Source organism: Homalodisca vitripennis, chromosome 8 (assembly GCF_021130785.1).
Source record: "Homalodisca vitripennis isolate AUS2020 chromosome 8, UT_GWSS_2.1, whole genome shotgun sequence".
Taxonomy (NCBI): Eukaryota; Metazoa; Arthropoda; class Insecta; order Hemiptera; family Cicadellidae; genus Homalodisca; species Homalodisca vitripennis.
This window is the reverse complement of record NC_060214.1, coordinates 88,583,294-88,655,382: the sequence shown is the minus strand read 5'-3', so window position 1 is coordinate 88,655,382 and position 72,089 is coordinate 88,583,294. Positions and strand designations below refer to the sequence as shown.

General features: G+C 34.3%; 2 protein-coding genes across 2 annotated transcripts; both read left to right on the top strand.

Moving 5' to 3' along the window:
* Positions 1–33,144: 33,144 nt before the first annotated feature.
* Positions 33,145–71,823, top strand: LOC124367730 (serine/threonine-protein kinase Chk2-like). The gene is made up of 9 exons (XM_046824807.1): positions 33,145–33,300; positions 52,025–52,256; positions 54,426–54,692; positions 56,005–56,129; positions 58,615–58,713; positions 59,891–60,094; positions 61,111–61,331; positions 62,985–63,186; positions 67,079–71,823. The coding sequence occupies exons 2-9, from the start codon at positions 52,094–52,096 to the stop codon at positions 67,226–67,228; spliced, it is 1,431 nt and encodes a 476-aa protein (XP_046680763.1). The 5' UTR covers positions 33,145–33,300; positions 52,025–52,093; the 3' UTR covers positions 67,229–71,823.
* LOC124368263 lies at positions 41,322–41,984 on the top strand. The gene has a single exon (XM_046825537.1). It carries the CDS (start codon positions 41,322–41,324, stop codon positions 41,982–41,984), a length of 663 nt encoding a protein of 220 aa, XP_046681493.1.
* Positions 71,824–72,089: the final 266 nt, after the last annotated feature.

The following is a 72,089-nucleotide window of genomic DNA, read 5'->3' as shown; positions in this document are numbered from 1 at the left end:
ACATAGCTGTTATAATAACGCTATCAGCTGACTGCTGCTCGGTTAGTCGTTCCGCTTCACAGCGCTAGCTGACAGTGGACCGACGATGTGATGTGACTTTGCTGTTTGTTTATGTCATTTGCTAGTCGGGCTTTGTGTTCGTGCTGCACGTGTACTAAATTTGTATTCAAGTGTTGTGTTTATTTATATTTATTTACGCTATGATTTTGTGAAACTATTTAGTCTTTTTTATCACAATGGATTACGATAACTTGAGAACAAGTGAACTTGATCGTGTGAGCTGGACGCAGAGCTTGATTCAGACGAAGCAAACTAACCTATTTGATGATGACCCAACGTTTGATCCGAATCAGGCATCAACATCAAGGGTATTTTCAAATCAAGGTAGACCTAGTCCTGTATTTGACTCAAATAGCGACAGTGATTACTATGATGTGCCTCGACAACCAAAGCGGCCTAAACAACAACCTAGATCTATGCTGGTACTTTTACCTACATCTAGGCAGAGAGCTGTATTTAGCGATGAATCTGATGATGATGTATGTCCAGAAACTGTTTAAATAGTTCAGATTGAAAATGACAATAGTGGCCTAAACCCAGACATTTGGGAAAAAAAGTCAGTGAGAATGATTATCAATGCCACACCTTTTGTTCACAACTTTTCGTATCTTGAACAGCCTGGTCCAAGGCATTGCAATTTTGATCCAGCACCACAAAACCAATTCAAATACTTTGAGCTATTTTTTACTACCTCCCTATTGTCCATGTTTGTTACTGAAAACTAATAGGTATGCAACACAAAGTACAAGAGCAAGATGGAATAACATTTCACCACGCAGTAGATTGAAATCTTGGTCCATGGTGACACTAACAGAAATCAAATCTTTTATTGCTGTTATACTAAAATTAATATGGATTTAATGGAAAACCAACAAATCAAGTCATACTGGTCTAAAACAGGCTCTCAAATAACACCTTGGTTTGGTAAAATGTTTCCACGGTCACCAGCAACTTTCTATTGACGAAAGCCTTATAGGCACCAAAAACCAGACATCGTTGGTGCAATATTTGCCAAATAAACACCACCACCGCTGGGGGCATAAAAATGTGGGTTTTGTGTGATGCTATTTCTAAATATTGCCTTAGCTCTTTTTGTTATAAAAGTGCAAGGTCACAAGAGGATAAAGATGAGATAAAGCGAAATGAATTAGCCTAATTCAGTAGTTTCAAAGCTTCTGGTAGCCTGTAATTACTTTTACAAAGGATACCATGTTTTCTGTGACAATTTTTTTTTAGTCTACCCCTGGTGAAGATGTTATATTCCAAAAGTACCTTCTTAACTGGAATATTTGTAAAAATAGGAAGGATCTTCCTACTGAAATAAAAGATAAAATAGAACCAGGACAATCAGTTTATTGCAAAAAGGAAAATACAGTCATTTTGTCATATTGTCAAAAGAAAACAAAAACACCCTGTTATTTTAGTATCATCCAAACCAGAAATAAAACAAGTTGAAGTCACTTAACAAAGAGGTGTGGAAGGGAAACTACAGACAAAAAACCATAAATAATTCAGGACAACAACCACTACATGGGTGGTATAGATCATTTCGACATGATGTTTTACACATACTTGGATGAAAAGGCGGGACCATAAAGTATTGGAAAAAGGTTGCCTTCAACTTTTTTGTAAGAATGAATCTAAATGCTTATGTTATATATAAGGAAAATTCTGCTGAACACAGCCATACGTAAAGCCAATTTCAAGATATCAATTTATAGTGAGCATTATTGGGACAGTATAAGTGATGAATGGTTTTGCTGCAAAACAAGTTGCTCCTGGTGGTGGTGTTGGTGGTGGGAATGATAGGGGACTGAGAGGCCTTGAAAGATTACCTGACAACATAATAAAGACTTGTTGGGTCTGCACAAAAAAGGCCCAAGATTATGCAAAATCAAGAAAAAAAATCCAGGCAGATTGGTAAACAGTTTGTGTCAAGAGGGCTGCCATTCTGTGTGCTATGGAAAACATATCTGCAAAATAAGTTTTCCGAGTGAATATATGTGTACATAGTGTAAATATTCCAACTATATTTTTTTATTATTAGGTGACTAAGACCAAAACAAAAAGGAATAAAAGAAGTATGACAGTATTGTACTTGCCCTCTTGTCTGTTCATGTATGTAGCCCTCCGAAGTAAAAAAAGTTTCAAAATGTAGTCATGTCCTAAAATCCACTACTCAAGATTTCACTATGTACACAAAAACACAGTTTTTAAAATAGCCATATTATTCCAAATTTAATAAGTTTTACAAATATATACACTTTGTTTATATTTAACCCTTTGAGTGCTGCAGCGTTTTGCTATATGGTATGCATAAAATGCAGAGTGAAAATGCCTGATTCTGCAAGGGTCCAGTTAAAAATTCATAATAAATTTATTTATTGGTATAATGTCTTGGGTTTTTGTTTTTTTTTTAGATAAATATATTTTCTTTATACATATAATACATTGATCACTTTTATACAAATAAAAAAAAATCATTAACAAAAACTTTATGAGCTAAAAACATTTAGTTTTTTATTGTGACACAACTTTAGTGTTATTGAAATATTTTATTTTTTCACTTTTAGTTATTCTATCTTATACTCCATTAAATTTTTTACAAAAAGATATATAAACTTTTTTTTATACTTTATAAATAGAAGTTTGGAAAAAACAATAAATATGAAAATGTGAACCCACTACAAAACTAGAAATTTTTTAACCTAACCTAACACTCTGTGTATTGTCGACACTGATAATGCTTAAACCTAATGCCTGCAATACCTAGGTCTTCATTGTCAGCAATGTTTTACGACTCATTGTTTATAAAATATCACTGAACAAACACAAAAAATATAAAAACTATACAAACGTATTTAGTAAAGTACTAGCTGCTTATGATCGCCGTAACTCGCGGCATTGTTCTACTTACACACAGACTAGAACAACATACACAAAACGAAAATAATTTGAAGATACTAACACTACAAACCCATTTACACTTAAAAACTTTCAATATCATTTGTGAAATAAACAGCAGCGCAACCAATACCCGTGACTGCTCGTCACGTAGCGGTCGATTCTAAACTCGACTGACGTGCTCACTTTTACAACCGCCGTAAAAATCAGAATCTAACCCTAATGCCACAAAACCTACATCAAAAGTTACGTTGAAGCCTTTGGACTAATGCGTATGTCATTGAGCCAATTTAGATAAATATTATAAAATATAAGTGTTACTGCAGAAGTCGATAACAGAGATTCTGGCATTTTTTGCATATAATGCGGGATCGCTGACAGCGATGCTCCTGCACTCAAAGGGTTTTAAACTAAAAACCAAACTATAACATTGAAAAAATCACAAGTATATACACAATTTCCCCCCCTGTTTACTCTGAGTCACTGCTTTGTGATGCCTTTCTTTTTCTCTCAGGCCTAAGGGGTCTCCAGAATTGTTCTAATAAGTGGAAACATTCCCTGTGCACACCTGTATTACAGCCAGGGCACCAAACTCTGCTTCGGTCTTTTTTTTTGCTTTAGCACAACTGTGCACCAGCGTAATTTGACCCTAGCTTGAAAGTTCATTAGGGTCCAGTTCGTTACTCTTCACCACTGCCACTTGAAAAATCAAGAAGTGAAATGTTGAAGGTATATCAGGAGCTTCAATGTCACTTGCATCGTTTTCACTAGATATATATTTATCTAAAACATCGCAAATTTGACTAGAATGTTCCAAAGTATCGCGATCCATGGTTGTAAAATCACGCAACACCACAGTCTCGTGACGGCTGGCGTGGTACCAAAACACCGATCGTGAAAAGGTTCCATGATGACGACATACGTTATTAAATTTTTGTTTTTTAAACATTAGTATGGGCTCAAATAATAAAGTTTATATATTAACATTTTGAGGACCAACCCAAAAATTTACATTTTCTAAAATGTTCATATGCATATATAGCATATGGTGCCAAAACAGCACAAAGTGATTTTTACTAGTTTTACAGACATTTAGGAAAAAAATTTATAATTTAACTCTTATAAGATTAAGTTAATTCAAATAGGCTTAAGTAAAATTATTTTACGTAGTGAATAATAATTTCAGTAAGAATAATGGTGATGAACAACGTCATTAACACTTACATCGATACTGCTCCTTTAAATTCAAAGTATTTGTAGTTGAGAAGATGAAAACTAGAATTCAATTTGGAAATCTAATAGTATTTTGTTGCAAGGAAAGTCAAAACAAATAAATAATTAAAAATTCACTTAAAAAGAACTTTTTAATACTATAAAACTGGTTAGGTAAATATATTAACAATATGTTGGAATGTAATAAATTAATTTAGTTTTAACATTAGCAGTAACGTGCAGACATGTACTATCAGAATAACTATACTATTTGTACAAAGGTTATGTATGGTTATAAAAATAATTAAAATATTCTAATTTTCTTTTATTGTAAGCCTTTGGAGACCAGTGTATACGAGGGGGTACCCAAAAAAAACCGGAATTATTTTATAAAAATTATATATTATCAAATTTTTTACAATACGACCTAATCTCCTTCAAAAATAATCTCCATTACAACTAATACACTTGTCCCAACGGTATTTCCATTGATCAAAACATTTTTTGTAGTCATCTAAAGAAATGGCTGCAAGCTCGAGCTTCGTTTTTTTCTTAACCTCTTCAACGCTGTCAAATCGTTGACCTTTCAAGCCTCTTTTCGTGTGTGGAAATAAAAAAAGTCGCATGGAGCTGACGGGGATCAGGCGAGGTAAGGTTGCAATGGGGGCAGGTGGAACCTATGCCGTTTTTTGGCTAAACAAACTGCCTTAACTGAGATGCGGTCTGGTTGTGTGCCGTCAAAACGTAGAGGTTCGCGGTAGAAGGTCATTGTTTTGCTGCGTTGTCAGTGGTGGAGGAAAGAAACCAAGTCTCCAGTCTGCCACTAAATCGGTATTCTTTTCTGGCGGAACACTGTTTGCTCAATCTTCTTAAAATTTCACCAACATAAAATGTTATTGGTGTGGACAGTCTGACCTGAAGGAAACTATAAACTTCAGATATGAACAATGCCTTTATGCATCAAAAAAAGCAAATCAACATTTGTGGTTTTGATGTTTTGATTTGACTTGCACGACATTTTTTTTTTGGACGAGGTGAAGATTGGCTGACTTCCATTGGCTTGACTGTTTGCTTCCGTTTCTGGTGTCATAAACCATCAGCACCATGGAACTCATCACCAGTAATTTTACCCCTTTTCCAGAAAATCTGGGGATCATTTTCGAGATGTTCTTTCAGAAGGCAGGCAAAGTTTCTACTCGATGTGGCCTTTTGATGGTCAGTTCAGACAGTCCGAGGAGACAAATTTTGGCCAGGCAACCCTTTTCAGTCTCTCCTAAATCTCCTGTTAAAATTCGCTATGGAAAACCGCAGCCTCCAATGTTACACCCAACTACTCTCTGATAGTTCCTCAATTGTCTCGGACTGGTCGACCGGTTCGGAGATTGTGAAGGCACAAAGGGTGAGGTTCCATCTAATTTTCTCAACATTTTCGTTATTTCATCCGTTCGATGAGGTTGTTGCATGGGACAGTTCCAGAGAACGAGGTTTGTCTTCAATCGGACATGTCGCCATTTTTTAAATCGAGCGAACCCACTCGTTAGACCTGAGTTTTCCCCATAGCATCATCTTTGTTGTTGTAAGCTGTATTCAACATTAAAATAGTCTTTCTGCAGCATTTTTACCAAAGTAAAAAAACAAAATTTCACAGCTGCACGTTGTTCTCTTAAAACTTGCCATGACAAAAAACGAAACAAGAACAAAAACAGGGGTTAGCGGAAAACAGTCCACTACAGAACGAACAGGAAATGCACTTTAGGACAGCGGAACTGGGGCCACTGACGCTCGCCCAATGGGGTTGCGCGGACACACGCCCTAGCGGCAGGAAGGAATGTGTACTTACACGCTGCGGCTGCCAGCCAATACAATTCCGGTTTATGATACTTTTGCTGGCTTACCCCCTCGTTATTACAAGGAATGTGAAACCACAAAAGTATTAGAAAGGGTCATTTTTATTAGAATTGCAGAATTTCGCAGGAAGAAAGTTCGTTATATTTTAGGGAACTACAAAATAATTTTATTTGCTTCTTTTTTATATTTGTTTATTATAAAATGGGGGGCTACCAGAACATATCGTCATTTACTTTCAAAAAAATATGAGTATGGAAACGGAGTTATATGTAAAACTTCAAAATTTTGAAAAAGTTAGTTTCAAAACCACTTCCTGGCCAGAGTTAGATAAAAAAAATGTTTGAGGCAATTGAAATCCCATATATATCCTAACATGTGGAATAAGCCAAAAAAAATAAAAACTCCTGTATACCAGCTAACCAAAAAGTATAAGTATGACTCAAGAAACATTTCTCCAGTTAGGAATATTATACATCGCTATAATTACATTTTGTACCAAAAAGTTAAACTTCCGCTGTTTTTTCAACAAATAGATGCGATCAATAAAATTGGAACACCATGTGAAATAAAACCCAAAATGTTTTCCAGATAGAGCAGAATGTGGTACATTGACAATAAACCAAATTGATTTACAAAAATGACAAAAATTGGAAGATATGCGCTAATTTGTTAGCACACAAGACACAATACATGATAACATATTCTTTATAATCCTCTCACATTTTCTTGCAAGCTGTATCAAGGTTTTTTCTCATTTTGCCATCCCACTTTGTAGTCTCTTTTTGCTGACAAAAATCAGCAGGACATCTTTCCTTATTTCCTTGTAGTGAAAAAAAACCCTTTCCCTGTTTTGGAATTGTATTTTATTCCTTGGCCTATTGTGACCCTACATTTGTTTTCTTTAATCCAAAGGTTAGGTTAATTCACATTCACTGCTGAAATAATAAGAACGTAAAACTCACGCACCATGCTAAAATATTTTTTTAAAAATTATCTTGCCTAGTTGTCATTAGGGGAAAATTTTTTTTTTTTTCCCAGAAAGAAGCACGGGGACACAATTCTCCGGGTAATCAATAAATGGCGGCTGCTAGTGACGTCAAAGTTTTTGCACTCCTAATCGGGAGGCGCCCCGCACATCGCACTATTCTTCATGTGCCTACGGTGCCGATCGGAGGGCGGTTAGGGCACCTGACACATAAACCCATTATGGCCTACCTATCGGAGGCGGATTTCCCCATAACACACGTGTGAAGCAAGCTATATTTCACTCAATTTGTTCTAGTAATAGGACAATAAAATGTCACTAACCTAAATACAAAGATACTATTTACATATGTACATGTTCTTGAACGAGTTTAGCTCCTTTACGGGGAGTGCCACTTTGTCAAAGCATGGCCAGGGCACACAATCCCGGCTCTCCTGGACACTGAGCGCCAGATATATACACTGTCATGGTTTTTTTCTTATCCTTTGCACATTGCCTCCACCCTCTTTTCTTCAAGAAACCTATGTTTCTTGTGTGTCTGTTTTGGATTAATAAGCGTGTACTGACAGTAAGTGCTTGCCTGGGGGCAAAGTAGGGGTGGTTGTTTGTAAAATTTTTTTGGTAAACATCATTTTTCAATTACTGCAATTCTGAAGCTGTACAAAACTTGTTTTTTTTTTTCAGGGATTTGCTACAAGATACTACTTAAAACCTATTTATCATGAGCATGTTGTAGATTAATGAATAAACATCTTCTTGTACCATCGTAAGCTTTTTTTGTTGCTCAACAAGGATAAATAGCTCATTAGCTGGTCGTTTCTATCAATTCCCTTCATGTGAGCATTGTAATAAAACTATTGGGCAATGGTTTTTGTCTGTGGATTCACCATGTCTGTTATTTGACACTTTAACGCCCATAACTCATTTTCAAAGCTGATAAAAATGTACAATTACATTGCGTTTATCACACCATTTTCACTACCATTACTCCATCTGCCATAACGGCTGCCAAATTTTTTCTCTCCATTTTTAGTTTTGCTTCTACGACTTCTGGAGGGAGATGTTTTTCTATTTGACAATAAATGTTCCTGTTGCAGTAGGTATATTCAAAAGAAGCTCAGAAGCCAAAAACTATTGTAATGGGGGGGGTGGGGGGGGGGGGGGGTGGGGGGGGGGGGGGGTGGGGGGGGGGGGGGGTGGGGGGGGGGGGGGGTGGGGGGGGGGGGGGGTGGGGGGGGGGGTTGATACTTTTGGTTTTCTCTTTAGTTCATTTTTTAGAATTGGCAACCAAAGCGGGCCTAATCTCGACTGATGGTTGACTGATTGGTTGGTCTGCCAATTTAATGTATGTTGCCTCAATTAATTTCCTTTTGAAGAAATGTGGTTCCCGATGTATTATGTGGGCTTCATCCCAATTCATATGATGGTCTTCGGACCAACAATGGTGTGCAATTTTTGACTTTTCTGTGAAACCCTTTCTCGTGTTTTCTTTGTGTTCTTTTATCCTTATGTTTTAGTGGTCTTTTTGTCTCGCCTATGTATTCCCTATTGCAGCTACATTTTATACTGTAAACACAGTTTTTGGAATCCTGTGTGCCATTTTTTGGTTTTGTTTTTACGAGACTTTGTCTAAGAGTGTTGTGTGTTTTAAACGCGGTTCTAATGTTGTACTTTCTACCTACTCTTCTAATTTTCTTTCTCCGATAATCCCGGCACATAAGGGATTGACATAAACGCAAATTTATCACAATTCTGTTTTTCTGACTCAGGAATGATTCTTCTGGTTCGTTTGCACTTATTAATTACTAATTGAGGGTATCCATTGCTTCTGAGATCCGATTCAATTTTTCTTAAATTCTTCTTTTAGTCCATCTTTATCTGAGCACAAGCTCTTTGCTCTATCAAACAACGAGTAGGCTACTCCTTCTTTGACAGATTTTTGATGGTTGGATTGATAATTTAAATATTTTCCTGTGTGTGTTATCTTTCGAAAAACAGTTGTCTTAAGGACATCCCTATCTCTTAATACACACACATCCAAAAAGGGAAGCTTGTTTTGGGACTTCCACTTCCATTGTGAGGCGGATGGAAGGAGAAATACTATTAATGTGATTCAAAAAATTATTTAATTTAATGTCTCCATGAGAAAAAATAACAAAGGTATCATCCACATACCTCCACCAAATCTTCGGTTTGAACTGAGCTGAAGCCCAAAGCTTTTCGCTCAAATTCCTCCATAAAGATATTGGCGAAAATAGGAGACAGTGGAGAACCCATTGCCATCCCCTCATCTTGACGGTAAATTTTACCCTCTAACTCAAAATAATTGCATTGAGTGCATAGTTCTAACAGTTTCCATAATTACTGGCACGGGAAGTTTAGTTCTATCCTTTAATGTTTGGTCTTCTTTGAGACGTGATTTAATAATTCCGAGAGTTTCTGGAACTGGTACATTTGTGAATAGACTTTCGACATCAAAACTTACCAGTTTGTCAGTTTCAGTCAACTTTAGGGATTTTGACTTCTCTACGAAATCCCTGGAATTTTTGATGAAAGAGTCAGTTTTTCCTACCAATGGTGTTAAGATGTCCAAGAGGACTTTAGACAATTCCCTGCAAGGTGAATCACGAGAACTAATTATGGGCCGGAGAGGGATGGTAGGTTTGTGGATTTTGGGAAGGCCATACATATGGGGGATTTTGGAGTGGTGAGGAGTTAATTTAGATCTAAATTTATCTGAAAAAAATTCTTTATGTTTTCTTAAGGTGTTTGCTACTTTACGTTCAAATGAATCAGTCGGGTCTTTATTTAAAAACTGTATATTTGCCAGTATTTAAAGTTTCCGCAATCTTTTCTTTATACGCTACCGAGTCAAGTACCACAGTAGCGTTGCCTTTGTCGGCAGGTAAGATTTTGACCGTGTCGTCTTTCCCAAGGATCGACCTGGCCTTTTTCTCCTCTATTGTCAAATTGGGTTTTATGGGAGGAATTTTTCTGAGTAAAAGACTGGCCTCACAGCGGAAACCGGTCACCCTGTTCCTCAGGTAACTGTGAAACAGCCGACTCAATTCCAGTTACGAAATCCAGTGCCTTTACCGATTTTTTTGCCACAGAAAAGTTTAAACCCTTGGATAATACTGATATTTCCGCTTCATTCAGGATTTTTGAAGAGAGATTGATTACATTTTTATTATTTGCATCCGTATTCACGTTGCCATCCTCAGGCAAATCACATTTTTTAGGCCTAATTTTTTCCAGTTTGGAGATTTTCTTTTTCTTATCTGTTTCAGAAACTTTTATACATCTATTTTGGATGCTTTCGAGAATGTTGTTGAATTCTGTTCCGATCAGTGTTTTTAATTCAGTTTTTTTACACTCAATACTGTTTTGGAGGAGGTATCTTTCACGATGATGATATGCAATTCTTTCTTTGAGTAAAGATTTAGAAGCAGAAGACAAAATTTTACTGGCTTTCCTACTATGAAAAGGAGTTTTTAGAGTTAACCCTATAGGCATAAGGTCTTCAACCTTACATTTATGCAAGAAAGTTAAAATGATTAATGTGTTTAGTTAATTTAAGATGCAAGCTCTCAAGGTCTTTGATTTGTTTACTGGTTCCGGGTCCGTACCGAGAATCAATTCTTTGTTTGAAGGTTATTTTTGACGATGGAAGGATTGTGAAGGAAACAGGATTTTTCCGGACATTTGCCATCGTTAAGTGAAACAAGAAAACAGTAACACTACGTTTCGAGATCTGCAATCTGATCTCTTCTTCAGGTAAAGAACTAACCTAATACATAATTACAAACTAGGTTAAAATAAACAAATCTTACTAAAGCGTTGTGGCACGCCTAAGTCAGGAATCACAACCTACATGTTGTATGTCCACTTCACTAACACTAAAGACATGCACTTAATACAAAACTATACAAAACACTAATCATTAAAACTAAACTACGGAATACAGGTCACAATACGTCTTCACTCGTCTACTAACCATCTACCACTGACCAGAGGGACTAGCCAATGGTACTCGTGACGGCTGGCTAAAACAAGATGGCGGAAATACAAGGGAAGGGGAACAGGAATGGGCCCTTTCGTTATTATTGGTTCATGCGAGATGAACTTCTTAAAACCATATTGTGACTCCGTAGTGGTTTATTACAAATATCCGATCCGTTTGATACTTTTGGTTTTCTCTTTAGTTCATTTTTTAGAATTGGCAACCAAAGCGGCCTAATCTCGACTGATGGTTGACTGATTGGTTGGTCTGCCAATTTAATGTATGTTGCCTCAATTAATTTCCTTTTGAAGAAATGTGGTTCCCGATGTATTATGTGGGCTTCATCCCAATTCATATGATGGTCTTCGGACCAACAATGGTGTGCAATTTTTGACTTTTCTGTGAAACCCTTTCTCGTGTTTTCTTTGTGTTCTTTTATCCTTATGTTTAGTGGTCTTTTTGTCTCGCCTATGTATTCCCTATTGCAGCTACATTTTATACTGTAAACACAGTTTTTGGAATCCTGTGTGCCATTTTTTTGGTTTTGTTTTTACGAGACTTTGTCTAAGAGTGTTGTGTGTTTTAAACGCGGTTCTAATGTTGTACTTTCTACCTACTCTTCTAATTTTCTCCGATAATCCCGGCACATAAGGGATTGACATAAACGCAAATTTATCACAATTCTGTTTTTCTGACTCAGGAATGATTCTTCTGGTTCGTTTGCACTTATTAATTACTAATTGAGGGTATCCATTGCTTCTGAGATCCGATTCAATTTTCTTAAATTCTTCTTTTAGTCCATCTTTATCTGAGCACAAGCTCTTTGCTCTATCAAACAACGAGTAGGCTACTCCTTCTTTGACAGATTTTTGATGGTTGGATTGATAATTTAAATATTTTCCTGTGTGTGTTATCTTTCGAAAAACAGTTGTCTTAAGGACATCCCTATCTCTTAATACACACACATCCAAAAAGGGAAGCTTGTTTTGGACTTCCACTTCCATTGTGAGGCGGATGGAAGGAGAAATACTATTAATGTGATTCAAAAAATTATTTAATTTAATGTCTCCATGAGAAAAAATAACAAAGGTATCATCCACATACCTCCACCAAATCTTCGGTTTGAACTGAGCTGAAGCCAAAGCTTTTCGCTCAAATTCCTCCATAAAGATATTGGCGAAAATAGGAGACAGTGGAGAACCCATTGCCATCCCCTCATCTTGACGGTAAATTTTACCCTCTAACTCAAAATAATTGCATTGAGTGCATAGTTCTAACAGTTCCATAATTACTGGCACGGGAAGTTTAGTTCTATCCTTTAATGTTTGGTCTTCTTTGAGACGTGATTTAATAATTCCGAGAGTTTCTGGAACTGGTACATTTGTGAATAGACTTTCGACATCAAAACTTACCAGTTTGTCAGTTTCAGTCAACTTTAGGGATTTTGACTTCTCTACGAAATCCCTGGAATTTTTGATGAAAGAGTCAGTTTTTCCTACCAATGGTGTTAAGATGTCCAAGAGGACTTTAGACAATTCCCTGCAAGGTGAATCACGAGAACTAATTATGGGCCGGAGAGGGATGGTAGGTTTGTGGATTTTGGGAAGGCCATACATATGGGGGATTTTGGAGTGGTGAGGAGTTAATTTAGATCTAAATTTATCTGAAAAAAATTCTTTATGTTTTTCTTAAGGTGTTTGCTACTTTACGTTCAAATGAATCAGTCGGGTCTTTATTTAAAAAAAACTGTATATTTGCCAGTATTTAAAGTTTCCGCAATCTTTTCTTTATACGCTACCGAGTCAAGTACCACAGTAGCGTTGCCTTTGTCGGCAGGTAAGATTTTGACCGTGTCGTCTTTCCCAAGGATCGACCTGGCCTTTTTCTCCTCTATTGTCAAATTGGGTTTTATGGGAGGAATTTTTCTGAGTAAAAGACTGGCCTCACAGCGAAACCGGTCACCCTGTTCCTCAGGTAACTGTGAAACAGCCGACTCAATTCCAGTTACGAAATCCAGTGCCTTTACCGATTTTTTTGCCACAGAAAAGTTTAAACCCTTGGATAATACTGATATTTCCGCTTCATTCAGGATTTTTGAAGAGAGATTGATTACATTTTTATTATTTGCATCCGTATTCACGTTGCCATCCTCAGGCAAATCACATTTTTTAGGCCTAATTTTTTCCAGTTTGGAGATTTTCTTTTTTCTTATCTGTTTCAGAAACTTTTATACATCTATTTTGGATGCTTTCGAGAATGTTGTTGAATTCTGTTCCGATCAGTGTTTTTAATTCAGTTTTTTTACACTCAATACTGTTTTGGAGGAGGTATCTTTCACGATGATGATATGCAATTCTTTCTTTGAGTAAAGATTTAGAAGCAGAAGACAAAATTTTACTGGCTTTCCTACTATGAAAAGGAGTTTTTAGAGTTAACCCTATAGGCATAAGGTCTTCAACCTTACATTTATGCAAGAAAGTTAAATGATTAATGTGTTTAGTTAATTTAAGATGCAAGCTCTCAAGGTCTTTGATTTGTTTACTGGTTCCGGGTCCGTACCGAGAATCAATTCTTTGTTTGAAGGTTATTTTTGACGATGGAAGGATTGTGAAGGAAACAGGATTTTTCCGGACATTTGCCATCGTTAAGTGAAACAAGAAAACAGTAACACTACGTTTCGAGATCTGCAATCTGATCTCTTCTTCAGGTAAAGAACTAACCTAATACATAATTACAAACTAGGTTAAAATAAACAAATCTTACTAAAGCGTTGTGGCACGCCTAAGTCAGGAATCACAACCTACATGTTGTATGTCCACTTCACTAACACTAAAGACATGCACTTAATACAAAACTATACAAAACACTAATCATTAAAACTAAACTACGGAATACAGGTCACAATACGTCTTCACTCGTCTACTAACCATCTACCACTGACCAGAGGGACTAGCCAATGGTACTCGTGACGGCTGGCTAAAACAAGATGGCGGAAATACAAGGGAAGGGGAACAGGAATGGGCCCTTTCGTTATTATTGGTTCATGCGAGATGAACTTCTTAAAACCATATTGTGACTCCGTAGTGGTTTATTACAAATATCCGATCCGTTTGATACTTTTGGTTTTCTCTTTAGTTCATTTTTTAGAATTGGCAACCAAAGCGGCCTAATCTCGACTGATGGTTGACTGATTGGTTGGTCTGCCAATTTAATGTATGTTGCCTCAATTAATTTCCTTTTGAAGAAATGTGGTTCCCGATGTATTATGTGGGCTTCATCCCAATTCATATGATGGTCTTCGGACCAACAATGGTGTGCAATTTTTGACTTTTCTGTGAAACCCTTTCTCGTGTTTTCTTTGTGTTCTTTTATCCTTATGTTTAGTGGTCTTTTTGTCTCGCCTATGTATTCCCTATTGCAGCTACATTTTATACTGTAAACACAGTTTTTGGAATCCTGTGTGCCATTTTTTTGGTTTTGTTTTTACGAGACTTTGTCTAAGAGTGTTGTGTGTTTTAAACGCGGTTCTAATGTTGTACTTTCTACCTACTCTTCTAATTTTCTCCGATAATCCCGGCACATAAGGGATTGACATAAACGCAAATTTATCACAATTCTGTTTTTCTGACTCAGGAATGATTCTTCTGGTTCGTTTGCACTTATTAATTACTAATTGAGGGTATCCATTGCTTCTGAGATCCGATTCAATTTTCTTAAATTCTTCTTTTAGTCCATCTTTATCTGAGCACAAGCTCTTTGCTCTATCAAACAACGAGTAGGCTACTCCTTCTTTGACAGATTTTTGATGGTTGGATTGATAATTTAAATATTTTCCTGTGTGTGTTATCTTTCGAAAAACAGTTGTCTTAAGGACATCCCTATCTCTTAATACACACACATCCAAAAAGGGAAGCTTGTTTTGGACTTCCACTTCCATTGTGAGGCGGATGGAAGGAGAAATACTATTAATGTGATTCAAAAAATTATTTAATTTAATGTCTCCATGAGAAAAAATAACAAAGGTATCATCCACATACCTCCACCAAATCTTCGGTTTGAACTGAGCTGAAGCCAAAGCTTTTCGCTCAAATTCCTCCATAAAGATATTGGCGAAAATAGGAGACAGTGGAGAACCCATTGCCATCCCCTCATCTTGACGGTAAATTTTACCCTCTAACTCAAAATAATTGCATTGAGTGCATAGTTCTAACAGTTCCATAATTACTGGCACGGGAAGTTTAGTTCTATCCTTTAATGTTTGGTCTTCTTTGAGACGTGATTTAATAATTCCGAGAGTTTCTGGAACTGGTACATTTGTGAATAGACTTTCGACATCAAAACTTACCAGTTTGTCAGTTTCAGTCAACTTTAGGGATTTTGACTTCTCTACGAAATCCCTGGAATTTTTGATGAAAGAGTCAGTTTTTCCTACCAATGGTGTTAAGATGTCCAAGAGGACTTTAGACAATTCCCTGCAAGGTGAATCACGAGAACTAATTATGGGCCGGAGAGGGATGGTAGGTTTGTGGATTTTGGGAAGGCCATACATATGGGGGATTTTGGAGTGGTGAGGAGTTAATTTAGATCTAAATTTATCTGAAAAAAATTCTTTATGTTTTCTTAAGGTGTTTGCTACTTTACGTTCAAATGAATCAGTCGGGTCTTTATTTAAAACTGTATATTTGCCAGTATTTAAAGTTTCCGCAATCTTTTCTTTATACGCTACCGAGTCAAGTACCACAGTAGCGTTGCCTTTGTCGGCAGGTAAGATTTTGACCGTGTCGTCTTTCCCAAGGATCGACCTGGCCTTTTTCTCCTCTATTGTCAAATTGGGTTTTATGGGAGGAATTTTTCTGAGTAAAAGACTGGCCTCACAGCGAAACCGGTCACCCTGTTCCTCAGGTAACTGTGAAACAGCCGACTCAATTCCAGTTACGAAATCCAGTGCCTTTACCGATTTTTTTGCCACAGAAAAGTTTAAACCCTTGGATAATACTGATATTTCCGCTTCATTCAGGATTTTTGAAGAGAGATTGATTACATTTTTATTATTTGCATCCGTATTCACGTTGCCATCCTCAGGCAAATCACATTTTTTAGGCCTAATTTTTTCCAGTTTGGAGATTTTCTTTTTCTTATCTGTTTCAGAAACTTTTATACATCTATTTTGGATGCTTTCGAGAATGTTGTTGAATTCTGTTCCGATCAGTGTTTTTAATTCAGTTTTTTTACACTCAATACTGTTTTGGAGGAGGTATCTTTCACGATGATGATATGCAATTCTTTCTTTGAGTAAAGATTTAGAAGCAGAAGACAAAATTTTACTGGCTTTCCTACTATGAAAAGGAGTTTTTTAGAGTTAACCCTATAGGCATAAGGTCTTCAACCTTACATTTATGCAAGAAAGTTAAATGATTAATGTGTTTAGTTAATTTAAGATGCAAGCTCTCAAGGTCTTTGATTTGTTTACTGGTTCCGGGTCCGTACCGAGAATCAATTCTTTGTTTGAAGGTTATTTTTGACGATGGAAGGATTGTGAAGGAAACAGGATTTTTCCGGACATTTGCCATCGTTAAGTGAAACAAGAAAACAGTAACACTACGTTTCGAGATACTCGTTGTTTGATAGAGCAAAGAGCTTGTGCTCAGATAAAGATGGACTAAAAGAAGAATTTAAGAAAATTGAATCGGATCTCAGAAGCAATGGATACCCTCAATTAGTAATTAATAAGTGCAAACGAACCAGAAGAATCATTCCTGAGTCAGAAAAACAGAATTGTGATAAATTTGCGTTTATGTCAATCCCTTATGTGCCGGGATTATCGGAGAAAATTAGAAGAGTAGGTAGAAAGTACAACATTAGAACCGCGTTTAAAAACACACAACACTCTTAGACAAAGTCTCGTAAAAACAAAACCAAAAAATGGCACACAGGATTCCAAAAACTGTGTTTACAGTATAAAATGTAGCTGCAATAGGGAATACATAGGCGAGACAAAAAGACCACTAAACATAAGGATAAAAGAACACAAAGAAAACACGAGAAAGGGTTTCACAGAAAAGTCAAAAATTGCACACCATTGTTGGTCCGAAGACCATCATATGAATTGGGATGAAGCCCACATAATACATCGGGAACCACATTTCTTCAAAAGGAAATTAATTGAGGCAACATACATTAAATTGGCAGACCAACCAATCAGTCAACCATCAGTCGAGATTAGGCCGCTTTGGTTGCCAATTCTAAAAAATGAACTAAAGAGAAAACCAAAAGTATCAAACGGATCGGATATTTGTAATAAACCACTACGGAGTCACAATATGGTTTTAAGAAGTTCATCTCGCATGAACCAATAATAACGAAAGGGCCCATTCCTGTTCCCCTTCCCTTGTATTTCCGCCATCTTGTTTTAGCCAGCCGTCACGAGTACCATTGGCTAGTCCCTCTGGTCAGTGGTAGATGGTTAGTAGACGAGTGAAGACGTATTGTGACCTGTATTCCGTAGTTTAGTTTTAATGATTAGTGTTTTGTATAGTTTTGTATTAAGTGCATGTCTTTAGTGTTAGTGAAGTTGACATACAACATGTAGGTTGTGATTCCTGACTTAGGCGTGCCACAACGCTTTAGTAAGATTTGTTTATTTTAACCTAGTTTGTAATTATGTATTAGGTTAGTTCTTTACACAGTTTTACCATACATGAACTCATTTGTTTAAAAAAACATTTGTAAATTTGTCACTTTTTCAAACACTGATCACTAAATACTGTTCATTTAATACGTAATTTAAGTAAACTAGTAATCATTATTAATGGATAGGAGAATCATCAGGCTTACCTTGAAAACTTTCTTCTCGGGTTCACTGATTTGAAAGGAACATATGGATCTAACTATTGATACTATATTTGAGTAGTATGTTATAGTACTATACCTTGTACGAATAATATTACAAACAATACTTTACCTAATACAGATATATAGTACTAAATTGTAGCATCAACAGTGTCCAGAAAAAGTAAATTGGCTACCCTACTACCTACCTTGATTCTGAAACTTAAACTGAACTGGTTGAGATAGATTGCTGTGCAATGAAACATTTCTAAATATGTCTTTATGTGTTTCTTCCAAATCAGTGGCCCCAGAAGGATATTTTTAAGGTAAGTCTGATGATTTTCTTATCCATTACTAATATTCATTGGTTTTCAACCCTAATAATTCAGTCCTAGACTAATAATAATTAAGTGAAGTTTTGACTTTATAAGCATATTATGTTCACCCATTATCTGATCAGACCATATTCCATTGATGAAAAAATATATTTCTTACCAACCTAAGTTTCATATATAAAAAAAAATGTAAAATATGAGGATTTATCCAATAATAAGCAGAATAGCACTGTTGGGGGTTGCAGTCTTCTGTCAGACATGTATAGCACAAGCTCATAATTTTTGTTGACGATTACATATTTTAAAAATATTCTGGTTCTTTTGGGTGTCCTCATGCAATATTTAGTATCCTAGTCTGAGGAAAATAGATGACAAAGAAGTATTTTATGTTATTTAATAGTTTTTAGTACGAGACATAACAATGCAAGCCTGGGTTGTGGCGTGGTGTTGCCAGCTTTAACGGAAGAATAACTAGTGATCAGATAATTGATTGAATTCAACAGGCGAGTGTTACTGCTCATCGTTACTGCTCATCTATCTTCGAGAAACCTTTACTGTAATTATTTACACTATGACACAGATTGTGAGTAAGAAATAATAATAAAATTAATGCGAAATAATTGAATGCTGAAGAGCAAAACAGATAAACACAACCGGAATGAAGCAAGACATCGTCGTGTCGCCTCATACTGAGAATCAGCTGATGTAACAATGTGGTAACGCTGCAGGTTACATGGGAAGTGAAGAGTGGTAACTGCACATACAGCCAGGCTTGCAATAATGTGCCTCGTACTACATTAAGATCTGATACAATAGAAGGCATTACCATTGTGTAAGAATGAATGTAATAGCCTAGTTTTAATTAAAGACTAGATTATTAGACGTAAGTGCAATATCTTTGTACCTGATTGACTGAAAAATACCTGGATTAGCCATTACAATTAGAAAGAATAAAAGTAAAATTAATCATTCAAAATAGTTTCACTACAGTTTCTTCTGTAATATCAAAACACTCAAAACTAAATCTAAAAATTGAAATATTTTTGTACGATATCTAGACGTTTGTAAGTAGTTAACTTTATGCACATATTTGTACGAGTATTCAATTAACTCAGAGAAGGTTTGATTGTTTTTAGCAAAATTATGAAAAGATTTATCCAAAATGTTATAAATTTAAAACATTTTACCAAATACCATGATAGTTTGTGCACATGTAATATAATTGGTGGTTAGTAACAGTTTGTATATTTTTTTATTTCAAAAGCATATATCCCATTGGGATCTTTAATTTTTATGAAGTAATTAAGTTCATAGGGGCCAAAACACTTTTAAAGAGCTAATTTTAAGATTTCATCTCAGTTTTGTATAGTTTTTTGGAAATCTTGTCAAATTTCATGTAAATAAGTCGAACCATCTCTGAGTTAATTATGTAAAAGTGTAACTCTTGAGGCATATCCTATTACTCAAATAAAGTTATGTTGTATTAAAAATCATATTTGAGTGTTAAGAGATTGCACAATAAACTAAAAAATTAACACATTTTATAACTAAACCAGGAAATGTTTCATAATTTATATAGATTTTACCATTGTTAAAAATTTACAAATTTTATATAATGTTGTTCCATGCACAGTATTACCATAATTTTACTATAAGTTTGTTATTGAAATGTACATTTATAATAAATATTTTAAACACAATATGCTTATCACAATGTTTATTCCGTGTCTTAGTTTACACATTAGAAAATATATCTATCCATAGTCCCATAATTATAACTGAACCTCACATTAAGTAAAATAATACAGATTTTGACGGATATCTTTAGAAATGTAGTTTTAATATCCATTAGTTTTGAATCTTAAAAAATTTGTTGGTAAAGTATCACACTCACATGGCTTTGTACACAAAACACGTAGAAGCATTAATTAATTGTTCTCTTTCGCCTCATTCGGAAAACGTAGATAGGTTTTGCGACAGCTTAAACATTAGTAATTTATTTTCATAGGATTTACAAGTACTCAATATCTTGAAAACTGTTTGAAGATACTAAAAAATGTTTATGACAAAAAGTTTAGGAAATGTTATAAGCATACAGAACAGTTTTTGTTTTTTCCTCTAGGTTCATAAATAATGGAGATGTGAATTCTTAAAAGGTTAAAAACGGCTATTTTAATGGAAAGGCATGGAGTACCAATCTGGTCAAGAAACTTAAATCAATGTATTTAAAAGGTCAATATTTGTACCGAGTTTGAACTTGTTTCAACATTCCTACCACCAGTTCTTTGTGGTAGAAAAGTTCTTATGGGAATTACGTTTAATCAGTATATCGAAAACCATTTGAGATACAAAAAGCCTGACTTATTACCATATTTTTAGTAAACTTTATAAATATTCCAGTACACTTTTTGTTTTTTCTCCAAGTTCTTAAATAACGAAGTTGTGAATTTTTAGTTTAAAGGCAGCCATGTATTGAAACGAAATGGTGACAAAGTAGTTAGTGATTGTACCACGTACAATTTTAAACGGGGTGGATTTGGGCTCTAGAGATCATTTTCAATGAAGTTATGTAGAAATATTTGGTAAGTGCTACCGTGAGGGTGATTACAATAGGCTGATTTTGTAAAGAAAATCTCACCTTAAAAATTTACACATTACAACTCTTTATTCCAAATTTAGACAACTGAAAGCCTAGGCGCATCAGACAATGATAACCTGTGTGTATACCACAAGCACACTCGCAGCACACACCAAAGTTTGTTACTTGTTCAAAATTCAAATCCCACAATTGCTATTATTCTATTTTTAGTTATTTATTATTTATGATTTATTAGTACATATAACTATATGTATGTATCCTTCGTACTTGGGTGAAGATTGGCAAAATATGTTTTTGGAATGGGACAACATTTTGTGAAAGAAACATGTTTTTTTAACTATAAAACTTATTGTGTAATAGTAAGTTTGCACCAACTAATATTTTTACCATTAAAAAGTCATGCTGATGTATCTGCCTCTGGTTCTTACTTGACGATAATATTAGCAAATATCCATCTGTTATCATTAGTAAATTCTTTGTGAATAATACTTTTATGTTACCTACTCAATGGATAAGAATAAAAGCAATTAATTTGAGTGAAAACTATTGCTTTTAATAAGATAATATGAGCTAATAAACACACAAGGTGTACAAGAAATCATTATGAATATACCATAACAAAGAATATATCATACTCAAAGTTCATTGTTTGAGAAAGTTTTGATATACCCTCCTTTGACAGCTGGGACCACCAAGTGACTGCAGTATTACCAATTGAAAACACATTTATCTTACAAATAGTCTTTAAAGTAAGGCTTTGGTAGTTTTTGTGAACATTTTTGTAAATTATTTCCAATAAATGCAGTTTTAAATGGAAAATATACTAGTATAGTTTGTGGATGATACGTGTAACATATGTGAAAAATCTAATCTTCAACGTATGTATCAGCAAATTGTCTGCTTCAAGGAAAGTCATTAGCGGATGTGCTTGTATCCATCCGTGAAGGATAAATACAAGCAATAATTTAATGCGGGTTCTAAGTAGGCAAAGGAAGCACTTAACAATTTCCATACATTCTGTTTAAGATCCTCAATTAATTATGTTGAAGTTTCCAACGTTTATTATAGTTTGTTCATCTAGGACAACAAGATGAGAATATCTCTCATAACATTTAGTCGTAAAAGACTCTTTGCTCTCCTTCTGGATATTCAGGATGGGTAAGGAGATTTGTTGAGATCTCATGATGAGGGATAACGAGCACTTTCTCAATCTTAACACCTTGGAGGAAGAGGAGGTTAGTTCTGTTCCAGCCTCTCCCATTCAAAGTGAGTAGGTGAACCAACATTAAGGGAGTCCATCTGTTCCAACAGTCATCCTCTGCAATGGACCAGACCTATTGATGACTTCCAACCCCCCTCCCCCCATTAATCTTGTCATTCACAGTTCGCGAATTGCCACTCCTGGACATCTATTGGGTTGCCTAGATTTAAGTGATACTGGTTATTGTTGTACCCAGCTAGCCAATGCTAAATAGCTGGTAGTGCCAATTGCCAATAGCGTAGGTCCTGGCAGATATAAGCCATCCAGAAGCGAGCTCTCCTGGAAACCTTTTTTATTGTGCTATGAGTAACAAAGAGCAGAGGATATGAAGAGTTCAACAAATTTTGACACGCCTAGCTATGGTTTACTTTTTGTATAAATCAAACTATTAGTCTAGAAGTTGAAAGCTAATTTGCACTATGTAGAACATTCAGCCGATTGTTTGTGAAATTGGCAGAGGATTTTCCGCTTAAGTTGTCATCTATTATAGTTTTCATGGAGGTTGAAATGGAAGAATGTCAAAAGTCTTAAAGTATATCGAAATGATAATATTTTACTCTGTTCATATTTTGTTTTAGCTTGACTTACTTAAATCTAATAATTATCAGACATGCAATAAAGTTATGTCATCAGCCAACTTCCACGAAAACTGATGACTCATTTCTTTCTTAGGGAAAAATCTTCTGTCGATTTCACAAAACACTCGGCTGTAAGCCAATATAATAAAAGTTAGCCCTCAGCTCCTAGACTAATAGTTTGAATTAATTGTTCCAAAAGCAAAAATTAGCACTATTGGCTCGCAGAGTACACCAATAACCGATGTGTTACTAAAGAGTTGTCAGAAAATGCTGAATTTTAGTCGGTCTCCGTATTTTTGGCTGATTCTGATTTAACTTTTCTTTATATCTCTGTTTTAATTGTCTTAAACTAAAACCAATTGACTCAGGAAAAAACTGTTCGATATCCTATTTCTATTCCCATCAGAATTAGCGTGACAATGTCTAAGAGAAAATTCCTCTATCTATCAATTTTATGAAAAGCTACATTGTGTGCTAATGCAATGCAATTTTGCAATTTGGCTCATGGACTACAGTATCTTCTTCTGTAAGGTACAATATTTTGAAGAACTAATTCCAAGCAAATCTTTAGTTCATTTTTATCCATAGTTCACTAAAGATTTTCATATATATTTAAAAAACAATCAAAGAACACTGAACACAAATTTACACACTTACCATAAACATGCACTATGTAGGTAAGTTTAAATTTCGTTCCTCAAACACTTATATTACAAACATCTTACTATATATGTATACGTACAAATTTTACAATTTTGTTTAAAAAAAACTAACATAACGCATTGAAGGCACCATATGAGGGTGTATGACATGTGCTCGGAATTGACTTGTAAAGAATTATAACTTTATTTAACTAAACCAAAGGATATATATTATTTTTTTAATATTCTCCCACCCTTAAAATAATTTTATTTCTATATAATTGGAAGCTTTTTTTTATTCCATCGTAAAGATTTAGTTTCGTCACAATAAAAAATGTAATTCAAAAAGGCATCATTTTGTTGAAATGGTTTGAAGAGCCGCTTCAAAAACATCCAATTGATGTCACTTGTCATCCTGCGATAACAGATGTGGAGCTCACCAAGAAGACACATTGTGATATCCCAAGTATTCTATCACGATCTTTTGGATACTACTGTAACTGATTCTGAGTTCTTCAACATTTTAAAAACAAGTTATGCGCTGATCTTCCTCAATGAGATTTTGGACTTCCTCAATGTTGATCTCGGTTTCACTCGTCCTTGGGCGACAATTGTGGCACTCATTCTCAACCCTTTCACATCCCTCAAAAATTTGTTTGTGCCAAGTAAACACACATGTTTTTCGCAAGATATTGTCCCTGAACTTTTTTCATCACATTACAAAATTTCGGTTAGGCTTACTCTTTCCTGAGCCAAGACTTAATAATGAATTTGAGAGTTGCGGTTGTTTCTTTCTGTCCCCAACAGTATATAAGCTACGTACACATCAAGCAATTTTAGGTCAATGACTCATTCGGAATTTTTTAGATAACCAGTCTCGTTTATAGTTTACTTATTCTTGTAGTAACCTTTAAGGTGGTCAGTTGGAATAACTTTTTTTGATTCCAAAGAACTGGTTGCTCTTAGCCCTTTAAATACTACTTCTGAGGAGAGAAACATATAGAAAAATTGTTTTCTTACATGAGGAGTGTTAGGAATTTGATATAAAAATTTGGGGCTTATTCAGACTCAAGGAAAAATGGTTTAAGATAAGGATATAAACTGTTTACAGTATGTACATGAGAAGTGACTGAACTTTATGAAATATTACTATTTCCATAATAAATACTATTTAAAAACCAATTTTAAACTTAAATTTAATAATAGGAAATAATTATCATGAAACCTTGAGTTAAAAGAAAATAATTCACTAAAGCCAAATTAACTATTAGTTAAATAAAATTGTTATTACTGTATAACCCTCAGTGGAAAAATAAATGCACAAGTTGGCAACATAGACTATTATTAAAAATTTAAGCTTAGCAGCCAATCACAGTAAAAATTCTGATTAAAGCCCTTCTAAAAGTTCATAACAATATTCAACAATTCTGATTTTGGAAAATGCATCAAGATTTCTTTATGTATTTTTCTCTGTAGACAACAGATATACTTTACCTTACGGTGGTCACTAGAGTAGCCAATCATGTTCCGTGATGTAATGAAATAGGGCTAGTTATAATTATTATATTCATCACAATAATGATCACTGACTTCAGAAATGCTATTTTTGGATATCTACTCATACTGAAGACCTGTCTTTGGCCTGTGCACAAGGATCATCCCAGTTATCATCAATATTACCTAGAATTCCTGGCGGGATATGTTTTGAAATAAGGTCTCTTCTCAACTCACTGTAACTCCTTTACATCGCTGTATCCACACTACCTTTCAAATTGTATTGTTGGATGGAATTATTAACATGAGAAGATTTCTTCTAATAACTTCAGAGGTTGACTGTCACTGCTGAAAAAATGTTTTGATGTAGTAGAGATTACATTTTCTAGGTGTAAAAACCGATATTTGTAATTATTTGTCAAAAATCTGGCATTTTAAGAGCTGCTTAAAAAGCTTTTAGATTACAGTTTACAATTATGTCCTGTATAAAGATTACATAATGTTAATAGGGTATCAATTATTAATCATAAGCATATTATAAACCACCCCTACACTGTGAGTTGATAGCAAAGGAAAGAGGTTTAATCGTTATTCTTCATCAATTTTGTTTTTTATATAATCTAGACAAGTAAATAGTGAGATTTAAGAGAAAGTTTTTTATTGTTACATTAGAAATTACACGATTGAATGAATGACAAAAATTACAAATATGAAGATGTGGAGAGGAAATACATCACAACTAAATCCATTTATCAGCAACCCCAGTGACTTGTGTTCAAATGAAAAATGTAAGAAATAGTGGTGAGCAAACAGCCAATAGCTTACAACGTGAATTTTAGCAACTGGTGCGTATCCACAACGTGCCTTCAGATTGGATGAACATTGTGCAGCTGCAGCAAACGGGAATTTAGGTACCTGGCGATTATCCACAACGTGACTTCAGATTGGATGAACATTGTGCGGCTGCATCAAACGGGCATTTAGGTACCTGGCGATTATCCACAACGTGACTTCAGATTGGATGAACATTGTGCAGCTGCAGCAAACGGGCATTTAGGTACCTGGCGATTATCCACAACGTGACTTCAGATTGGATGAACATTGTGCAGCTGCAGCAAACGGGAATTTAGGTACCTGGCGATTATCCACAACGTGACTTCAGATTGGATGAACATTGTGCGGTTGCAGCAAACGGGAATTTAGGTACCTGGCGATTATCCACAACGTGACTTCAGATTGGATGAACATTGTGCAGCTGCAGCAAACAGGAATTTAGGTACCTGGCGATTATCCACAACGTGACTTCAGATTGGATGAACATTGTGCGGCTGCAGCAAACGGGAATTTAGGTACCTGGCGATTATCCACAACGTGCCTTCAGATTGGATGAACATTGTGCAGCTGCAGCAAACAGGAATTTAGGTACCTGGTGATTATCCACAACATGTCTTCAGATTGGATGAATAGTGCAGCGGCTGCAAACAGGAATTTAGGTACCTGGTATGTATCCACATGTCGTCTGATTGGATGAATAGTGCAGCGGCTGCAAACAGGAATTTAGGTACCTGGTATGTATCCACAACTTATTTTCAGATTGGATGAATAGTGCAGCGGCTGCAAACAGGAATTTAGGTACCTGGTATGTATCCACATGTCGTCTGATTGGATGAATAGTGCAGCGGCTGCAAACAGGAATTTAGGTACCTGGTATGTATCCACAACATGTCTTCAGATTGGATGAATAGTGCAGCGGCTGCAAACAATAATTTAGGTACCTGGTATGTATCCACATGTCGTCTGATTGGATGAATAGTGCAGCGGCTGCAAACAGGAATTTAGGTACCTGGTATGTATCCACAACATGTCTTCAGATTGGATGAATAGTGCTGCAGCTGCAAACATGAATTTAGGTACCTGGTGCATATCCACCATGTGGTGGTAAGATCCTTGGTATGTCTTCTTTACTGTATTGTATATCAGTAGTCTAGGGGCTATCAAGCAGGATTTTAGAATGTTGGATCCTCTGTTGAACTGTGATGGGTGTAGATATTTGTTGTTTGACTGTTTTATCATTGTCCCTGGGGTTTTGATTCATTATTTTGTATCTCCACTTGTCTCTTCATATTAATGTACAGTTTGAAGGAGACGCAAATTTTCAAAACTCTGCCGTTATTACAGTTAATGGCTGTTGGAATTTATTCACATCTAATTTTAAGCACAACAGAATTTTCTACTAGATTGTAACAGAAATGTTATCTACTCATGTTTATGTCACTTCCACAATTTAAATGAGTTTTTATAAATCATCTCTATAGTTACAATACAAAATTGTCCAATTGTTGAATAGAAAAGACTTAATTTGAGATCTGAATGAATACTATTAATTTGTTAAAAGTTTGGTTGGTAGTGTTGATTCAGAATATATTTTTAAAATTATCATGTCCCAAATACTATTTTTAGTAACACAAAAGATTAGATTTAGTTAAATAACATACTAAATGTTTATGTATATTTCTATGCAAGAGTTTTTAATACTTTGACTGTGTCAGACACCTTACGGCATAGAATCAGAGTGATAGTATTAAAGTTTACTCAGTGTAGAGCCACAATAAAGGTGTTAAACATTGAATGTTCTATTTAAATAGTCCATTTACTGGATAAACTATACAAGAGTTTTTAATACTTTGACTGTGTCAGACACCTTACGGCATAGAATCGGAGTGATAGTATTAAAGTTTACTCAGTATAGAGCCACAATAAAGGTGTTAAACATTAAATGTTCTATTTAAATAGTCCATTTACTGGATAAACTATACAAGAGTTTTTTAATACTTTGACTGTGTCAGACACCTTACGGCATAGAATCAGAGTGATAATATTAAAGTTTACTCAGTATAGAGCCACAATAAAGGTGTTAAACATTAAATGTTCTATTTAAATAGTCCATTTACTGGATGAACTATACAAGAGTTTTTAATACTTTGACTGTGTCAGACACCTTACGGCATAGAATCAGAGTGATAATATTAAAGTTTACTCAGTATAGAGCCACAATAAAGGTGTTAAACATTAAATGTTCTATTTAAATAGTCCATTTACTGGATAAACTATGCAAGAGTTTTTAATACTTTGACTGTGTCAGACACCTTACGGCATAGAATCAGAGTGATAATATTAAAGTTTACTCAGTATAGAGCCACAATAAAGGTGTTAAACATTAAATGTTCTATTTAAATAGTCCATTTACTGGATAAACTATACAAGAGTTTTTAATACTTTGACTGTGTCAGACACCTTACGGCATAGAATCAGAGTGATAGTATTAAAGTTTACTCAGTATAGAGCCACAATAAAGGTGTTAAACATTAAATGTTCTATTTAAATAGTCCATTTACTAAGACTTGGCCTTTCATTCTCAAACCATCATTTGGAACAACTCTCTTATGGTTTGTAAAAATACGATTAAACTTTGAATCTCATATGTAATATTTTGGCAGTAAAAGTTTATCTCTTAAAACTTACGGATTGTATAAATTAATTATTTCAATTGTTCATAACTACTGAAACTAACACGCAGATTAACTTCCAAATATCACAAAGGAATTTGTTGAGTGAAAAAATAGTTTTTTTTACTACTTAACCCAAGTCCATCCTGAACCCTTACCTCGCAGCCTTATCTTGTCCATTTGAAAGTGCTGGTGCTATTTGCTTTCCCCACACATCCACTGATGTCTTTGATATCTTTATCGTCTATATACTTTTTTACAGGCACTTAACTGGTCAGATTATATGTTTAGCTAAGTTACTTTATAGCCATGCAATTGCTCAATGCAGGAGCCAACCGCAAAATCTTTAGTGACCTGCAGAAAAGACAACATTATTTTCTTATTTATTTTTTTGTTAAGAGAGGCCGATCTCCTTTTAAGCCCTGTTCTGCCGTCCTCATGGACGGATCTTATCAAAAAGAATAAGAAGGAGAGTCGATACAGTATAATGTAATTAATTATTACTTACTGATAAAAAGTGGAGGCTACAGAGAGGCCACTATTTTTCCTGCGCTATTTTTCTCAGATCCAAAATTCGACGTTTAAACCGCTCGCCATCACGCTTGTAATTTATTAGTACTTACTTATTTACTTACTTACTGCCGGGGCGTAGTAAGTAAGTAAGTACTAATAAATAGTAAATAGTAAAAATAGTAATTTATTAGTTCCAATATAAATTAAGTCACAGAATTTTGAATCATTTAAATTCACGGCATTTACATTTTTAACTGTAAAAGCATTCTGTATACATTTTACTTAGGAATAAGCGGTCACTATAATAGTTCACAAAGTATGTATGTCCAGTTACCGTTCGTCTCTTATTATATGGCAGCGTATTGATGACGTCACGCTAAAGCCATATTTTCTAAGGCGACAAAGTGAGAGCTCCACCATACTGGTATTTTAAGGTTAATTTTTGAATTATCATTGTCCTTTATTTTGTTACCGCTGGGTTAATCAAAATAGATGTAAAGTTTAAATCCTTTTAATATTTGAACGTTTACTCCCGGACTCCGAGGTGCTTAGTCACTGAACTCATATCCTCTGTAATTTAATTCAAAATCTGAGTCTTACAGAAACCTACTGTCGTTATATACGGTTTGCAGTTTAGAAAAGACAGCTAAGGCCAATAAGGGACTCTTACCGCATTTAAAATTATACATGGTGTAACAAAAACGGGATTGGGGATGAGGATGATTCCCGAACGATTACAGGTATAAATTACTGCACCTATAAATCTACTTTTAGAAGTAACCACCATTTTTTGTCATCTCGGGAGACGACCTGAAAAGAGTCAGAAGGAAATCTTACATTGAAGGATAGGTCGAGTAGTACATAACATTAAAGTTCTCTATTATTAGAATACAATGCTGCAAATATAACCTGAAAAGGTTTATTCTTTAAAAATTACGCTGGTTCAAAGTTTGAAACATTTATAATGTAAGTCCTTTTCTAAGTGGTTCCTCTAAAGTGTTCCGAATATATTCGTTTTTGTTTTACCAGGCGTGACTGCCTTAAAATTACATATTTTGCCAAGTTCTTTCAGTTTCCACAAATGCTGGTCGATATTTTCACCAAGTCCTTGCCTTCTAGTCGCCAACAAACTGGTGACGGAACTATATCGTATTAGTTGGTTTTATAAAAAGTTTGTCGAGGATAGTTATAGGTTCAGGATACGAATCAGCTCCTGATAGTAGTTCATGGATGCTGAAGTTGACAAAGTTTATAAGAAGCTTTAACTTGCTTTCCTCAGCAGCGCATATTGCTTCAGTAAAGTTTTCAAATGTTGCTTCCCAGTGGTTCCAATGGCCATCAGCATGATGTTCATTTGGGTCAGGCATAAGCGTTCTGAAGATTCTTGGAGCAATTGAAAAATTCTTTAAATATTTAAATATAAGCGTTCTGGCTTAAAGAATTGTTCAATTAATGCCCTTAATGTGAAAATCACTTGTAATATGATTAATACAATTAAGTTGAATAAAATTGTTATGAAATGGATTAAAGTTTAACCAAACTTAAATGGTATTATTCAACTTATTACAATAGATAATAGACTTACAGAAAGTAAACAGTAAACATAACTATTGGGAATTGATAAACAGCTGTTTTGAGACAGAAAAGATATAAGATAATAGGCTACTACAATACCACACACAATAACATACACCATTATATATGATAAAGAAAATAATGAAATGCTTCTCTAATCTAGTAAAATGTTTTACAATGATTTGTTTTCTAACTGTTAACCACATTTTTGACGTTGGTATATTAAAGTTCAGCTTACAGAGCATCTGTGTACAAAGTTTCATTGCGGGCACTTGTTTGGTTTAGTCTCAGGAGTGACTTTTATTCGAGAACGCCCGTCTAACGGTGCATTTAATTTAGACGATAGGACCTCTGACGGCCGACACCACATTTTTGACGTTGGTATATTAAAGTTCAGCTTACAGAGCATCTGTGTACAAAGTTTCATTGCGGGCACTTGTTTGGTTAAGTCTCAGGAGTGACTTTTATATGAGAACGCCCGTCCAACGGTGCATTTAATTTAGACGATAGGACCTCTGACGGCCGACACCACATTTTTGACGTTGGTATATTAAAGTTCAGTTTACAGAGCATCTGTGTACAAATTTTAATTGCGGGCACTTGTTTGGTTAAGTCTCAGGAGTGACTTTTATACGAGAACGCCCGTCCAACGGTGCATTTAATTTAGACGATAGGACCTCTGGCGGCCGACACCACCTTTTTGACGTTGGTATATTAAAGTTCAGCTTACAGAGCACCTGTGTACAAAGTTTCATTACGGGCACTTGTTTGGTTTAGTCTCAGGAGTGGCTTTTATACGAGAACGCCCGTCCAACGGTGCATTTAATTTAGACGATAGGACCTCTGACGGGCGACACAACATTTTTGACGTTGGTATATTAAAGTTCAGCTTACAGAGCATCTGTGTAAAAAGTTTCATTGCGGGCACTTGTTTGGTTAAGTCTCAGGAGTGACTTTTATACGAGAACGCCCGTCCAACGGTGCATTTAATTTAGACGATAGGACCTCTGACGGCCGACACCACCTTTTTGACGTTGGTATATTAAAGTTCAGCTTACAGAGCATCTGTGTACAAAGTTTCATTGCGGGCACTTGTTTGGTTAAGTCTCAGGAGTGACTTTTATACGAGAACGCCCGTCCAACGGTGCATTTAATTTAGACGATAGGACCTCTGACAGCCGACACCACCTTTTTGACGTTGGTATATTAAAGTTCAGCTTACAGAGCATCTGTGTACAAAGTTTAATTGCGGGCACTTGTTTGTTTTAATCTCAGGAGTGGCTTTTATTAGAGGACGTCCATTTTACGATACATTCCTACGGTTTACTTAGGTATTATATTTGGGATTTTTATTCATTACACATTTAATGGGAAACTTTTGTGGAAAGTAATAAATAGAAAAAACAGTAGCAGTCGTGGGACTTTCGATAGAAGTGAAAACGGAACTATTAAGTTGAGAGTAATTAACAATACGTTATAGTAGCAGTACATCTGTAATTGTAAATGTGACGCGTTTTTAATTTTCCAATTTTAAAATCCACGAAAAAATATTATCAAATAACTAGAAATCTATTTTACCACGCTAGTAAGATAAATCTTATACCGTAATAATACTCATTTCATGATGAAGAGGTTAAATATTAAAAACATAATTAAAATGAATAATGCTAAATTTTAAATACAAATATTCGTACAAATATTAAAAATGTTTAAAAATATATTCGTTGTTTTCATTATTCATTTATCTGTATAAAAATATGTTGTAATTGCTCAATATTAATAGTTAGTTAAACATAGAATACAAGTGAGTAAACACCGAGTGAACAACAGTGAGTTGAACACCGTTGTAAATAATACAGTTATTTCTACGGATAAAGTATATAATTGCAATAACAATTAAACCCACAATATTTTTAAAACTAATAAATTAGTTAAATTAACTTGGTTCTTTCGTAAAGGTATTTTTATTGCACAATAAACTAATTTATTGAGTTAATACGGTATCAGTGAGCCAATGCGCCAACTACAGTTCTGGCAGAAACGTTCACTCATCACTTCATACGCTACTACAGGCTAAACTAAACTTCCAATAAAAAAATGATAAATTACAAAAAAAATATTCATCTATTTTCACACAACTTTCTCGCTGACAAATTTTTTCTGACCAAAAAATAAAAAAAATCCTAGCTTACTACTTTTTTCTTGTCATTGTAAACGCTATGTAAAATGTAAACAATAATCAAAATTATTTCGAATTTTTTTTAATATTTAAAAATGTAACCAATAGATTGCCAATATTAAGAGCTTTAATTTGACGCATCTTACAGAATTGTACGACATTGGCTTCACTTTTAAATCGCGAGAGGAAGCCGTAAAGGTCACTGATTTTCGCAGTCTGTTTTCATACTCCGCCGGGACAGTTTTAACACAGCGAGACTGACTTTTTCATGCAGGTTAGTAGTCCGCGGCCAAGTCTACCGTTAAAAAAACACAGCGAGACTGACTTTTTCATGCAGGTTAGTATCATTAGCATGTCGGTGACGCGAACCGAGGATTTTACCTTCTACCAAAACGCTCAACGCGCCTAAAGAAGTTTTCAATTCAAAAACTGTGTTGATTTTATAAAAGATCGTTTTTATAATTAGTATTATACAATTTATCTCAGTTTTTGATTTTTTGTTAACGCCTTCAGATTGATGACTGCAACATTGATGCACTAGACGGTCTGGACGATAATGTGACGCTAACTTCACGGTGGTTTTGGACACCGAGGATCGAGGAATGGTGAGCGAGGCTGAGGAGAGAAAAAGTGGAACTATGGATTCTTAAAAATAGTGGTTAGCCTGTTATTGTTTTGTGTTAGTTCAATTGCTTATTTAGGTATTTGTTTTAGCCAACAGTCGTTGATGTTATATTTGTTTTTAGTAAAGTGCAGTGTTATGGTTCTGTAAGGTGAAGGTGAGTCTTAACTTTGCATTTTTGTAGATAAAAACATTTCCCTCATAAAATTAGTTTAATTTTCGTAATCAACACAATGCATACATGATGATAACAAAGATTTGTTTTATAGTTTGGCAAGTTTGAAGGAGTATCTAGTGAAAGTTCGTTTATAAATTATTATCTTGTTCAATTACAGCTTTGTTTGAGAATTATAATTTAATATTTAAACTAAGTTATGATAAATTGAAAATTAGTAGTTGGCTGGCATACCTAGTGTGTGCTGAGAGAATGTTTTTTTTTTTTTTTTGAAGTGAAAACTTCTTTAGGCGCGTTGAGCGTTTTGGTAGAGGGTAAAATCCTCGGTTCGCGTCACCGACATGTTAATGATACTAACCTGCATGAAAAAGTCAGTCTCGCTGTGTTTTTTAACCGTAGACTTGGCCGCGGACTACTAACCTGCATGAAAAAGTCAGTCTCGCTGTGTTAAAACTGTCCCGGCGGAGTATGAAAACAGACTGTGAAAATCAGTAACCTTTACGGCTTCCTCTCGCGATTTAAAAGTGAAGCCAATGTCGTACAATTCTGTAAGATGCGTCAAATTAAAGCTCTTAATATTGGCAATCTATTGGTTACATTTTTAAATATTAAAAACATTTCGAAATAATTTTGATTATTGTTTACATTTTACATAGCGTTTACAATGACAAGAAAAAAGTAGTAAGCGAGGATTTTTTTAATTTTTTGGTCAGACAAAATTTGTCAGCGAGAAAGTTGTGTGAAAATAGATGAATATTTTTTTTGTAATTTATCATTTTTTTATTGGAAGTTTAGTTTAGCCTGTAGTAGCGTATGAAGTGATGAGTGAACGTTTCTGCCGGAACTGTAGTTGGCGCATTGGCTCACTGATACCTTATTAACTCAATAAATTAGTTTATTGTGCAATAAAAATACCTTTACGAAAGAACCAAGTTAATTTAACTAATTTATTAGTTTTAAAAATATTGTGGGTTTAATTGTTATTGCAATTATATACTTTATCCGTAGCAATAACTGTATTATTTACAACGGTGTTCAACTCACTGTTGTTCACTCGGTGTTTACTCACTTGTATTCTATGTTTAACTAACTATTAATATTGAGCAATTACAACATATTTTTATACAGATAAATGAATAATGAAAACAACGAATATATTTTTAAACATTTTTAATATTTGTACGAATATTTGTATTTAAAATTTAGCATTATTCATTTTAATTATGTTTTTAATATTTAACCTCTTCATCATGAAATGAGTATTATTACGGTATAAGATTTATCTTACTAGCGTGGTAAAATAGATTTCTAGTTATTTGCTAATATTTTTTCGTGGATTTTAAAATTGGAAAATTAAAAACGCGTCACATTTACAATTACAGATGTCAAATCAAATCAAAACATCCTTTATTCCATATAACATATTACAATGCATTGGTTTGCGTCAACTTAGTACAATCATGTGTAGAGAACAATTTACATATGAACAAAATACATAGGAAGGACTAAATAAATTACGTATTGCTATTAATGTAGTCATCTACAGAATAGAAACAGTGTTCAATAAGATAAGCTTTAAGCATTCTTTTAAAACAAAATAAATCCTTTTCAGCTCTAAGAGCATCCGGAAGAGCGTTAAAAAGGGACGTGGCATTGTAAAAGGTGTGATGTTTAAAAAAAGTAGTGGAATGGTAAGGAATATTCAGTTTATGTTTTTGTCGAAGACTGTATCCCGACTGAGGAACAAGGGACCGGAAAACACCATGGTTCTGCTGTAAGAAAATCAAGGTCTGAAAAACATAAATGCTTGGGAAGGTAAGCAATTTAAGTTCCTTAAAAACAGGCCTGCAAGTCTCCATTCGACGGATGCCAGCTACTATTCTCACTGCCTTCTTCTGCAAGACAAAAAGCCGTTTTGTGCGACAACTTTCCGATCCCCAGATTGTCACCGCATACGAAAGATAAGGGAAAATTAGAGCGTAGTAGGTTGTTAAGAGGATCGCAGCGTTTGTAAAAGGTGCCAGTCTACGAAGCACAAAGATTCCAGAACAAAGCTTACGTGCTACATAATCGATGTGGGATGAAAAATTCAGGTTTCTGTCTATAGACAATCCCAAAAACCTAACTTGCTGTTCAGAAAGGATTTCCTTATCATCGACCCAAACGCTGAGATTATTAATGCTATTAGATGAGATTGCGAAATCAACAATTGCGGTTTTAGCAGCATTTACCACTAGACCATTTTCCCTAAACCATTGAACAATCTTATTAGACTCCACAAAAGTGCTAACCTCCATGGCCTCACGACATTGGTTTTCCATTACGATGGACGTGTCGTCTGCAAACAAACACAACTGGGCCTCCGCATTACAACTCCTGAGGTCGTTTACATATATAATAAACAGAAGAGGGCCGAGTATGGAGCCCTGTGGCACCCCCGCCTTAACGCTCAGCACATCCGAGTAGCATCGCCTCACAGTGCCTGCAGCATCGATGAAGGACACTTCTACGGCCTGTCGACGATCCCTCAAATAAGATGAAAGCCATTGGTTCGCCACTCCTCGAACTCCAATGCCTTCGAGCTTTTCCAACATGATGTCATGGGAAACCACATCGAAAGCCTTCCGAAGATCGAAAAAGACACCGGAAGCAGACCTACCTCTATCCAAGGCATTTACTATTTTGTTGATGAGCGTAAACATTGCATTGACAGTTGACCGTCCTTTAACAAACCCAAACTGATTCTCAAACAAAATACTGTTGTGATTAATAAAAGACCATAATCTATTTAAGACTGCCCTTTCAAATATCTTTGAAAACGTTGATGTGATAGATATTGGTCTAAAATTATCGAGTTCATCCACTCTTCCTTTTTTGAGCAAGGGCTTCACAACAGAAAGCTTCAACAAATCTGGGAAAACTCCACCTTCGAATGAACAGTTAATAAGGTGAACGAGTGGGTCAACAAAACATTCACTACATGACATAAGCAATTTAGATGATATCCTGTCGCAGCCAGAAGACGTCTTTGGCTTCAAAGACCTGATGATATCTGTTATCTCTCTCCTAGTAACTGGTGATAAGAAAAATGAAGATGTACACAATCCAGGCTGCACATAAGAATGAGGAATACTGGATGAGGTTGATGCACTATTAGACACATCAATAAAAAATTTGTTAAACATGTTTGAGACCAGTTTTGGATCACTGATATCAACTCCCTTGTCATCTTTGACGGTGCGGGGGACATTACATGGAGACTGATTCTTCCCTCTACTTTCATTAACGATCTCCCACATAGTTTTGACTTTATTAGAAGATTTTTGTATAACATCAAGCACCTTAGATGACTTAGCAAGCCTAACACAAGACTTGTATTCTCTCTTCAATGATAAGTAATGCTTTCTCCTCAGATCAGAAGAATCCAAATCTTTAGTGAAGCAATACCACTGGAGAACCATATCTCTAAGTTTCAATTGGTGATCACTCAAGGACACTTTGCTGCGTGAGGCACCTTTGCGAACTCTTCTTTTCTTTTCAGGAAAAGCCTGTTCAAAATAAAAGGAGATTGAAGATTGGAATAGACGCATTTTATCATTTATAGTCCCAGCCTCGTAAACATTAGACCACGTTTCCTTATCAATTAGATATTTGAAAATACGGATATTATCATCAGAAAACGATCGCTTGAGATAATACTTAGGATAACTTGAGTCACTTGAAGTGGGTAGTTTGACACTGATCACCAGTGCATGGTGATCGGACAATGCAGTAATTAAAACGGAACAACTACAAACGTCATCAGAGAGATCGGTGTAAACATGGTCAATCAGGGACTTGGAGTTTTTAAATTCCCTGGTATAAGATTTTACCTTATTTTTAAGGTCATGAGAAGCCATGGTGTAAATCAAGTCATCAACTTTACCATCAGACACAGACAAGTCGACATTGAAGTCGCCCACAACAATGGTTCTGATATCTGGACTTATAATGTTTTCCAGACATTCTGATAAACACCTGTAAAATGTCTCGTGCTCCTGTATTGAGGACGAAAAAGGCTGTGGCTTATAAGCAGTGATTATCAAAAATGAGGTGTTACTAAGGTGAAACCTGGCAGCAGCAAGCTCGCACCTGCCCTCCAGACAAAAACGTGAGACATCTATTACCTCAGATTTGATTGAAGACTTACTATAAATACATACACCTCCCTTATGAAGAGTTTTTCGACAGTAGGCTGTGATGCCATTATATCCGTAGAAAGATGCAACTTCAAATTCAAAGTCTCTTAAATGGTGTTCCGAAAGGCAAATTATGTCTGGATCTTCAGATTCAATGAACATTTGAAAATGGTCAAACTTACTTGAAAGACCCTGAACATTATGGTGAACTATCTTTAGTTTGCAAGGTGAACTGTGCTCAGCTACAGTGGTAGGGTCATTTGAGACAGATCCTCTAAAAAATGTTCTCCTTGGGTGATATCAGATGGACTGCAAGGAACCTCCTCGGGCAGAATTGGCTCTTTTGAGGCATTTTCCTCCAAGCCAGGAATTACACTAACAGTGTCATATCCCTTTTTAAGACCGAAGGCAACAGAAAACACTTCTGAAAACAGAGTTCCTAGCTGATGGCTACCTTTGCTATTCAGATGCCTACCATCTCTGGCAAGATGTTGCTTCTTCACCCAACAATTTGCCTCAACAAACATTACACCAAAATTGTTGCACATGACATCCAGCTGATCATTAAAATCAAACAAAGCTCTATATGTTATATCAGACCTTACTAATATGCTATTAACAAAAACCATAGTATTAGGAAAATGGGTTTTGGTGGTGAACAAAAGGTCGGCCATGTCATGGAGGGCCTCACGCTTTCCATGGCCACCGTTATAGCCAGCCCCTCCATTATACCATCTTTTAAGATTGTTTGTTCCCACATGAAAATATATGACAGAAATTTTTTCACCAGTGTACTTCAACAATTTCTCTTTTATATCCTTAATTTTGCCACCCGGACAAAGTTCCACTATTGCTCCCTTCTTAAAGCTTATTTCACTTGCATATCGAATAATTGAGTCACCTATTAATAACACATTTTCATTAAATCTAGAGTTGTTACTTCCGTTACTCACATCTTCGACCAACAACTCACTTTGAAGAGTAGACTGATTTTTAGTCATTGTAATAGGAGTCATTACCTGTTCTTTCTCAGTCACAGACTGAGTTTTAGTGTGGCGCATTAATTTAACATGGTCTTTTCTTGAAATTTTTTTATGCTTTGACATTGAACTTTGAGATTTTTGTTTCCATGTTCCAGATACATTTCTTATGTAAGAAACTTGTACATCAAGTGGTTCTTGTGAACCTAAACTACTAAACTTATTACTACATTCAAAGCGAGCTGACTGCTTTGCAACCGGCATGAGTTTTATTTCGTTCCCTTTAGTTTTAGTTTTTTTTGTTTTAACTAACTTCCAGCAATTTTCTGCTGATTTCTTGAGTATTACAGGACTTACAATTTGTTCGGCATTATCACTAAAGCTATCAGCTCTTTGACAGATAGATTTTCTATTTACAGGAAGATCAACTACATCAGTTTTATTTACAGAGTCATCAGGCAAACTCGACCCATCATGGAACCATTCGAGAAATGGTTTTTGTACATGAGAACAACAAAAATAGTTGAAAATGAACTTTGCATTTAGGATTACATTTATCCCACATTCATAACTATTGTTTTGCTGAGTGCAACTAACAGAAATCAAATTTTCAGGTGGGATTTTCAAGTTGGTAACAGTTGTAAGAGCAGGAAGGTCATTAAATGTTACTAGAGAATCTAGATGATAAGCCTGGTGTCTAGATTTGTCAATAAAAACAAGAGACCAGTGAGAACCATTCCCCCCATTAGCCTCACCCAGGATATCACTAACAGCAACAAACACATAATTGCATGCCTGATAAGATGGAGATTTTAAAAGATCCAAAGCAGTGTTACTGTCTTTTTTAATCAGATGTGACACGGAGGGACTGACAAATAAGCACTGACCCATATCACCTACACTACTTTGCATAGATGAGAAATAATCATGGATGATATTATCATCTAACCATTTATCAGTTGTCATTTGTTTAAGATTAGAAATTTCTTTCTTTGCTAAATCAAACTTTAGGTTCAGATTCTCTATACATTTATTTTTGTTTTCATTTTCAAACTTAAGAGTCTTAATACTATTAGACCTGTCATCTAACTTAAGCTTGTAAGAGTCTTTTTCGGCAGTGATGGATGAGATGTGCAGATCCCGCTGTCTCAGAGAAGCCTGCAGTGTCTCAATGCGCTGGCTCAGTGAACGCATTTCTGACGCTGCTTGGTCCTGGATTCTGAAAGACGTATCCTTTTCCTCCTGTCTTACGTCCTTCTCTAAATTGAGTTTTGACTCTAGCACTTTCACTTCCGCACTTAGAGCCTGGAGATCGTCCTGTTTATTTTTACACTCCACATTTAAAAGGTCCAAAAAACGAAGCAAACTGGTAATATGTACAAATAATGCTTCAAAATCAACGTCAGGATTGTTGGCAGCAAGAATATTCAATTCTCCCGACAGAGAAAGTAGAATTTCTTCCTGGTTATCATCGTGCAATGGAGTTTCATAAATAATTTCCTCCATCATATATAATAAAATGGTAAATTAATAAAAATTTTAAGTTCCAGAAATTGAGTTTGGCCACTTGAGCATATGTCCGGTATAGCTACTGTATTTCACTGATTCCAGAACCCCAGGGCTATACTCATACGAAACAAAGGCATTGAAGAAGCCAACGTTCAGGACAGGTTAAAAACAATTAAGACAGGTTAAAAATAAAAAAGTAATTAAGACTCTTATAAATAGTTATTATAACAATAAAAAGTAAATTGTGAATCAATTACAAATATTAAAATACAAAAGTTGTAAGCCAGATAAGTTATAAGCATAAAAGGTGACAATAATAATTACAATGCATACATACAAAACATTTAACATTAAAATAATAAAAATACACAAATATAACAATTAGTTAAATAAGTCAAATAGCAGTCAGATAAAAGATTAAAATAAAATAAAAATTTAAAACATTTTTTAAAAACTTTAAAAACCTTTATAAAAATTTTTATTACGTTCAGACAAGATTACTAATAAATTTAAGAATCAATTACAAATATTAAAATACAAAAGTTGTAAGCCAGATAAGTTATAAGCATAAAAGGTGACAATAATAATTACAATGCATACATACAAAACATTTAACATTAAAATAATAAAAATACACAAATATAACAATTAGTTAAATAAGTCAAATAGCAGTCAGATAAAAGATTAAAATAAAATAAAAATTTAAAACATTTTTTAAAAACTTTAAAAACCTTTATAAAAATTTTTATTACGTTCAGACAAGATTACTAATAAATTTAAGAATTGAGGTTGCAAAAAGTATACGCCACCAGTGGGATTTGAACCCAGATCTGCCACATTAGGAGCCAGTCACCTTATCAAATGAGCTATTTGATATTGATAATCAGTTATCAGAACTAAACACTGATAGTTCAGTTTATCCAACTGGCAAGAGAAAAAGAGTTTTCTTGTCTTAAACAGTCACTGGGCTTTCCAAAATGTTATTGTTAGTGTTAATATATGTCAAACTTCAAATTCCACTGTTAATCTTTCAAACTATTGAGATTATGTGATGAAGTCATGAGTCAGCGCTCAGAGAAGACGGACCTTACTGATAAGAGAGCTGTGCACCGGTTATGCTAGTAGTTTAAACTCGCCTGTTTATGCCTGCGTATTCAAAGCAGTTATAGTTGTGGCAATCTAAGCTTGTTGTTTTTCTGTATTTTTGTACTCGAAAATCATTTAATATAATACGAAGATGGCTAGTTGTGGTGTATGTGTTAAAGTAATTAAATCCAATCAACTGAAGTTAGTGTGTAGTGATTGTGCCCGTGAGTTTCACGCGTCATGCTGCAAAATGACGAAAGCTGATGTGGATTGTGTCACTGCGGATGGACTGTCGTGGAGATGTAAACCCTGTCAAGATACAAGAAGAAAGAGTATGCAGTTCGAATCTGGCGTGGAGGAGGGTAAGATTACATTGGCTGATATCATGAAAAAAATAACCGAAATGTCTGAAGCCCAGAAAGTGCAGGACGCTAGCTTTAACAAAAGCTACGAGTCTCTCAGTGAAAAACTAGACGAAAACACGAAGGCTGTAACTGATCAAAACAGTTCTATAGAAAGATGTTTGAAAATTATTGATGATCTCACACAAAAAAACATACAACTTCAGAAAAAAGTTGATGAGCTTGAGAAAAGAGTAGACGACATGGAGCAATATTCTAGGCTCAATGCAGTGGAAATTCATGGAATCCCTGAGGAGAAAAATGAAGATGTTATCAGCATCGTTAAGGAAGTGGGGAAGGCGCTCGACATGACGATCTCCGACACCATGATTGACGCCTGTCACCGACTAGGGAGGAGAACCGACCCAAACAGACCACCCCCAGGAATCATCGTGAAATTCGTCAGACGCTTGGACAAGGAGGAACTTCTCAAGAAACGACGAGTCAAGAATAACCTCTCAACAAGACACATGAACATGGGGACCGACCGACCAACCTGTCTACATAAATGAGGCGCTGTCACCGGCAAAGAGGAGGCTGTTTGCAGAGGCTCGGCAACTCAAAAAGGAGAAGATGTACAAGTTCCTGTGGGTTCGTGGAGGCAAGATTTTCATGCGCAAAGACGAAGAATCTACATCAATCCAGGTGACCTGCAAAGCTGATTTTGCAAGTTTGTAAATTTGAAATAGCATGTATCGAAAATAATTGTTTGGTTTTTGTTTTATCACTTAGATGCTTTCCGTGTGTAAAAGGCTACAAAATTTAAGTACAAAAGTAATGTAATGGCTAAAGAATTACATATAATTCATCAAAACATAAGGAGTCTCAGATCAAATTTTGATGCATTTTTGATTGAACTAGAAACAATTCAAATTAATCCTGATATCATTATATTGTCTGAGATCTGGATAGATACAGACGAAGTAAATTTCTATAAAATACCAGATTTTAATTTGTTTTTTAAATGTAATTCAGACCAGAGGAGTGGTGGAATTTGTGTTTTCGTCAAAAACACATTGAATAATGTTGAAAACAAAGGTTTGCAATTTGAAAAACCGCAGACGTACTTCATATATTTTTTGAAAAATTCGGACACAAATTTAGTTTATTGGCCTTATACAGGTTACATTCACACTCTGGTAATTTATTTAATAATGAAATAAGTAAATTATTTAAGGAAAGAGTTTTCGGGAATACACCAAATTTTCTTTTTATTGGAGACATAAATCTTAATATTTTAGATGGAAATAATACCACAATTGACGAGTATAAATCTTTAATGGCAAGCTATGGGTTGGAAAAGTATGATTAACGAGCCAACTAGAATAACAGAGCAGTCTGAAACATGTATTGACCATGTGTTTGCTAGAGTAGCAAATAGAAGTTGCGTATCGGTAAATGCACATGTAAGGCATCTGGGTATAACGGATCATTAGTCTTTGTCAAATCACAGTCGGTGTCGTGGAGCGTGTGGATGGGGGGAAGGGTGGGTGTGCCCTCCCCCTCCCACTCCGTGCTTCCGCACAGACTATACATTGTTGGAACAGCTGATAGATACGGCTGACTGGACAGCTGTTTATAGAAAATAATGACGCGTCGTCTGCTTTCGACACTTTCTTTGAAATATTTTTAAACTTGATTGAACGGAAGCAAGACATTGATCACTGAAAACGATTGCACATTCAAACATCTCAAACCTTGGATTAATGATTTTTATATGTAAGAAAATTAAAAGAAGGAATAATTTATTTAAAACTGTAAAAAAAACACCCAGCTAATATAAATTTAAGAAAATTATTACAACTCATACAGAAATAAATTACAGAAAAGTATCGCTCAGTTAAAAGAAGACTATTACAAAAGAAGGTTTGAACAGTGTAGTGGTAATTCAAGGACTATGTGGAAATTGATTAATGACTTAACAGGTCAGGACTAGAGAAGTAGATAGTCAAGTCAAAATAGAGGTTAATAATACCATAATTTCTGATCATAAAGAAGTAGCCAATGAGCTAAATAACTTTTTCTTAGGTATAGTAAATAGTTTAAACTTAGGCAGTAATGTTACAAATAAGTTTTTAGAGTTGCAGTATAAAACCAATTTTCCTGTAAAATTAGAAAGAAAATCAATTTTTCTTGAGCCAGTTTTATCTGAAGAACTTATTGCTGTAGTAAATAGTTTAAAGAGTAACACAGCCCCAGGCATTGAATGGTATCAGTACGCAGTTAGTTAAAAGAGTTTATTTGAAAATAATTGGCGTCCTTCTTTACATTATTAATTTAAGTTTTAAAAGTGGAGTTTTTTCCTGCAAAACTTAAGGTTGCTGTTGTAATACCTATTCATAAAAATGGATCCAAAAGCCTTTGCAATAACTATAGACCAATTTCTTTTACTGTCATGTTTTTCGAAGGTTTTTTGAAAAACTTATGAAACATAGGCTCCTTAAATTTTTACATAGCACAAACTTTTTTAGTGATAAACAATTTGGATTTCGATCTGGGATGAATACAGAAAATGCATTGATAAATTTCATGGCTAATGTATTTGTTGGATTGAATGAAGGTAAATGTGTTGCGGGTCTGTTTCTCGATATCAAGAAAGCGTTTGATACCGTCAATCATAAAGTTTTACTAGATAAGTTGTATAGTTGTGGGATCAGAGGCAATGTATTTAAGTGGTTTCAAAGTTATTTAGTAGGAAGAAAGCAATGCGTTAAAATAGGCTCAGTTTTTAGTGAGGTGGGTGATATACAGAGTGGCGTGCCCCAGGGGTCGGTCTTGGGAGCCATTTTGTTTAATCATATACATTTAACGATTTGTGTAATGCTAGGCTTAAAGGAAAGTTAACTTCCTTTGCAGATGATACTGCTTTCTGCTATGATAAATCCAACTGGGACTTAGTGCAGTCAGATATGACAAACGACCTTCGGGCTTTGCAGTGGTGGTTTACCACAAACCATATGCTGCTGAGCGCAGAAAAAACTAAGTTCATTTTATTTAGTCTTAAGGGTAGTTTTAACGCTTTTGAACAAGTAAAATACTCATGTGCTGATTGCCTCGATCAACAAGGTGTTTGTGTGAATAATAAATGTACATACATAAGTAGAACCAATGAAATCAAGTACCTAGGGGTTTTTGTGGACAAGGAGGTTTCTTGGAAAATTCATTTGAATAAACTTAAGGGTAAAATCAATAATATTTTAAGGTACTTTTATTTCTTGAAACATTTAAGTAACAGTGATGTTTTACGAACTTTGTATTTTGCTTTGGTGCAAAGTAGGTTAGAGTACGGAATTATACTATGGGGTAACACATTTAACACATATCTAAACCCAATTTTAATTCAACAAAAACATATAGTAAGATTAATTTTGTACAAGTCTAAATTTGAACACACACAACCTTTGTTTGTATCCCTAAGAATATTGCCTCTTAAGTATTTGTTTGTATATAAAGTTCTTAAACTGTTTTATTTAAAAAGTGGGAACATGCCCCAAAACGACAATGCTTATAAACAAAAACTAAGAAATGTTGATACTTTCATAGTACCTAAACCTAGAAATGTCTTTTTTACTAAAACCTACAGTTTTCTTGCGCCTAGAATGTTCAATTTGCTACCTAAAAAAATTAAGGTTGCAAAAAACAAGTATTTTTTTCAGTTCAGATTAAAAAAATGGCTTATTAAATTAGAAGATATAAGTTTTCTATTTACAATTCAACAATAGGTTTGTCCTAGTTAATATTTTGGTCACAATTTATTTAATAAAACCAATTTAGCTCAAAGTTTTTCTTACACACAAATGCAACAGTTTGTTCAAGCTAAAGTTAGTTTAAGTAAAGAACACATATTATTGCCATATTTTTAGTAATTAGAGGCTTTTTTGAAAAACCGACAACATTGTAAACTATTGCTTTCTGAACGCTCAATTTTCAATGTTTAATGTGAGCAAAAGGAACCTCTAATCAGGCTCTGCCTTAGAGGCCCTATATTTTCTTGAGAAAAATTGCAGTGTTTTAAAAAAATACGTATTAGTAGTTTCTTGATCAGTGCTGTATTTTGTATTTGTTGTAAAAATGTGTTCTCAAGAAATAAAATCATTCTTCTTCTTTCTTCTTCTTAAGTCAGTACAATTAAGTTTTTTAATAATAAGAGTGAGGTTATGTTATGAGAAGATTATACAATTTTAAAACTTCAATTAAAAATAGTCTTACAGTCCAAGTCCATGTCTTCAAGGATGTCACTGTAGTGAAATATTCACAAAAACACAGAATTATAGACCAATGGAAAACTAAAATTTTATATAATTACTTAAATTAGACACCACATTATAGAGCTTGTCAGTTCAAAACCTGTTCCATGGGATCTTTCACTGTACTGCTACTATAACGTATTGTTAATTACTCTCAACTTAATAGTTCCGTTTTCACTTCTATCGGCAGTCCCACGACTGCTACTGTTTTTTTTTTTTTTTTTTTTTTTTTTTTTGGAGAGGTGGGAAGGTTTTATTTGTTGCCTAGGTTTGGTAAGTTAAATACACAAGAAATATTGGTAATGTACTTGTTTTCCATTAGACATATAGTGTAGATTTACATTTTACTCTGATGCTTGATATTATAACATAAAGTAACAGGTTGTATTGTTTATAGAAAATTGTGTAGGCCTATATAGCCTACTTTTATAATAAAATCAATTTCAATTTAATAATTGTGTAGCTTACATTTGTTGGTTTCTTTTTTGTGGATTGAGAGAATTTGATTATCTTTTCAAGAAATACAAAAATAATGTAGCTCTAGCTTTCCAAATTATATTTTACGCTAGCTGCAGTAGTGTCAGAAGCCATCACTACAATCGAATCGTGTTACAAAATTATTGATTAGAAATACCTCTTATTGAATACAAAAACATTCTAATTATAATTGGGTACTTTGGGATTATACCGACCACACCCAGATATGAATCGTTATTTGACATTTTGCTTCTACTGATTACTAGATTAGCGTAGAACAATATTTCGTCAATATAAAACAGGAATTGTCTTATCGCAAACCCCTCCCCACCCTCAGACAAAGGTCAAAGTCGAGCGGTCTAGTAGATAACGTGATTGCAGAGTCTCGCCGCCCGTTCAGCTGGTGCGTCGCTTTGTTGTACTTCCGTGTTTTACCTCTACATTTCTCCAAACACAAAAATTCAACAAAAACAAACATTACCAAACTAAAACTAAACTCTTTATTGAAAACACTCAAAGTTGTTTTTATTCTTGATCACACTCCGCCACCCAAAATGCGAGTGCCTCCGGCCATCAGCGCGGGCTTCGGCAGCCAGTGCTGCCCCGCGCTGATGTCGACGAAAGAAAAACATCCCTCGAGATAGTACCTATCAGTAAAATATCGAATTCTAGAGGGGCTGATTAGAAATATAAATTGAATTGTAATGGAAAGGCAATTATGTACCGTGCAAATCATGTGATGCCGCGCCCTGCCCTAATCGGGATTATCGAGAAAGTTAAGATAACAGCGACAACAATACCGATCAAAATATCTGGAAATTCTTGTAATTTTGTAATTAAACAGTTGTTTTTTCGTTCTATCATGTTTGTTTCTAGAAATTTATATTTTTGTGTTCTTCATACTGGTGTGGTCGGTATAATCCCAAAGTACCTATAATTGTTATTAGTTAATAAAAATATTTATTTATTTAGGTCAATGCTATACATTTACAAATTTGTAAATCTGATCTATTTTTTTATTTACAGAATCATTGCTTCATCCCGCCTCACTACTATTTTAGCTTAGAAATCATCTGTAATGATTTGTAAACATATTATAAACACAATTTGTGTTAAAAGTAACTACATCTAAACAAAGTTAACAAATAGGCATTGCAAGATGGTTAACTGTTTTAAGATATATTATTTTTGTATTACTTAAATAAGATTTTTCCTATTCCCTGTCCTATACATCCTGTCTACTAATATTTATAACCATTTGTTATTGTTTATTATTACTTTGTTATTTATAGCATTACGTTATTGTAGCTCTATTAAATTATTTGTTTTAATTTCAAACATATAATTTTCATTTAGTATCAGAAACATTGATATCGATTGATGTTCCTGTAATTCGATATATGAAGTAGCAATGGTTATAATTCTAAGTAATATAAAAATTGGATCCGCTTTTCATACTCTACCAAAGTTTAATAACAGACTTTTCATTTGTAGACTCTTTGGTGGGTTATCTCCGCTTCATTGTTATTGATGATGAAGTCAATTATTCATTACGCAAATTTGCTACTTTCCCTAATATTTTACCCGCCCAAAACCACTGTATATAAGTAACCTGTAATTACAAAATGGTAAATACAACCGTCAGCTATGACCCTACAACCAGGAGTAAATTAGCAATAAACAGAACAAGTGAATAAACATTAAATCCAGTATTGATTTGTAGATTAATTCTTCTTTGCAGCTATATGATCAGACAATATTTATTCCTTTTTGTTACTTAAAATAAATGGACAACTTTCACATAACCCTCAAGAAGTTGCCAATCATCTGAATTTATTTTTTGTTAATATGGCAGAAACAACACTACAAAAAATCCCAGTGGATGAGAAGAAAGAATTGGAATCTGTGGAACCACATGAAACGGCATTAATGGAAACAATGACCAAAACGAGCATCGAAGAGGTTAAAGATACAATTAAAAACCTCAAATTCAAAAATTCAGCCGGTATTGATGAAATTTCTTCCAAAGTATTAAAATTTTGTGCTGACGAACTAGCCCCCCCCATTGGTTGCCATATTCAACAAATCTTTAGCCCCCAGATCTTCAGAGAGTTGACAACACAAAACACTTAGGCCTAACTCTGGATCAAGGCCTCTCCTGGAGCAATCACACCGACCAACTGTGTTCAAGGCTTAGCTCTGCAATCTTTGCAATGAAGAGGATTAAATCCATTGGTACCTCTATCGCTTTGAAAGCCGCATATCACGCTCTGTTCGAATCACATGTTCGATATGGAATAACTCTGTGGGGAAGTTCATCTGCCGGCAACCTTCATCGTGTCCTGGTATTACAGAAGCGGGTTATGCGGATCATGGCAGGACTACAGCCACAAGAATCTTGTAGAGAAGCTTTTAAATCTTTTGAGATACTCACAGTAGTGTCCATATACATCATCGAGGTAATCACCCACGCCTCAAGAGAAAGATTACCAAGGGTTGGTGACGTCAACAGCTACACAACAAGACGGACAAATGATATATCCCTTCCAGCACATAGAACAACCCTTTACACCAAGAAGCCTTCCTATAGCGGTGCAAGACTCTTTAACATGCTTCCAGAAAACTTCAAAACATGTGACTCTAAAACTCTGAAGAAAAGACTGCACAGCCTGTTGATAAACTCTACAATTTATAGTTTGAATGAGTTTTTTAATTCTGTTAATGCTATTATTTAAGACATGTATGTGTATGTATATGCATTCATATATTTTCTCCTCATATATATTTTATTTTACAGAAATGTTAGTTAATATCAAATTTTAAAGATATTTTCTCTTTGCATTTATAATAGTTTTAAACTAGTTTACCTACTTCTTGATGAAATCAATTTTTACTGCATGTGTTGACTCTGTAACCATTCTTGATGAATGTGTGAATAAAGATATTATTGAATTGAATTGAATTGAATTTTAAAGAGGGTCAATTCCCCTCAAAATTAAAAATTTTGAAAGTGTTCCCTAAATTTAAAAGTGGGTGCAAACATGATGCAAACAACTACAGACCAATTTCACTGACATCAACATTTTCAAAATTATGTGAAAGAATTGTTCTTCAAAGACTCCTGGACCATTGCGCTCAGCACAATCTCTTAAATAAAAACCAACATGGATTTACAAAAGGGAAGTCAACTACAACGGCATTGATCAAACTAATTGAATCAGTGACAGACAGCATTGAAGAGGGAAAATTGACCACAGCTTTGTTTCTTGATTTAAGTAAGGCGTTTGATTGCCTCAGCCACATCATTCTAAAGAAATTGGAATTGCTTGGAATCAAGGGGACAGCAAATAATTGGTTTGAGAGCTACTTAAAGGGTCGTACCCAACTAGTAGAGCTCTACCACTCATCAAATGGTATCACACAGGCAGTCAGATCAAAAGTCCTTCCAGTGCTGAGAGGTGTGCCACAAGGTTCCGTATTAGGACCAGTGATTTTCATTCTCTTTACCAATGATCTACCCCAACACCTAGGAAACTACTGCACACCTCTAATGTATGCAGACGACACTACTTTATTTCTGACCCAACGTTCAGCAGATGGCCTTGCGGTCTCATCTTATACAGCTCTCAACATGGCCATCCAATATTGCTATGGAAATGACCTTGTAGTAAATCCATCAAAGACTAACCAGATCGCTTTTGGAAGGAGACCATCAGAAGTCCCAACCATTCCAGATGTCAGTATTGAAGATCATTTAAAATTCCTTGGAGTAACAGTGGATACTGAACTAAATTGGATTAATCACGTTGACAATCTTAGTAAAAAACTCAACACTGGTCACTTTGTCATCAAGCAAATTCTTTCTCTCGGTAGCCTTGAAACAGCAAAAGTAACTTTTCCCTCTTTGAGTCTCACCTGCGCTATGGTCTTGCTGCCTGGGGTGGAACTACTGCTTCAAATCTTCAATGGATACTTATCATACAAAAGAAATGTATTAGAACACTGGCGGGACTACAACCTCTGGAGAGCTGTAGAGAGGCATTCAAGTCTCTGAGGATTCTCACTGTCATTTCACTTTACATCCAAGAAGTAATAATGTACGCTGATGGGGAGAGTCTTCCAAGGACCAATGACGTACACCACTACAACACCAGAAATGTACACCTCTACAACCTTCCTGTACATCGTCTTGAGGCTTTATGAGCGAAAACCATCATATATGGGAATGAAGCTCCACAATCTCCTACCACCTCACCTGCTGTCCAAAAGAGGAAAGGAACTCAAGATAGCACTACATCAATGGCTTCTAGACCGGCCATTCTACACGCTGGAAGAGTATCTTCAAAAAACCTTTTCCTGATGTTAATGTATTTAATGACACTGTTTATAATCTCAAAGATTGTAAATAAAGATATTCTCATTCTCATTCTAAACTAACTGGAACATTCCGCCTGATATCAGGCATACTCACTTATGTGACGGAACTGTCTCTCTACAGCTGTGGTGTGAATGGCAAGACTTTGATGTTAGTTATGGTAGGCTTAAGCCTAAGAACTAAGACATACCAATAACATACATAAGAACTTGATTTATTCAAAGTTTTTAAATATTTTGTGAGACATTGCATGGCAGCAACCACATTATTTGCTGAAACATTTATATTGGTTTATAAACATAGTATTTTACCTATAAGGAAGTAAAAAAAAAACAAACAAATCAAATTCCTGTGATAAACTTTAAAATGTAAGTATATTAGGCCCTCATAAAATTGGACTGAATAAAACTAGAATAATTTCAAAAACTCGATAACACTCTCTAAATGTTTTCATGTGTTAATTTACAGTTCAAATCTTTTGAAATCAATGATGGATGTGTGTTAATTTCACAATAACAAATCACTTAAAACTTAAAAAAGAACAACTGTAAAAACAATAAAAACACAACTGTAACAGCAACAACAATAGAGAGCATAATGCCAATGAAATGATGCCACAACATAAAAGTATATTTCATACTAAGTTGTGTGCTATAATACTAAAGAAACCCAAACAACAGTCTGATATTATATAAAAATCTAATGTGCCTGCCTTTGTGTTTGTTTGTGTGTGTTATTTAATCACGTAAAAGCTACTGGACCTATTGTACTGAAATTATACATGGATATTTGTTGGGTCCCTGGTTAACATATAGTTCACCAGGGATATGTAATAAGAATATAACATATAGTCTTATTTCGAAATCCCTTCAGTCTATGTCCCACTGGTCTCTAAAGTTACATAAAATCCCATCTTGGTCTCTAGAGCTCTATTACAGCTAAAACAAACATGAAATGAAAGACCCTGTTAAATCTAGTAAACTGTTCTGGGTAAGCATTGTTTTATGATAGCAGAATCATATGTTTAATTAATTTAACCACTATTTTCAATTTATTCACATTTATAGTGTTGAAAGCATAGAGTAAGCTGTATAGTAAAAACACTTCCCATATCAACTATTTCTCCAAATAAGAAAATTAAGTGTTAATAAAAATATACTTTTTTTAGCAAATATTAAATATGTTATGTATAATACAAATTTGTTCGACACATGCTTGAGCAATGTTTCTGCAAGGACTACCATTAAATTTAGTACCTATACAACTAAAAGGGTCGGGTTGTGTAAAACTGCTTTAAATTTAGTACAGTCTATGGTCTTGTGTAAAAAAATACTTTTAAATTAAACGTATTTGAGGTTTCTACCACCTTTGGCTTACTTTGATGTATCTAATTTGTTTACACATAGTCTGTATGTAATATATTTATATAATTTAATATTGACACTGGTTTCAGATATTGCCAGGCCTATCAAGAAGTCTGTCTTTGGAAAATACTGAGACTAATCTGTAAGAAATTTTTAATATGGGAGATGAACAGGACGTGTTTCTTTCTCCCGAAGTGCCGAACACTCAATTGGTGTGTTCAGAAAACACTCCTGTTGATACTCTGGATGATTATGATGATGATGATGAATCCATGTGGGGGTGGCTTTACCCGACACAAAACATCAGTTTTAAACCTCTGGGTAAGATTTAAATTAGCCTAGAGGTAATGTAGACAGGTAAGATGATAAAAAGGCTGATGACCTGGTGGCGGGAGTTATTTTTGTTTAGTTGGGGATTAAGAGTTTATGTACCTCCATGTAGCTTTCAAGGTTTATTTTACAATGTCTGAGTGACAAGAAAGCAGAGGAGGGTAAGGCATAAAAAACTTCAGGAGGGTTCACTTCTGGCCAGTTTACCTTTCATGTGAACCTATACTGGTGACAGCAAAAGCTGATTTGTCCATTAAATCTGGGGTTAACTTAGTCATAAGTGTTTGCCACCCCTCCTGCTTTGACTGGAGAAGCTGGTACAGAGCTAACCTCCCCCTTCTTCCAAGGAGACATGACATATTAATGCTCAAAATCATTCCTCATGGATTTTGACATGAGGCGGCCCCTGCCCTCAACCTTACCTATGCAGAATATTCTATCACTCAAAAAACAGTACGTAGGTCCTTTTTGAGCAGAAACACCTGCCTTATTGAGCATTCTCATAATGTTTATTTAAATGTTGGTAATAAATCCACGGTGAACCTGTGACACAAGTATTTAGAATCATTAGAATACTTTATTGTTTATTAGTTAATAGATTCCAACCTTCTCCAGTTTATTATTGTTCTTATCCACTTTTACTTTCGAATCTAGCTAAGCCTTCCCTTCAGAATAGCAGCTCTTGGTACTTGGCAATATCAGGCAACCCTCCCAGCTTTTCCTCACCACCTGCCGATTGCCACAGCCTACTTCTGCGAGAGCCCTGTTGGTAATCAACTCGGGGTTTGAGAGCTGGTAGGGTAATGATATTGAGTGCATTATTCATCTGGACAGGTATTAATAAACCAGCCAGGATCCAACTGAGGACCGCTCAAGTTTCTCGCTTGTTCTTTTATGTGGAACATATCAGTGGACAGTGGCGTAACTAGGATTGAAGAACACACCACACTGGGGTATGGAATAAATTAAATTCAAACAAATTAAATAGGCCTAATTCAAAGTAAAACCTTTAACTGCTGCATTTAAACAAGTTTTTGTTCCAAAAGTTCAAGGACCTTTCATTTAAAAAAAATTTATTTATTTGTTTACAATGATGTCACTTTCAAAATAGTTCCCATTAGATATTGTACCAGTACTTCTTCCAATCCTCGAAACACTTCTCTAACTCTTATCTTTGGGATAACTTTTAGCTCTTTCAGTGGCGCACTTTTAATATCATGTATGCTTGTAAAACAGTGACCCTTTAAGATTCTCTTTATTTTTGGAAATAAAAAAAGTTACACAAAACCATGTCTGGAGAATATGGAGACTGGGGCATTGTTTTAGGCCAAAAACTCATGAACAAGCAAAGAAGTGTGAGTAGGTGCATTGTCATGATGCAAGTTTTGTCACAAATCTGGTTGTTTTTTTTTCAGCTTTCTTCACGCAAACGGTTTTGAACTTGCAGGTAGTACTCCTTATTGACCATTTGACCTTGTGGCAATAAATTCATGATGCACTATGCCATTAAAATTGAAGAACACAGTGGGCATAACCTTCACGTTCACCTGCACTTATTGAGCCTTTTTCTGTCTGCGATCCAGAATGCCCCCACTGGGATGATTGAGTCTTAGTTTCAATGTCATATCCGTAAACCCATGTTTCGTCACCTGTTATAACACGTTTCAATAATTGTACATTGTCGTTGACTCAATGAATATAGCTGGAGGTTTTATTATACTTGAGAGCATGAGTACAAACATAATAAAATAAATCTTGACAATCTAAACCGGTGAAACTTAAAAATTCCCATAAATTTTTGGACACAACTTATGTATTTAAAACAAATTAAGGCTCGGAGGGGGTGTCTAATTTCCTCCTTTCCTACTTAGTTACACCACTGTGAGTAAATAAACATTATAGCAGGATTTCACTGTACCATAATGTTTCTTAATTATCGTATTTTATTAATTATTGCTTTCCTGACTTTTGTTTCTAGTATTAGATAGAACAGCATAACTCGTCTATTTCTAATACGTTACCACTTATGTTTTTCAAACTAAGATTACTAATATTGGAAGGTAACTCAACTCAGGTTCAGTCGTTAAATTGGTAATTTGAAATAATGTTTTAATGTTTAGTTCACACGTAATGTTGAATGTTGGTTGATGTTTGTTCTAGCCATGCAGAAGGACGAATATACGTTTGGTAGGTCTCCCAAATGTGATGTGGTCTTCAATGATGGATGTGTCTGTGATAACCTTCTGCAGGTGATAAGTAAAAACCACTTTAAAATATTCAAAGAAACTCTATCGGGAATCGAAGCAATACATCTGATGGATCTAAGTATGAATGGTACATTCGTGAACAATAATAAAATTGGAAAAGGAAATAAGGTGATTTTGAAAAACAAAGATGAAATTGCTTTGGCAAATCTTCACAACAAAGGTACATTTTTTATGCTGCATTTGTTTATTAGATTTAATGATTTTAAATATTTTATACGTAGTACAGTACGTGTGTTCTTATCCTTCAGTCAGTTCTTGCCTTATAAGTATTATTCTTGGATTTTATTTATGTGGTAAGATTGATTATGAATAAAAAAATGTGATTTAAAGTACTTAACACTATTCAAAAAATAATTCAGTTACTAAAAATGTATTTAATTTGTTTATTGTGATCGTGTGTACAAAAAATTAAAACCTCAAGTAACATGATATACACTGTTATTACTGTAATTTTTTATGTAATGAGAGGGCAAAACAATATTTTGTTACTATTATTCCTTATTTAGTTTAGATTTCATTCTATTTACATAACACAAAATGTAAAATACAATGATTGAATTAACAAGTAATCAATTGTTAAGTCCAGGTTAAATAATGTTTGCGTAAATAAACTTCAAGATTAGTAAGAGTCTGTAATGAATAACAAACATGTTTAAACCTACAGCTTTAGTGTCAAGGTAAATTTTCAAATTCTCAAGGTTTATAAAAAAAATGTCATCCAGTGAAACAATGATCCAATTACTTATATATAAATTCGTCAGGAATATTGTTTGTATTAAATAAAAATACTTGGAAATACACATATTAAATTACGAATTTCGTATTAGTTCAGTCGTACTAAGAGTCGGAGTACTTGTAGTTGACTCCATCAATGCAATCTTGTCTGGTTATTGTCTAATATTACAAGATTTTGTTGTAAACACACACAAAGAAAGATGAACCAAAACTCTAACCAAGTTATTGCATAACTTTATTCTCTATACTATGAATGTAACTTGAATTACCAACACGATACTACGGAATTAATATTAGCAGTAATACTATGATAATGATAAAATCGTTGTGCCATTTAGATAATATACTATTAAATCATATCCAACAGAACAAATAGGCTTTACCTTGAAAACTATCTTCTAGGGTCCACTAATTGAAAGAAAACACATAGTTAGACATTTTTGATTCGACAGCAAATAGTGCAACATTTTCTCAAACAGTAGAGAACATTCTTCTTAAGTCATGTTCATTTTCTGTCATGGAAATGAACAGACAGCTAGAATGTTCTTTACTGGTTGAGTAAGATTACAGTGCAATCGAAAATTTCTCTAATTATGTGTTTTTTTTTTCAATCAGTGGACTAAACTAGTCACAATCCCCATAGGATAAATAATTATGTTTAAATACATTTCTCTTTTATTCTAACCAGTTTGAAAAACTAATGTCACCATGCCCTAAATGTCATAATTGTGTTTCAGTGTATGTTTTTATAGACACGTCATTTAACAAACATTGGATTCCACCTGAAATGAAGGAGATTTACACGGTGATTGGTCCATTAGGCAGTGGAGCGTACGGAGAGGTGAAACTCGCCCAGAACAAGGTACATATAGGAACTACGCAAATTTAAATTTTCATGTTGAATATTTTAGTTAGCTAGTGGGGCAATAGAGCAATAAGATATTTGGATTTAATATACTGTATGGGTTCAGTTTTATTAATAAATAGGGTGGGATATATTTGAAAAACCAATCCATATTTCGCCATAGCCACATTATCAGTGTTCAATTAAGGATAGTGTAAGGATCTTCATACCCAATGTTACTGAGATATTTGGCTAAGCTGGAGGAACTAAAACTTTTGGCAGAACATGACTAATGCCAGGTGTGCCAAACAAGAGTAGGTGCCAAATAATAGATGTGGCTACAATGTTAGAAACATACAAACAAACTTCTCCTTGAATTACGTTAAAGCAAGAGGAGTTTTGCTGTGAGTAAAGGAATCAGGATACTGAATGGATACAAAGTACTTTCCCTACTCAAGAATATGTAATTGCGAGCTAGGTTTTTTAGCCAAAATTTGCTATCCGGTCATGAATGAAGGAAAATCATTTTGAGAACAGATGAACTGACATGAGGGAATGTTCCTATTGTTCTGACATTGACAACGTTAAACTGAATGCATTCATAGCCATAAATATTTATTCACATACTCATTGTGACACAGTAATGAGTCAGCTAAACCTAAATAATTTCTAATAATGATAAAAATATTAAGGTTTATATAATTAATTAAAATTGTCTAACTTCAACATTTACAGTTGCTATGTTCGAAATCATCCAAACAAGTGCGGTTTAGCAACCAGTTGTAGATGGTCTTCTCCATTTGTTGGTGGTAGTGACAAGCAATGGTTTCATCAAGAAGGATGATCTAGAATTTTGCATTGACTTTTATGGTGTTTGCTTCTCAAACATATTGAGATGATGGATAAGCTAGACACAATTATTGGCTCTACTTGTTTGCTAATCACAGGAGTCAGCTCCTCTCGTTAGATTTCTCTGTTTGAAAAAGTGACAGTTGAAAAGTCATATTAAAGTAAGGCTTTTGTTGTCTCTAAATGAGTCCCTGCAAGAGTTGTTTGGGTCTTGATCAGTGAGAATGCAAAGGCCTTTTCTTAGAGTTTCAAGACTGTAGAAGTTTCCTCTGAGGAACTTTTCCCAGCATTAGATTCTATCTCAGATGGGTTTTGAATAGAGTATAGTAAGTTATTTTAACTGTTTTGGGACAGCTCATCTGTTTAACCCCTCTCAAAATGTATTGAGGTCAACTTAGTTATTACAAATCTTATCTACATAAGGATTTCAAAATGTTGGTCGTTTATCAGTACTACCAAGATATTTTGCCTGGTACACTTATTCAATTATTTTGGCTACCTTATTTTCCTTTTTCCCAGAAAAATCTGTTGACTTTTTAGAGCCAGATTACAGTACAGTTTTGTTCAGTAATATTTGACTGCAATGTGTACCTCAAGTGTTCTAAGTGTCCGGTTCTGGAGAAAGCACAGTGTCATCTATATACAATAATGAGTTGCTTGCATTACTCACTGAGGTAGTTGAGAAGGCCACTTACACATATAATAAAAATAATGGATCTTAGAATAGATCCTTAAGAGATACCACTGCTACAACCATTGGCTAGATGCAGTTTTTTTATTGAAAGATGTGTATGTTTCAGCTTATGTTTGACTTAACTTCTTAACAAATTTACATGACTATCAAAAACTTTTTTTTGACAAGGGAGAGAGAAAATCATGGCAAAAGTCTTAGGTCTTTAGCACTAGAGACAGAAATATATATTACAAGAAACATCATCAGATGAAAGATGGGTGATAGGGTGTAGCAATGGGCTTATTCTTTATGAACAGTGTTGCACAAAAATTTAATTCAATTGAAAACAACCTTAGAACTGAAGAAATGTTACTAAATGACTAGATTCAAACATATGGAGCATTGGTGATGGGAGGGGGCACGATTGTTGTGATTGAGAAATCCACTTACCCCAAGAATAATGAAATTTGGGATATGTGTATAAAAATCGACTTGTAATACAAGAAAAGAAATGTACAAGTATAATGAGAACTGAGATAGACCTTGGTATCCACTGGATGAGTAATGTGTTTCTTGGCTTGCATACTGCATATAACATTTTCAATCTCTTTTTGGAACTCTTATTATTTTATGATTAACTATGTCAAAACATTATTTAACTGTTTTCTTCAACAACATAATGAAATTTCAATGTTGTGTACATTGTATTTGATTGGGTTTATTTTTTTGAGTTGCTTTTCTTCCGTTTCGGAACAAAAATTTACAGGATGTATTATTAAAGTTCCTCTAATCATTTTTGATATTATAGTAATAAATATTAAACCAACTGAAAGGTTTAAGGTATTTGATCGCCTAGACGGTTCGTTTAATTTGGTGAATGACAGTTTGATTAAATGTTTTGTGTACAGTAGACATTAATTTGTGGTTTGTAACCATATCACGTATTTGTTTTCAGTGTACTAAATTATGATTTTATTTCAGATAAATGAAAAATATGTTGCTATAAAGAAAATACAGAAGCGAGAGGGAAAAGAGGGAAAGACTTACAATGAAGTTAGGATACTGCAAAACTTGAAACATGTAAGTTTGTTGCAGCAGTTTAACTCTACTGTGCCGTGTTATCTGTCATAGTTTCTACGCTAAAAGGTACAATTGTTTCCAATACATAACTCACAATAAAGATTTTGAATGTTCAAAAAAAATACGTTTTAATAATAGATATGCAAGAAATATAGGTTTGTGTGAAAATATGTTGTGTCTAAATTTGTTTTTTTACTACTGATTGTTTATCTAGGAAACTAAGTTACAGGTTTTAAATTTCAAGTGATCACTGATGTTTATAGTGTAAATTACAAAACAATATTATCAAATTAAAGTCATAATTTTCAAAATGGTGGCCAATTCAATATACATTTTTAAGAGAACAGATATTTTAAAAGTTAAATTAAAAAAAATAACAAAAACTAAATATTTTGCACAAAACTCAATTGTGTATTATTTATTGAAATCGGGCTATAAACTTGTATTGTAAAAAAGATGAGGCAGATTTCCTTTTAGTCTTACTGTACACTTTCCTTAAAGACCATATACATATTGTAGTTTAGTATTAATGCGTTTTATTTACAGAAATGTAATACTTTAGAAATTTCTTTATTCTTGATTATGGGATTCGGCTGACGAAGAGGATAGATTATAATTCTTGAAAAATTGTGTTATACCTTTTATAACATATAAAGATGGCAAATGTCCAAAATCCTGTCATCCTTTCTATCCTTCCATCGTCAATAACAAACTTTAATCAAAGAAATCATAATTATTTTTTTGTTTTTTTAAACTCTGTATCTTTTATAAATAATACATCTGATTAGATTGTAGTACTAACACCTACACCGAATACTCATTTCATAGACTTGTTTTGTCAGAACTGAATCCAAATTATTGACAGTCCAAATTATCAAAACACAGTACTGTAATTAATCTCTCATTGATTCCATTGTTATATTTCCTAACAAAATTTTTTAAATATAAAAATCAGTAAAACGGTTATCAGATTTGTATTTTATTTGGGTCATGTATTTTTTAAACTAAGACAATATAGATGTACACAATAATGTGTACAATGTTTTGTGTACAACTGTACTCTATATGTTCAATACTAATTGTAAACATTTTCTTGACACAGTTTGATATAAAATTGTGCAGATTGTATTGTTGTTAGTCTGCTGTGGACATGGTAAACAGTTGTGGTGTGTTACAGCCATGTGTGGTGACGATGGAGGACGTGTTTGACACGAGCGATTCCTTGTACATCGTCATGGAGTACGTCAGTGGTGGGGAGCTGGCCAAGAGGATCAGAGAGGTTACAAGACTGAGTGATGGGGAGGCCAAATGTATATTCTACCAGTTGGTGTTGGCCTTGCAATATCTTCACCTGAAGAGGGTGGCTCATAGGGACCTCAAGGTGAGTTTGTATGAGGGCAAAGTATCCAATATTTTGATGTTACTGAAAAACTAGCTTACCGATCACAACCAACTGTAATCGCCTTCAAAGTACTCGCTATCGGACACGATGCAATTGTTTAAATGGTCATCCCACTTTGAGGAACAAGTTGTAAAGTCCGCCTTCGGGATCACCATTAGCTCCACCCTCTCAACAGTGTGAAATGTGGTTCTTTTGAACAGAGATTTAAATTCGGGAACAACTAGGATTCTTGGCCGGTGGTTATGGCTAGTAAAAGTCTTGTGCGGTATGTAATATGCCTTGTACAAAAATATGGCCATGCAAGGTATTATTTGATGAAAGCTTGTGTCATGAAGTATCGAAGAAATATTGTTCAGATATGGGTTTGTATCACAGAAGTGGCAAAAACGCTGCCTTTTTAAAATGAAAAAAAAATTAATTTTTTTTGCCAGAATGTTTAGGACGCAAACCCACTTTAAAAGTTATGTACAACATAATGTTTGTTTGCATTTATATTTTTTTTAAAATTTGAACATGGAACACTCTTCTAGTTTTGGGACACCGCACCGTCTATTTTTACAGATTTGGAATTTTAAGCAAATTCTTTGGGGTCGATTTAGATGGGAATTTGTTTGAACTAAATCACTGCAGTTAGCCATTTGATCACTAGACATTTGAGACGTCTGGTCCGAAACACTTTGTATAAAGTCCAAAAACAGTGGGTTTTTTTGTTAATTTTGTATTTTTATAAATTGCTAAAATCTAGCTCCAATGTTGTTCACCATCCTTAATGATAAATGTTACAGTGCAACTTTGTCGTGAAAGGTGATAGCAAAAACGTCAGATTTCACTGAAACTTGATTCCAATACACCTTAGTCCAATCCATCCTAAAAAGGCAACATCCAAGTAATTGGATTATGTGTAGTGACACTAGTCCCAGGTTTGGTAGTTGAAGAAATTGTGTCATGTCTGGTAGTTCTATGTTGACTTAGTGTAACTAAGGATTGTCTTGCAGCCGGAAAATGTTCTGCTGATGAGTAAGAACCAGAAGTGCAACGAACGGCTAGTGAAAGTCAGTGACTTTGGACTGAGCAAGTTAATAGACACCAATACAGACCTGAAGACGATGTGTGGGACACCCGTCTACACGGCACCCGAGATACTGATGACACAAGGAACTGGGTTCTACACACATCAGGTTGATGTCTGGAGTCTGGGTGTCATGCTGTTTTTGTGGTCAGTAGTCCTTGTGTCTTTAAATCTAGACTAGTAAATCTAATTGTGTTTTTACAGTTTTAAAACAATTTACATTGTATTTGTAAACATTTAGTCTTTTGTAAATAACCACAGGCCTTCTAACGCAAACAAATAAACACTGGTTGTATTCACACACTTATTAAATTACATTGATCTTTTTTTCATTCATGGCTGGTTTGATTACCTTGATTGAAGTTAGCAGTCCCTGCAGTAGAACACTTAAACTGTGTCACAGAGTAAAATACATCTCACGTGAAATTATTTTTAAGTGAGCGTTGATTTGCTTTGGATTGTATTAATCTTATTATATGCTGCCAGAAAGCCAATTGTAGTTTGTATCTTGCATGTAATGTAAGTTTAACTCCGAAGCTCAATGTGATTTATCTATAGAAATATAACTATAAAAAGATCTGACAAATGCTTAATTTCTCAGTGGCTCATAATAAAACTAATTATATACATTTTTGAGCTATGCAAAAAAATACAAAAATAATTTTAATTCATAACCGACCATTGTTTAGGAGTTTCCAACATTCTTGGTAGTAATTGATAGTTTACTACATCGTCGCTTAAGAAACAATACCGCTTTTGGTAACTTTACAGGAGGAATAAAAATTCTGTTAATTTAGAGATTTTCGCCTAAGAAACAATACTGTCTCGTTTTTTCTCGCATCTCCTAGTGGATATAGTTTGGGTTAAAAACTCAACTTACAAAAATTACAAAATTGTAATATTGTTTAACTCATCTACATTAACAAAGTACTTCTCTATACTAAAGCATGGAGCATCTGAAGTTAGACGGTGTTGTTCTTTGCAATTCTGCTGTTTGTATAAAGCAGCGCTATTTGTTCATTTCAGCGCGATATTTTGACCCAGACCACATCCACAGTTCACGCAGAAGAGTCATCAGAATGCACTGCTATCAAAAGCTAATTACACTGAATTTGAAGTTGTAATTTCATTGGTTTCGTAGAATACAAATATTTTGTGTAATCTTCATGCATATTGGCAGGAAACTAAACATTTTAGGACTTAACTTTCATAGTAACTTATTTGTTTATTCGTGTTTAATCATGTACCATATTTTAGTCATCTAGTATAATAGACGTTTTCTTCTGAAAAACATTCATAGTTACATCCTTACAAAATAATTACAATCCTTCCTGGGTATATTCTTACTTTTCTGAATTTCACTGTCTACTTTCACATGCAATAAAAATTGTGGATCTTGAAAAACAGAAAATCAGCTAAAGGAACTTCGATTATCAGAATCCCGGGTTATCGTCAACAACTTGGAAGTAGCATTGAAAAGAGTTCCAGTAGGATTGGCTTCTCTTGGATTGGCAAGTTCAGTGCCATTTACTCTTGTCTCTTATTTTTCCAAGAAGAATAATTTCATGTTCAGTTGATTGTAACTGTTCTGTAAAATATTAGTCTAGTTTTGTACATATTATAAAATAATACAATAATTTTGTAATTTGAGTATACCTATGTTTATTTCCTAGAAGTTCTTATTGACATAATCGGAAATTAGTAATATGAAAAAGTTTTGCTACCCAAAACTTGTTCAGCTCCTGTTATTTCTGATAATGGGCTGCAGATCTCTGTTTAAAATTTTCTTGACTGTTGCAGCTTGAGTGGCAAGTTACCGTTCAGTAAGGACCGAAGCCCTCTTCCTGTGGTGGAGCAGATCGTACGAGTCAGTTACTCCATGTCTGGACCCGAGTGGCGAGGTGTCTCTCCCCAGGCCGCCAGCCTCATCAGGCGAATGCTCAAGGCTGACCCTAACCAGAGGATTACCATAGAGCAAATCCTGGCTCACCCCTGGCTACAGGTTAGAGTACATCTAAGTTTCTCTGTAAGATTGTGATGCCATCAATTTTAGTGAATTCTACTTGTAAGCAAAGCACATTATACAGGTTGTTTGACTTAAAAGAGACAGGTTGTGCAAAATTAATTTTTTTTTTTGAAATGCATATATTTGTGTGAAACAGGTTAAAAACTGTTTCTAATGTTAGTATGACTGGAGCTGAACCAGTGATTGCAATTGAACCAGTGAAGGTCAAGCATTGACGTTTTAACAAAGTGAGGTTAGGTTGCTGTTTGTTAGAATGCGCATGATTGTTGAAGAATGTATATTTGTGATTGAAATTAAATTAATAATGAGATCTTCCGCTGTGTGTCGGCAACGATTCATGGAAATATTCGAAAAACAAGCATCAGTTAAAAGTGTAATACAGAATTTAGTTAAAAATTTTCATGAAACAGGTTCAGTGTTACCCAAGCAACGTTCAGGATATTAAAGCATCAGTTACGAGATCTCCACATAAATCTTTGCGAAGACTAAGCCGGGAAAAGAACATTTCATTAGGTTCAGCCCACACTGCTGTGAGAAGAATATTGAAATTGTATCCATACTGAATGCAGGTTTTCTATGAACTGAAGGATGCTGATAATGTCAAAAGGGTTCATTACTGCCAATGGTTCAAGACATTCATTACAGGCAACATTGACATTTTATCTCAAGTGTTCTTTACTGATGAAGCTTGGTTCCATCTTGGAGAGGTTATGATAATAGCCAAAACTACCGGACCTGGGGTACTGACAACCCTCACATTTTCATCAAAATTCCTGTACACCCAAAAAAATAGGCGTATGGTCTGCGGTTTCAAGGTGAAGAATAATAGGACCTTTGATTTTTAAACAACTGTGAATGCAGCCCTCTACCAAGACATTATTCAACAGTTCATAGGTTTATTGCAAGAGGATGAGCGTTAGTGCTGGCTGTAACAGGGTGGTGCCATTTGCCTTACAGCTCGCTCTAGTATGGAGATGCTACAGGATTTTTTTTATGGAAGAATAATTTCAACAGGATTGTGGCCACCACGATCCTGTGATTTGTCTAGTCTTGACTTCTTTTTGTGGATCTACTTAAAAGAAGTTGTTTACAAGAGCAATCTTCATACTTTACAGAAGGGGTTCTTGACCTTTTAGGCTTTGTGTGTATACTGAAATTTGGTCACGCCTCCCCTATACCATCATCACATAATGTGGTCAACACAAGTAATAAAATTTAAATTTGTACTTTTTAGGTAGGTTAGATTTGTACGTTTTAAAATTAAATATTTAATAATTGTTCAATACAATGTTTAATATTATTTTGAATACCTTTTTGAGTAGTCTTTGCCTACACTTATGCCACCAGTAAGTTAGTTTTTGTTATTATATCAGTCACTTTGTGACTTAGTTAAAAGGTTTGCACTGTTTGTCTTTTACGAGTTTTTATATATCTGGATTTAGCCGTGACAAAGCCCATCGCAGATTGCGTTTGACATCCAGTTTTGCTCGATTTTTGACTGTAGATAAGCATATGTTGAAAATCCAGACTCACAGAGGTGTGTGGGTGAGAATTGTACTAACAACTTTGCACCTTCCAAAGCAACTTGCAGGTAATCAGGAAGCTAACCAAAAATATTCATCTCCATGTTTTTGAATTTCACCTTTGTGTCAGAATTACATTTTACGTCGATTGCCTGTTACTGAATGTGGTCAGGAAGTACACCTACATCAACTTTAAATGAATCTCATTCAACTTAAATTGCCAACTCTCTGTCCTAACACTTGGAAATACTGTCCAATTTAATTTTTATGTGTTATACCAAATTCCTTATACAATAAAAAATTACTCAATAAACACACACATAAGCATTACGAGAATCACTGTTCATTTTCCTATTAGTCTAATATACTGAAGCCTCCCTTGAAAATCTATGCCTTCCCAGGGGGGTGCAGCCCCCCAGATTGAGAACCAAATCTCTCCAGTAATTGAAGACAAAAATTGCCAATGCAATTAATGAAATAGACATAGTACAGCTAAGAAGAGTGACCAGGAATATGGTGAAACATGTTGACAAGTGTATAGAAATAGATGGACGACAATTTCAAAATTTGTTGTAATTCAGAACAATGTAAGTGTTTGTCAATAATAAATTGTTACTTACACAGATTTGGGGCATCTTTTAAGTTGAAGTTAGAAGATTGTACGAAAGCTAGTTCATTTTCTATAACTTTACAAAATGTCTGCTGCAATTGAGTTTCCCACCAAACGTGTGATGAACTTGTGGACAAGATCAACGTTTCACAATCTCTAAGCTTTCGGACATCTCTTTATTTATGCACATGAATAAATGGCTTGGCTCTCAGTGTTTCGTTTATGACAATGAACTCAAAAGATGCTGGCTAAAGGTGCAGCCAACTGAATTTTTTTAAGAAGTCATTTATAAGTTATTTAAAAGATATAATGCTTAAATCTGAATGGGAATTATGTATAAACATATAAGAAATATGTATTTAGAATACTTAGATTAGAACACTTAGAATAGATTTACAACGTGTTATGTATAGTGTTAGAAAAATATGAGAAAAGCAGCCAAACTGGATGGTGATATACTGAATCCACACTAGATTTTGTAACTGGTACCTTAAATATGATTTTTTTTAAATAATAAAAAATAGTAGATTTATTTTAAATTGTCTGTAAGCAACTTAAAAATTATTTCATGAATTTGACATTATCTACCTGCAAACAGAAGAACTACTAAGTAGGTATACATTTTTTAGTACGGTTTACTTATAATATTAACAAACGTTTGTATAACATTATTACATATATTTCGTAACAATAAGCTCAAGATTATGTATGTAATAAATGACAACTCAAACAAATACAGAGCCATGATCAGTTAGCTATATCTATGATGAGAATAGTTTAGACTGATAATTAAGTAGTAAAAAACATTTTAATTTAAAAGTTATACGTTTATTTAGTCCAAGTATCTTTTGTAATAGAATTTTGTGAAAGTGGCTATTATTCTTTTCCCTTCTCTTATCACATTGTCAGTTAAGAGCATAATTAAGAACTTATTGTAAACCTCCAATAAACTCAATGGTTTTATTTAATACTAGCTGTTTCCCGCGGCTTTGCATGCTTTTCGTAAGCTTTGCCCGTGTATGTGAACTTCTGGTTTAATTGAATTATATTTACAACGCCGATATAGAGTTTGCCTTGTTGCCACGATCAAGAAAATATGTTTATGTTTATAGCCATTGTGCACGTACATGTACTTTATTATAAAGTGGTCTAACACTCAAACTTTAAGTTCAATCAGAAATGTATCTTAATATACATAATAACTTAGCGCCTTCAAATAGTGTTTAGCTATGTAATATACGTAACTGTCTCGTAATTGCAGTTTATAGTGTGCAGGCGCTTTGAAACCTTTTATCTTTTGCAGCGCCGCTTGGTGGTGAGTTACATCAATGGGCATAGCTTATAAACCTTCTCTGTGGAAAAATACGTATATATATCAAATTTTCATAATGGTCTGTCTAATATTTTGCGATTCCATAAAGGACAAACACACAAACATTCATTTTTATATATATAGACTAGTGCAGAAACAAAATGTCTTATTTGGACCTTTGTAAAGCAGTTTTCATGGTTTCAGTCAATGTCATAGACACTTAAAATATTCCAAAAGTCTCGTCACGTTACTTCGTTATTTCTCGTACACATTTACTGGGTCATTTAACGAAATCCCAGCACTCAAGCCTATTTTCACTGGGTCGCGTTGCACGGTTTGTGGCACTAAAAGGGTTAAAGAGTGTAATTACATAAAATGTGATTTGTTTCTAGGTGCATGAACTTAAGTTGTGTTTGGTTCCAGGATAAAGCTATGAAATCAAAAGTGGATCTGTTAATGAAGGACAATGCACCATGTGGTGACGAGAACTTGTACCTCGAGCTCCAGGCCTCTACATTGAGGCCAGCCAAACGTAGAAGGCTGGGAGATGATGATACAGTATTGAAATCCTAGTACCTGCCTCTCCTGTGATATTAACTAGTACCTCATTGAAGCTACAGCTGCCTATTGTTTAAGGACGACATAATACTTAAAGTATTGTTAAGTTTTCATGTTTACATTTCATCGGAGGAAATAATTTAACACTTCATTAGAATGTGTTATTTCCTTGAATTTGTCTTGTTGCTTTCTCTGTGTGAAACAAGTTAATGTTTATACAGATAAATAATATTTGTAACTATTATATCTTTTGGTGCTAGCTTTAACTACAAAATTTTAAGGTGCAATGAGTGTTGAAAACAATGTTTGCCATAATTCTCAGTAAATATTAAGATTTTATTTAAGAAACGTTGACTTTCAGCCAATGAGAAACCAGTACAAATTTTCTTATTTTTATTTCAAAAGTGGAAATTATACAGGGTGTCAGTTACAAGTATTAAGAAAAAAATTGTGTTATAAAACTTTATATTGGCTACTAAATGGTGTACATTTAAGGGGCTATGCTCTAACCGTAAGAGAATAAAAAATAGTTTAAGCACCGATATTTTATTTAGTAAAATACGGGACTTATTGTAGTAAAATAAACATTTTCAAGTTATAGCACTATTTTTTATTGTTTTAGCATAATTAAAAAAAAATATATAATAAGAATAACCTGTTTGAATTTAACTATTCGCTATTGGCAAAATATCTGGCTCGGGATAACATCATATTTAAATTATAAACACGTTTTTGTGTTTTTTTGCACGTAAGTGTGCAACAATTAATTTATTTACAATTTTATACAAAAAAAATACATGCTAATATATAACACTAGTGTTTCCAATAAACAAAACAAATTTCCCTGAAATATAATCATTCAATCCATAGTTTGAGTTTATATTTTCGTACTAAATTGCTGTATATTGCCTCTGATAGATATGGTTTTAAACATTTTCATGTAAAACATTAATTGGTATGGTTTTGCTTAGATTTTATGGATTGTATTCTGCAAACCAGTAAGGTAAATTGAAATGTCAAAAAAACCATTGTTTGTAGCCGATACCAAGTATTTTAACGCAAATTTGTCTGTTTAATACTTTATGAAAATCTGTTATTTACTTGTATTATATCTTGGTTTATTCTCTGTAAATGAGTTGTATTTATACATAATGTCTAATGTTTACAAGTGTTTTGTCTCTTTTTATATTTATTCTCAGTTTATTTCCTTTATATATGTGTATCTACATCCGTAGTTCCATATCTGTAAGTATAATATTTTGAAAGCAATATTTCTCTTGATTTGTATGTGTATGCAAATGCAATTTTTTTTGTTATGTTCCTTTTCATAATAATACTTGTAGCCTAATTTGAAGAGCAGTTTCTAATGTTTATATTATTTAAAAACTGTTCTTATTTGTTGACCGTGTAGAGTACAAAGCTGTTATTGTAGAACTTTTTGTATTATATTTGCTCAATTTTGTACAATTATTGAATTTACTATTTTGTAAGTAATTACCATTAGATTATATAATAAGTAGTTAACAATATTTTTTTTTATTTATAGATAGCTTTTCACGTTGTATTTATTAAATAATACGTTGTAAAATAGACTTTCAATCAACTTGTGCCTTTATTTAGAATGAATTAATTATATATGAGGTTTGTACAAATATTGTGTGTGTAATAATACAACATAATTGACTTTTGTTGTTGAGCCGCATGATTATAAAATTGTTGATTTCGAAAGACTTTACACAAAATAACAATTAATAATTGAAAATTGTGTGATCATTATTACTTGTATCAAATAAAAAAAATTCCAATTGTTCCTTGAATCTTCATATTTCCGTAAAGTTATGAAACATGCGATCTTCCAAAGTAGTGTTGTCACCATTGCTCAAACCTTATTTTGAAGATACTGTTTATAACTGTACAAATTTGCTCTCTTGTATTTTGTTGAATCTTCCGTCTGATACTGAAGCCTGTATCCATTAAGTCTTTGTTTGATATTGGTGATAAAAAACATCACAAGCAGGATAAGTTGAATAAAGAGGTATCTGTGGTGTTAAATAATTAAAACTCTTAAGACATTCTGTGTTCTTTGTGTAAGTTACAATAAAAGAGTTGTAACATTAAGATTTAAAAAGTTACTATGGCAAAAGAAAATAATGCTGCTCTCATGGAACTTATTACAACATATATTCCCTCAACTTTGCAAATTAATCCAGTAAAGTACAACACCAAATCGTGTTTTATTTTCTGTGATACTCCTCAGCGGAAGCATTTTATTGGCATGGTAATTTTTGAACACTCACTTTACTAAACGGAAAATTTACGTCGAACTCTGTATAAGTGATAATAAATTGTGTGTTCAGTTTTTGTAATGATAAGACATACTCTTATTAGATAAGTTATTTATATAAGATCAGTGCTTCATATGTTATGATTTATGGTATGTTACGATAAGCTTGTGTTAATATTTATGATATTAGTCTTGTAAGGTGCTTCAATTCTGTATTTAACCCTCTCCTGGTCATAGACTCAGGACGCTACTTGACTCCATTAATTCTTTAAGTTGTGTCTATTATTAATACATCGTACTATACAAAGATGTATTTTTAATGATAGAATAACCTTACTTGGGTATTTAATAGACAAGTGATGCAACAAGAATAGTACAGTGATGATGCACCAGACTGTCTGATGTCCAATCCCAGATTCATTGTCATCTGTTCCACAGCCAATCTCACTACCACTAGTTTAGCTTAAAGCTAATTTGCGTAAATAATTGGAATTTTACTAATTTACTCGATAAGGCGCTGTTGCCAATTATTGGTTAATCTTGGTATGGAATAACTGTGTTTTAATTCCAATAATGATTATATGAGGGCTATCCAGAAAGTAGATTACGTTTTGATACAAACTGTTTTTTACAAAGTACAAGAAAAAAGCTTTTATTACATACATTTGAAAGTGACACTTAAGCACTATTTTTCAACATAGTCACCATACCAATTTAGGCACTATAATATTGGTGAAATAGTTTTGAAATACCAGCGTTATCAGTCAGTCATGACCTCCCACAGTTCCACGTCATCATCAAAGCACTGCGTCGCAAGCCAGGTCGAATTGCTGGAAACAGGTGCTAGTCGCTGAGTGAAAGGTCCAGACTTTTGTGTAAAAACCAAATTTTCAAACTTTACCTACCTCTGCACTTGTTTTGTATTGCTCTTCTTAACTTTTGCAAGGTTTCACAATACCTCACGGAATTTATGGTTGTACCATGTTCTAAGAAATCAACAAAAAGAACTCCTTACCTGTCCCAAAAAACAATTGCCATAATCTTTTGTGCTGATAATGTTTGCATGCATTTCCTTGGTTTTTTGGAGGAGTGTGTGTGCTCCCCCCCCCACCTTAGACTATAATTTGGTTTCGCAATTCATGTGTTTTACCCAAGCCTCGTCTTCTGTATTGAATTGATCAAGCAGCAAGTCACCACCTTTTCAATTATGTCCAAAAATGACATTGAAGCAGCCATACGTTGAGTTTTATGGGTTTCTGTTAAGATTTTCTGTACCCATTTTGCACAAAATTTATAGTAACCTAATTTCTACATAACAAACTTCTTGAAATTTGAGGAAAACTAAGTGAGAGTTCTATTATTGTGAATCTGCGGTCATTAATTTTTTCATCAACTAGGGACAATTTAATCGTTCACAATACTTGGTCGCCCACTTCAATTGTCATAATGTACATTGGTTTGGCCATTTTTAAACCTAATGCACCACTGACGCAATCCACCTTCACTACTTACATCGTTCTCATAAATACAGAGTTGGCGAAAAATCTCAATTGGTTTATTGTGCTCAGTTGGTTGATCGTTTTACGGACTGCACTTCACAACTCATACAATTTTCAATTGCGTCACTCATTTAAAATTGTAATTGTAAAACAACAAGGAGCGAAAGTAACCTCTCAGTAGCACGGCTAGATAGCCATTGAATGGATAAATGCCCTGACATCAAAATGGCCACAATAGTCCCTTCCATAGCAGTTACAGAGTGATATGTAATCTACTTTCTGCTTAGCCCTTGTATAAATTAAAAATAACAATCGTGAAATAGACCATCTGTTATAATTCAGTATGTCACCACTAGAGACTAGCAATTAACCATCTCAAATTGGTAAAGTAGTTGATCTGAGTCTTATGAGCATGAAAGGGTTGAAGATATAATAACTGTACTGTTAAGGTAGTTTATCACACTCATACATGTATCAATCAGTTTGTAAAATTGTGAATTTAAATCATGAATATTTATTTTTACCCTTATTTAATGCTATGTAGTAGAATAAATAAAACTGTTAGGAATAAATAAAAAGCGGAGAAAACTCCAGGTTCTCATATGAAGTAATAAATGTATAGTATTGTTTTAAATTTGTGATTCTGTAACTTTATTCACCATGACAGTGTTACTGTTATGTATTTTTTACATGTTTTTTATAATAATGTATACTTATGTATAGCTTGTTACTTCTTGTATAGAAGAATAATGTTTTGTTTTTCTTGTAATTTTTACTTTTATAATTGAAATTAATTTTTGCTTTAATACAAAACATCTTGTTCACAATTTTGTTGTTTCTGATTAAAACCTTCTGATTGAGTTGTTTGCTGAAATAATCTCATCACGTGGTGAAAAGAGCTGTTCATAATTATTTGTGTTTTCCTTTTAACTTTCTTGCCCATTCATAGTATAAGAGAATTTTTCATTTTCATTTTTATTTATTGTCATTTGTCAATTTTACATTGCTATAGACAACGTCAAGAAATAAAATGTATAATACATTACACTATACAAAACTATATTATACTATACATTATGTTAATTTAAAATAC

What these genes read in the sequence shown, in the direction of transcription:
- LOC124368263 (XM_046825537.1), top strand. Translation starts at nt 41,322, where the DNA reads ATGACGAAAGCTGATGTGGATTGTGTCACTGCGGATGGACTGTCGTGG.
- LOC124367730 (XM_046824807.1), top strand. Translation starts at nt 52,094, where the DNA reads ATGGGAGATGAACAGGACGTGTTTCTTTCTCCCGAAGTGCCGAACACT. An exon ending in CATCAGTTTTAAACCTCTGG is followed by an intron (nt 52,257 to 54,425) that starts GTAAGATTTAAA and finishes TGTTTGTTCTAG; the next exon opens with CCATGCAGAAGGACGAATAT. An exon ending in TACTGCAAAACTTGAAACAT is followed by an intron (nt 58,714 to 59,890) that starts GTAAGTTTGTTG and finishes GGTGTGTTACAG; the next exon opens with CCATGTGTGGTGACGATGGA.